This window comes from Ranitomeya imitator, chromosome 2 (assembly GCF_032444005.1).
Source record: "Ranitomeya imitator isolate aRanImi1 chromosome 2, aRanImi1.pri, whole genome shotgun sequence".
NCBI classification, from domain to species: domain Eukaryota; kingdom Metazoa; phylum Chordata; class Amphibia; order Anura; family Dendrobatidae; genus Ranitomeya; species Ranitomeya imitator.
Genome location: NC_091283.1, coordinates 278,724,521 through 278,796,607, shown reverse-complemented (window position 1 = coordinate 278,796,607; position 72,087 = coordinate 278,724,521). Strand labels below are relative to the sequence as shown.

Sequence of the window (72,087 nt, the reverse complement as noted above, 5' to 3'; positions counted from 1 at the left end):
TATAAGCCCCAAATCAGTAGTGGTCATATCGCTGACTCCAGCCATGTCATGTTTACTATCTATATGGAAAGGTAAAATCACGATAAAAAACATAGCGGCGATCTTGAACTTCTGCGGTCTCCAGGAGGGAAGATATTGTTAATGTTGGGAATTTTATAAAATCCTGAAGGGCTGAGAACATCCCACCACCCAGCCCAAGTGAGGTCATCAAGGAGGGGTGTCTGGGTGTCACTTAGAAAAATATTTAGAATTGAGAGTCCTCAGTGGTTGATACCTTTTTAGGCTGTGTGCACACGTAGCAGATTTTTCGCTTTTTTTTGCGGTTTTTCACTATAAAAATGCTATAAAACCACGAAAAAAACGCTCACATTTAGCATCCTATTTAATAGAATGCAATCCGCATTTTTTGTGCACATGCTGCATTTTTTTCCTGAGCGGAATCGCATTCCAGAAAAAAACGCAGCATGTTCATTAAATTTGCGGAACCGCGGGGATTCCGCACACCTAGGAATGCATTGATCTGCTTACTTCCCGCATTGGGGCTATGCCAACCAGGCGGGAAGTAAGCCGATCATGTTCGGTTGGTACCCAGGGTGGAGGAGTGGAGACTCTCCTCCACGGACTGGGCACCATATAATTGGTTAAAAAAAAAGAATTAAAATAAAAAATCGTGATATACTCACCCTCTGATGGCCCCGGAGTCTTCCCGCCTCTCAGCGCTGCACGTGGCCGCTTCCGTTCCTCTAGATGGTGTGTGTGAAGGACCTGCGATGACGTCACGGTCACATGACCGTGATGACGTCGCGGTCACTTGACCGCGATGTCATCGAAGGTCCTGCGCACACACCGTCTATAGGAACGTAAGCCGCTGAGGAGATCGGCTGTTTGCGGAAGGTGAGTATAACCATTTTTTTTTATTATTTTAACACATTTTTGACAAGTGTGACCAACCTGTCAATCAGTTTTCCACGCGATGCTACAGATCGCTTGGAAAACGCTAGCATTCTGCAAGATAATTATGCTTGCAAAACGCTAGTTTTCTGCGTGAATATGCATGCCAATTCCGCATGCGATATACCCGCGGCAGAAGTTGCAGAATTGCTGCGGAAATTTCCGCGGCAATTCTGCAACGTGTGCACTTAGCCTTAATGGCTAACTGAAAAGATGGCAACAAATTGCAAGCTTTTGAGACTACAAAGTCTCTTCATCAGGCACAGACTAAAAGAAATTCTGGAGAATCACATATTTATGCACAAAACATCACAGAAAAAAAAACAGAAAAAAACATGGATAAGACAGGTGACATGAAGCAGAATTACCATGAGTGACAGTTATGTCCATAAATATTGGAACAGTTCTTAGATAAGGAATGTTTTCTTGTTCTCTGATTGGGGTCTGGTTCTGTTGTGATGACCCCACATGGTCTGAGGGGCAAATTCCTTAGTTTCTTAGTTGATGTAAAAAGACATAAATCCATGCGACACATTCATTCCTGCACTAAGAGTGTCAAAGGTCATCATCAGTTTATATTCCCATATTCTTCTGTCTTTGAGATTTGAAACTACCTTTTAATACAAGTGTTAGGTGTCGAGTTCCCGCCTCTGCACAGGGGGAATCTCGAACCATCTCTGCTGCGGTCTCCCATTCTTCTCCAGCTGCAATGGAGTCTGCTCAGCGGAGACGTCGTTCCCAGCGTCTTGCTCAGTCTCACTCTGCACAGTATTACTGCTGCCTTGCCTGCTTCTGCCATTGAAGCCAGTGCTGGGCAGCGGCGAGCAGACGCTTTTGGGATCTAAGTCCTGCTTTTTCCCTTCTGAGCATGCCCAGGGTGAGATCTCCCATTGGAGATCGAGGGTCACGGCCATGCGCTAGTGTACATTTGGAAACGTGTGTGTGTTGTGAGTGAAAGTCGTTCATTAAAATCCCCTCCCTATTGTATGACTGTTCGCAGAAGGTGGGTGATTGCTATCTAGCGTCCGACTTAGCTACCAGCACGTTACTCCATACAGCGTCTAATTGCTGTGACCGCCAGTGCGGCGCCGTGCGCTTTCACAGCGCTTTCCTGACCCAAGCCTGGGTGGTTAGTGGCGTCCGCCAGTGCGGCACCGCATGCACTCTCGTGCATCTGTTATTATTTCTTTGGTTACGCTGACACCCCCTTAGCGGTGTCAAGCGCAAGTAGTCTAGTCGGATTCGGATCCCAAGTCTTGGGACTGAGCTTGGAGACGCCTTGCTTGCGCTCTTGTGTGCGGTACCGCGGCCCTGTGACTTAACAGGGTTCGCTTCCTTCACACAGGGTGAAGTTAACCCGTGTGTGTATTCTCATTGTACCGCCATATAGTCCGTCATTACTTGGCAGCAGGTTCCATCTCTGCACGGTGGACCCCGGGCTGCGAACGCACCTTAATCTATCTTATTATTTGGTGCGTTCCACTAGCCTTAACAACAAGTAATTTCATGTCATAATGTTATGATCCGGTAGACAGAAATGTTTTGCCACAGGTAGATCCATTCTTTTTTCTGTTATTGTATGGCGGTGAAAATTTTTCCTTGTTCTCAGTTTCTGCCCTGTATCTCCCACATACAGACCCACAGTTGGACATTTAGTACAAATGATTAGGTACACCACATTAGAAGTGACGCAGCTGAAAGTACCTGTTATCTTGTAGTCCTGATGTGAATTGGGGATCTTTATCTTGTCCGTGGTCATCATAAATGGACATGTTTTACATTTCTGATTACAAGGAAAGGTACCTGCAGCTGTTGGAGAGGACAGGGAGCTTTTGACAATGATGTTTCTTGGATTTGGGGGCTGCCTAAAACACAGTAGTGGGGGGTCTGGAAAAATGGATTGCAATCGGGCATCTTTTTGTAGTTTATTTATCGTGCAGCTCCCCTTAGCACCTCCAGATTTGGATTGTAGGTAACTACTGGAGGTACCCGGTTATTTTCTTCCTTAGCTTTGTACTGTAGCAGGTGATTCCTTGAAATTCTGGTGGCTCTTGTAATCTGGTTTTCAATTGTTCTTGGATGGTAGCCCTGATTCAAAAAGGCAACTAAGGTGTTCATCTCTATCCATTGGGTTGGAATATATACGATTGTATCTGATGGCTTGGTTGTAGACAGTAGAGATTTTTATGTGTTTTGGATGGAAACTGTCCCATTTAAGGTATGTTGGACGGTTGATTGGCTTCTGATACAGGGATGTTTCGATTTCATTGTTCTAAAGGCACAGATGATTGGCCTCGGGGAGACCAAAACATCCAACACCGCGGAGACACCATCACGTGTTTCTCAACGCAGTGATTCCAGAACACTGCCCCCATCCCTTATGGGAAATATGCAGATGCATGTAAAGAAGCTGCGGAGACACCATCACGTGTTTCTCGACGCAAGCAGTGAATAGCCAGGCCTTTCCCCGGGAAGGAACAACCACGGGAAGGGCAGCATCCTATGAAGGAAAGCCACCTATGCCAAGCATGGTATCCATCCACAGACAGCTGTTTCGGGGTTTTTGCCCCTCATCAGTGTGGAGTAGGAATCTGGCTATTAGGAGCAGTGCCTAGTGAAAAGGTTATAAAGGCACAGATGATTGGCCTCGGGGAGACCAAAACATCCAACACCGCGGAGACACCATCACGTGTTTCTCAACGCAGTGATTCCAGAACACTGCCCCCATCCCTTATGGGAAATATGCAGATGCATGTAAAGAAGCTGCGGAGACACCATCACGTGTTTCTCGATGCAAGCAGTGAATAGCCAGGCCTTTCCCCGGGAAGGAACAACCACGGGAAGGGCAGCATCCTATGAAGGAAAGCCACCTATGCCAAGCATGGTATCCATCCACAGACAGCTGTTTCGGGGTTTTTGCCCCTCATCAGTGTGGAGTAGGAATCTGGCTATTAGGAGCAGTGCCTAGTGAAAAGGTTATAAAGGCACAGATGATTGGCCTCGGGGAGACCAAAACATCCAACACTGCGGAGACACCATCACGTGTTTCTCAACGCAGTGATTCCAGAACACTGCCCCCATCCCTTATGGGAAATATGCAGATGCATGTAAAGAAGCTGCGGAGACACCATCACGTGTTTCTCGACGCAAGCAGTGAATAGCCAGGCCTTTCCCCGGGAAGGAACAACCACGGGAAGGGCAGCATCCTATGAAGGAAAGCCACCTATGCCAAGCATGGTATCCATCCACAGACAGCTGTTTCGGGGTTTTTGCCCCTCATCAGTGTGGAGTAGGAATCTGGCTATTAGGAGCAGTGCCTAGTGAAAAGGTTATAAAGGCACAGATGATTGGCCTCGGGGAGACCAAAACATCCAACACCGCGGAGACACCATCACGTGTTTCTCAACGCAGTGATTCCAGAACACTGCCCCCATCCCTTATGGGAAATATGCAGATGCATGTAAAGAAGCTGCGGAGACACCATCACGTGTTTCTCGACGCAAGCAGTGAATAGCCAGGCCTTTCCCCGGGAAGGAACAACCACGGGAAGGGCAGCATCCTATGAAGGAAAGCCACCTATGCCAAGCATGGTATCCATCCACAGACAGCGGTTTCTTTTTTTTTTTTTTTTTTTCTTCCCTCAGATGGGAAAATCCACGGTCCAGAAATCCAAGACCAAAGAAAAATCCCAAACAGCTGCGTCAAATCCAAAACACAAAAGCTGTTCCCATCATCATTGGAAAATTTCAGTTTACTACAACATCAGAAAAAACAAGTCAAGACATATTTACAAGGTATCTCCACTTCTTCACCTTCCAAATCCCTTCGGCATCCACCTCCCCCCTTCTTCTTTTATCCCATAGAAAACACACATACATCTTCCCCAAAATCACTTTTAGACTATTCTTTACTACAATTTCCTTTCTCTTAAAAACATACACATTCCTCACATCCCATAATACTTCCTTTATACATGCAACTATTAACCACAACACTCTCTCCTTCACTCTATCACCCATTCCCAAGCCAAACATGAACAACTCGAATGATAACAAGCTCACACCACACAATTCTTTACACAACGGTCCCATTCTTCCAATCACCTCCCTAGCATAATGACAATTCCAAAACACATGTATTACACTTTCCCTTCCACCACACCCACCTCTCGGACACATATCATTTCTCCCCAACCCACGATTCTTCTGAAATTCCCTAACTGGTAACACTCCATGCAAAGACTGCCACACAATCTCACTCTGCCTATTCGTCATACCGTCTAACCGCACTTTCTTCCATACTTTTTCTATATCATTCCCTCTTACCATGTTTATTCCACACTCTGTCTCTCTACATTCAATCATCCTATATACAGCCTTCTTATTACTCAACAACCTAACATCCACATCACATAACTCATACTTCACCAAAAATTTATAAACCCACACATACCATCTAGGCACGTCAAAAGCAACCGGATACCTCAGATCCCTCTCTCGCCACTTCAAACGAAATAAATACGCCCCAAACAAAAACCTACACAGACAATAAAACTTGCCATCCATCCTAATCACCCTCAACACAAAAACCACAATATTTACACCAAAAAACACCTCAAGGTTTGGAAAACCCAACCCACCTTTTTCTAAACGTTTCACCAAAACCTCCTTCCTGCCCTCTCCATTCTAGAATTCCACAAAAACACAAACAGAATCCTATTTAACCCCCTCATACACATATACCCCGGCGGAAAGACCACTGCAATATATAAGAAAATAGGCAAAATCACACTTTTAATAACTAAGATTTTTCCAAAAAACGAAAGACTTCTCATCTTCCAAAAACATAACTTCCGCTCAACCTTTCCTTTCGCATCATCCCAACTTTCTTTCCCATCCAAACTCTCTGAAAATTTCACCCCCAAAACCTTAATAGACCCAGTCACCTCATTCACTCCTACATCCTTACTTAAATCCCCTCCCCCAAAAACCTTACACTCACTCTTCTCCCAATTCACCTTAAATGCTGACGCACCACAAAAAATAGACGCTAATAACTTCACCCGCCTCACAGAATACTCTGAATCACACAACACACACACGTCATCCATATAAGCACTAACCTTCCATTCCCTCCCTCCACCTCCTGACACTTGTACTCCTCTAATCACTTTATCTTTCCTCAACATACAAAGCAACGGTTCAATCGCACAAATAAAAACCACAGGAGACAAAGGACAACCTTGTCGCACACCTGAAAAAAACATTCACAGAACCATTCATCAAAACACAACTATAAATGTCTTTATATAAGCTCCTCACCCTCCAAACAAAATCAGGCGGAGACCCCATTCTCAATAATACCCGGAACAAAAAACTATGTGATAACCGATCATACGCCTTTTCAAAGTCCAAACTCAAAACAAATACACTCTTCTTCCGACTCATACAGTCCCACAAACAATCTCTCAACATACACACACACTCATGTATACGTCTCCCAGGCACTGCACAACACTGTTCATCCCCAATCACACTCTCTATCACATCACGCATCCTATTCGCCATTACTTTCGCATAGATCTTATAATCGCAATTCAACAACGTTATCGGTCTCCAATTCTTTAAACTCTTCAAATCTCCTTTTTTAGGTATTAACACAACCATCCCTGCACGCATACTCTCAGCCACCTCCATACTAGACCACATATACTTACACATATCCACAAAATCCTTACCAATCACATGCCACATCACCCTATAAAACTCTATAGGAAGTCCATCCTCTCCTGGAGTCTTATTTAACGCCATGCTATTCATTACCTTCCATACCTCATCACCTGTCACCTCACCCATCACTCTCTCTCTCTCCATCTCACTCAATTTATTTTCTAATACACTTATGGGAAATATGCAGATGCATGTAAAGAAGCTGCGGAGACACCATCACGTGTTTCTCGACGCAAGCAGTGAATAGCCAGGCCGTGATGGTGTCTCCGCAGCTTCTTTACATGCATCTGCATATTTCCCATAAGGGATGGGGGCAGTGTTCTGGAATCACTGCGTTGAGAAACACGTGATGGTGTCTCCGCGGTGTTGGATGTTTTGGTCTCCCCGAGGCCAATCATCTGTGCCTTTATAACCTTTTCACTAGGCACTGCTCCTAATAGCCAGATTCCTACTCCACACTGATGAGGGGCAAAAACCCCGAAACAGCTGTCTGGATGAATACCATGCTTGGCATAGGTGGCTTTCCTTCATAGGATGCTGCCCTTCCCGTGGTTGTTCCTTCCCGGGGAAAGGCCTGGCTATTCACTGCTTGCGTCGAGAAACACGTGATGGTGTCTCCGCAGCTTCTTTACATGCATCTGCATATTTCCCATAAGGGATGGGGGCAGTGTTCTGGAATCACTGCGTTGAGAAACACGTGATGGTGTCTCCGCGGTGTTGGATGTTTTGGTCTCCCCGAGGCCAATCATCTGTGCCTTTATAACCTTTTCACTAGGCACTGCTCCTAATAGCCAGATTCCTACTCCACACTGATGAGGGGCAAAAACCCCGAAACAGCTGTCTGTGGATGGATACCATGCTTGGCATAGGTGGCTTTCCTTCATAGGATGCTGCCCTTCCCGTGGTTGTTCCTTCCCGGGGAAAGGCCTGGCTATTCACTGCTTGCGTCGAGAAACACGTGATGGTGTCTCCGCAGCTTCTTTACATGCATCTGCATATTTCCCATAAGGGATGGGGGCAGTGTTCTGGAATCACTGCGTTGAGAAACACGTGATGGTGTCTCCGCGGTGTTGGATGTTTTGGTCTCCCCGAGGCCAATCATCTGTGCCTTTATAACCTTTTCACTAGGCACTGCTCCTAATAGCCAGATTCCTACTCCACACTGATGAGGGGCAAAAACCCCAAAACAGCTGTCTGTGGATGGATACCATGCTTGGCATAGGTGGCTTTCCTTCATAGGATGCTGCCCTTCCCGTGGTTGTTCCTTCCCGGGGAAAGGCCTGGCTATTCACTGCTTGCGTCGAGAAACACGTGATGGTGTCTCCGCAGCTTCTTTACATGCATCTGCATATTTCCCATAAGGGATGGGGGCAGTGTTCTGGAATCACTGCGTTGAGAAACACGTGATGGTGTCTCCGCGGTGTTGGATGTTTTGGTCTCCCCGAGGCCAATCATCTGTGCCTTTATAACCTTTTCACTAGGCACTGCTCCTAATAGCCAGATTCCTACTCCACACTGATGAGGGGCAAAAACCCCGAAACAGCTGTCTGTGGATGGATACCATGCTTGGCATAGGTGGCTTTCCTTCATAGGATGCTGCCCTTCCCGTGGTTGTTCCTTCCCGGGGAAAGGCCTGGCTATTCACTGCTTGCGTCGAGAAACACGTGATGGTGTCTCCGCAGCTTCTTTACATGCATCGATTTCATTGTTCTGCAGCTTAATGATGGTGTCACACATGAAATAATTGGTCTTCCTGGATTTCCAGATTTGTGGATTTTGGGAAGCATGTAGAATGTCCTTGTTCTTGGACTTCCTGGTATCAGGTCATCGGCTCTTATGGATTTGTCGGGCAGACAAGATACTAACTTGTTTAGTTCCTTGTAATAGTCATATGTAGGATCCGCCTCCAATTTTTTTTGTAGTAGCGTGTGTCCATAAGTTGTCTATTTGCTTCCTTCATATAGTCTGATGTGTTCATCACGACTATTGCACCTTCCTTGTCAGCAGGTTTAATGATGATTTCTTTGTTGGTTTTCGGAGACGGTATGGCCTTTCTCTCCTGGGCACTGATGTTGGATGCTTGTCTCCTGTTAGTGTCTATGATGGTGGATTTTATAAAATGTCTGAAGGAGTCTATATATTTATCCAAAGGAGGGTTGCTTCCAGGTGCAGGTGTCCAGTCTGACCTCTTCTGAGTTGGTAGGATCCTTTTTCCTTCAGTCCGAGTGTTTTCTGAATCCTCCGTATCATTGAAATATTCCCTCAGGCGCAATATCCTGAAAAATGTTCCATCACTTTCATGTCTCCCCCATGCATACCATTGACATACCAAACAAAGCAAGATTTCCACGTAAATATAAAAATATTGTATCTTTATTCCATAATTTAAAATCGCAAATTATGGAATAAAGATACAATATTTTTATATTTACGTCCTGGAGCTGGAAATCTTGCTTTGTTTAGTGCTTCATCCACTTTACAGCGGAGACGTCTTTTCCCTGCTCGGATGCTATAACCACAGCTTTTGGACTTTCATGGGTAAGCTGAATACTCTTGTTTTTTTCATGCCATTGACATGCCTGGCAACAAAGGAGAGTCCCTTAGGCCTTAAGGCAACTTACAACTTACTACCATCGAGATGGCAGTTCTTTCTAAGGGACTGTCCTTTGTGCCTAGCACAGATTTCATTCTATTTGATATGATCAAAGATCTAAATTTGTCAGGAAACTCAGATGGCATAAGTTTTACAAACAACGGGACAAAAAGACATGTCAGGAATATAACATCTCTCCTGATGTGCTGCAAGATGTACAGTTACTGGCAGGTCTGGATAATATACCAGAGGCAAATAATGGGTGTGGTCCCTTTACTTCTCTAAAAAATCCGAGTAAAAAAATAGCACTGGCTCGAGGAGATCTATCAGCTATAGATGTGTTTATGAATTTGTGCACAAACGATATTAAGGAACAGGCCCAAAATCAATCGAGGGACAATTTAAGTAAGGACAGATGAATGCCCTTAGGACTTTAGAAACAGACAAAAATATTGTCCTGAAACCCTCGGATAAAGGGGGGAATATCGTGGTTATGGGAACAGAGAAGTATAAGGAAATGTGTTATGCACTCCTCATTGTGTCAGACCACATATGCTCGAATGACGTATAACCCAGCCAACAAATGTCTGAGTGACCTGGGTACTATAATGTTAAAGGCCAAGACGGACAAATAGATTAGTGATGAGTATTCATTTCTCCTTCCCCAGCATCCGGTGATGTCACCTTCTACGCCTTACCAAAGATTCATAAGGGATTGGACCCTCTGAGGGGGAGGCCCATCGTGTCTGGGATTGGGAATATCGGACAGAATATAGGCACGTATAGTGACACTGTCTTAAGACCGTTTGTCACCTCACTTCCATCCTATATAAGAGACACGATGGACCTCCTCCGGAGGCTTGAAGGGATTTCACTAGATTCAAACACCCTATTGGCAAGTACTGACGTTGAGGCCTTTTACTCCTCAATCCCACATGATTGGGGGATTCGAGGAGTTCAACACTTCCTTGGTACTAGGGGTCGCCAATATCTGGCCCATAACGAGTTGATTATAACCCTCCTTAATTTTGTACTCAGGAATAACTACTTCTGCTTTGATGGCAAGGTCCTCCACTAGCTAAGGGGCACTGCCAGGGGTAGCCCATGTGCGCCAACTTATGCCAACTTGTTCCTGGGCTGGTGGGAGGACAAGATTGCCTTCTCAGAAATCCATGAGGAATTTACAGCATCTGTTGACTTATGGGTCAGATATAATGATGGCATTTTGGTATTATGGAGAGGCACCAAGGAGACTTTTGGTAAATTTGTTACTTCCTTGAATTATAATGAGATTGGATTGAGATTCACCTTCGAGATACAGGAGGTTGAATTAAAGTACCGTCACACTAAGCGACGCTGCAGCGATACCAACAACGATGCCGATCGCCGCAGCGTTGCTGTGTGGTCGCTGGAGAGCTGTCACACAGACAGCTCTCCAGCGACCAACGATCCCAAGGTCCCCGGTAACCAGGGTAAACATCGGGTTACTAAGCGCAGGGCCGCGCTTAGTAACCCGATGTTTACCCTGGTTACCAGCGTAAACGTTTAAAAAAAAACACTACATACTTACCTTCAGCTGTCTGTCCTCCGGCGCTCTGCTTTCCTCTGCACTGTCAGCGCCGGTCAGCCGTAAAGCAGAGCGGTGACGTCACCGCTCTGCTTTTCGGCTGGCTGGCGCTGACACAGGATGCAGGAGGAGTGCAGAGAAGCACAGCGCCGGGGACAGACAGCTGAAGGTAAGTATGTAATGTTTTTTTTTTTTTACTTTTACGCTGGTAACCAGGGTAAACATCGGGTTACTAAGCACGGCCCTGCACTTAGTAACCCGATGTTTACCCTGGTTACCAGTGAAGACATCGCTGGATCGGTGTCACACACGCCGATCCAGCGATGTCAGCGGGAAGTCCAGCGACGAAATAAAGTTCTGGACTTTCCTCAGCGACCAACGATCTCCCAGCAGGGGCCTGATCGTTGGTCGCTGTCACACATAACGATTTCCTTAACGATATCGTTGCTATGTCACAAAAAGCAACGATATCGTTAACGATATCGTTATGTGTGACGGTACCTTTACCCTTCTTGGATATCATGATTAGGAAAATGGAGGGTGGTGGAAATTTACAAACTACCATCTATAAAAAAAAAACCACGGCAACCAACTCATTACTCAGATGGGACAGCCAGCATCCCTACCCCCTTAGGAGGGGTATTCCTAAGCTACAGTACCTTAGATTGAGAAGGAACTGTTCCAACCAGGGGGATTTCAAAAGAAAGGCTGATGACCTTAGACAGAGATTTTTATGTAAAGGTTATCCAGATTGGGTATTGAGGAGAGCTTATCAATTTGCCAACAGACAATGTAGGGGATCGCTTCTAACACCTTCTATAAGGGAAGGGGGGGACAGAAAAGAAAGTGAGATTTATCTGTGCTTTCAATAATGGGGCATCTTCAGTGAAACAAATTCTGAAACGTCATTGGGGGATTTTGAGGATGGATGAGGACCTCAGGGATGCTGTGGGGGAGGAGCCGCAGATTACCTACTGCAGATGTAAAACATTAGGTGATGGGCTCGTACACAGCCATTTCAGTACCCCTAGAAAGGAGACCTGGCTCCTCCAAAAAACAGCGGGATGCTTTAAATGTGGCACATGCACTGCTTGCGCTTCTATTCTAGGGGGAAGGAATTTTTCAATGAAAACACACAAGAAACGTTTACAATAAATGAGTTTATTAATTGTAAAACCACAGGTATCATTTACAAAGCCATTTGTGTATGTGGTATGACCTACCGTATATTGGAAAGACCATTAGGGAATTTAGGAGATGGGTAGGAGAACATTTGGGGGATATACGTAATCCCAGGGATACCCCCATTGCCAGGCATGTCAATGGTATGCATGGGGGAGACATGAAAGTGATGCAGTTTATGGGTATAGATAAAATCAATATACCCCCGAGGGGAGGAGATCTGGACATGTTACTCTTACAAAGAGAGGCAAAATGGATATTTACCCTGGACTCCTGTCACGCTCGGGGGTTGAATGATCAGCTCAATTTTGCCTGTTTCCTCTAACAATACTTCTCTGCCCCTCCACTTAAATCTATTGGGTACTATATCCCTTGTGTACCTATGGCCATTTAAGGACATACCTGTTGTGAATTCAGCTTTTGGGCTCCCTCCGGTGGTTGTAGAGGGTAATGCAGTTGTGCCTGGATTGCAGAAGTGGACATGTGTATCTACTAATTGCAGGACTGACTGGGGTATATAGCTTTGCAGGATCCTTTAGTCAGTGCCAGATGTCCATTGTTCTTGAAGGATTCACTTCCCTGCTGGTCTCTCCAGTTTGGTGGAAAGATTTTGAACCATTTTTTTTTCCTTAGCCTGTTTGGTCTGTTTCTCCCTCTTTACTTCTGGGTGGCTACGGAGTCTAGTATTAACATGAATGTTCAGGAGTTAGTTTCTCGGGTGGATCGGCTTGCTGCTAGGGTACAGGGTATTTCAGATTTCATTGTTCAAACTCCTGCCTTAGAACCTAAGATTCCTACTCCTGATTTATTCTATGGTGACAGATCCAAATTTTTGAGTTTCAAAAATAACTGTAAACTGTTTTTTGCATTAAGACCCCGGTCTTCTGGTGATCCTATTCAGCAGGTTAAAATCATCATATCTCTGCTGCGTGGTGATCCACAGGATTGGGCATTTTCCCTGGAATCTGGCAATCCTGCTTTGCTTAATGTTGATTCGTTCTTTCAGGCATTGGGGTTGTTGTATGATGAGCCTAATTCTGTGGATCAGGCTGAGAAAATCTTGTTAGCCCTGTGTCAAGGTCAAGAAGCGGCAGAATTGTATTGCCAAAAATTTAGAAAATGGTCTGTACTGACTAAATGGAGGGAGATGCCTTGGCGGCAATTTTCAGAAAGGGTCTTTCTGAATCCGTTAAAGATGTTATGGTGGGGTTCCCCAGGCCTGCTGGTCTGAGTGATTCTATGTCTCTGGCCATTCAGATTGATCGGCGCTAGCGCGAGCGCAGAATTGTGCACACTGTGGCGTTGTCCTCTGAGCGGAGCCCTGAGCCTATGCAGTGTGATAGGATTTTGTCTAGAGCTGAACGTCAAACATTCAGGCGTCAGAATAGGTTGTGTTTTTACTGCGGTAATTCTGCTCATGTTATTTCTGATTGCCCTAAGCGTACTAAGAGAATCGCTAGTTCTGTTGCCATCAGTACTATACAACCTAAATTTCTGTTATCTGTGACCTTGATCTGCTCATTATCATCATTTTCTCTCATGGCATTTGTGGATTCAGGCGCCGCTCTGAACTTAATGGACTTAGAATTTGCCAGACGTTGTGGTTTTCCCTTGCAGCCTTTGCAGAACCCTATTCCTTTGAGGCGCATTGATGCTACACCGTTGGCTAAAAATAAACCTCAGTTTTGGACACAGCTGACCATGCGCATGGCACCAGCCCATCAGGAAGATTGTCGTTTTCTGGTGTTGCATAATTTGCATGATGATATTGTGCTGGGTTTTCCATGGTTGCAGCTACATAATCCGGTGTTAGATTGGAAATCTATGTCTGTGACTAGTTGGGGTTGTCAGGGGGTTCATGATCAGGTTCCTTTGATGTCAATCTCCTCTTCCCCCTCTTCTGAAGTTCCTGAGTTTTTGTCTGACTTCCAGGATGTATTCGATGAGCCCAAATCCAGTTCCCTTCCACCACATAGGGACTGTGATTGTGCTATTGATTTGATTCCAGGTTGTAAGTTCCCTAAGGGCCGACTTTTCAACCGGTCTGTGCCTGAACTTACCGCCATGCGGAGCTATATTAAGGAGTCTTTGGAGAAAGGGCATATTCGGCCATCTTCTTCACCGTTGGGAGCGGGGTTCTTTTTGTTGCCAAGAAGGATGGCTCCTTGAGACCCTGTATTGATTATCGCCTCTTGAATAAGATCACGGTCAAATTTCAATACCCCTTGCCTTTGCTTACTGATTTGTTTGCTAGGATTCAGGGGGCTAGCTGGTTTACTAAGATTGACCTTCGAGGGGCATATAATCTTATTCGTATCAAGCAGGGTGACGAATGGAAAACTGCATTTAATACGCCTGAAGGCCATTTTGAATACCTTGTGATGCCATTCGGACTCTCTAATGCCCCATCTGTGTTCCAATCCTTCATGCATGATATCTTTCGGAGTTACCTTGATAAATTCATGGTTGTATATTTGGATGATATTTTGATTTTTTCCAATGATTGGGAGTCTCATGTGAAACAGGTCAGGATGGTATTTCAGATCCTCCGTAATAATGCTTTATTTGTGAAGGGGTCAAAGTGCCTCTTTGGAGTGCAGAAAGTTTCTTTTTTGGGTTTCATTTTTTCTCCTTCATCTATAGAAATGGATTCGGTTAAGATTCAGGCCATTCATGATTGGATTCAGCCCACATCTGTGAAGAGCCTCAAGAAATTCTTGGGCTTTGCTAATTTTTATCGTCGTTTCATTGCCAACTTCTCCAGTGTGGTTAAACCTCTGACCGATTTGACCAAGAAAGGCGCTGATGTGACGAATTGGTCCTCCGTGGCTGTTTCTGCCTTTCAGGAGCTTAAACGCCGATTTACTTCTGCCCCTGTGTTGCGTCAGCCAGATGTTTCTCTTCCATTTCAGGTTGAGGTTGACGCGTCTGAGATTGGGGCAGGGGCCGTTTTGTCTCAGAGGAATTCTGATGGTTCCTTGATGAAACCGTGTGCCTTCTTTTCTCGGAAGTTTTCGCCTGCGGAACGCAATTATGATGTCGGCAATCGGGAGTTGTTGGCTATGAAGTGGGCATTTGAGGAGTGGCGACATTGGCTTGAGGGGGCCAAGCACCGTATTGTGGTCCTGACCGATCATAAGAATCTGATTTACCTCGAGTATGCCAAACGGCTGAATCCTAGACAGGCTCGATGGTCCCTGTTTTTCTCCCGTTTTGATCTTGTGGTCTCGTACATTCCTGGTACTAAGAATGTTAAGGCGGATGCCCTCTCTAGGAGTTTTTTTCCTGATTCCCCTGGGGTTCTTGAGCCGGTCGGCATTTTGAAGGAAGGGGTGATTCTTTCTGCCATCTCCCCTGATTTGCGACGGGTTCTTCAGGAATTTCAGGCTGATAAGCCTGACTGCTGTCCTGTGGGGAAACTGTTTGTTCCTGATAGATGGACTAGTAAAGTGATTTCTGAGGTTCATTGTTCTGTGTTGGATGGTCATCCTGGGATTTTTGGTACCAGAGATTTGGTTGGTAGGTCCTTTTGGTGGCCTTCTTTGTCACGGGATGTGCGTTCTTTTGTGCAGTCCTGTGGGATTTGTGCGCGGGCTAAGCCTTGCTGTTCCCGCGCTAGTGGGTTGCTTTTGCCATTGCCGGTCCCTGAGAGACCTTGGACGCATATTTCTATGGATTTTTTTCCGATCTTCCTGTTTCCCAAAGAATGTCGGTTATCTGGGTTGTCTGTGACCGATTTTCTAAGATGGTTCATTTGGTGCCTTTGCCTTCTTCTTCTGATTTGGTTCCGTTGTTTTTTCAGCATGTGGTACGTTTGCATGGTATTCCGGAGAATATTGTGTCCGATAGAGGTTCCCAGATTTTTCTAGGTTTTGGCGGGCCTTTTGTGCCAAGCTGGGCATTGATTTGTTTTTTTCCTCTGCATTTCATCCTCAGACAAATGGCCAGACTGAGCGAACTAATCAGACCTTGGATGCTTTGTGTCTGCTGATCAGGATGATTGGGTGGCTTTTTTGCCATTGGCCAAGTTTGCCCTTAATAATCGGGCTAGTTCGGCTACTTTGGTTTCACCTTTTTTTTGTAATTTTGGTTTTCATCCTCGTTTTTCTTCTGGGCAGGTTGAGCCTTCTGACCTTCCTCGTGTGGATTCTGTGGTCGACAGGTTGCAGCAGATTTGGGCTTATGTGGTGGACAATTTGGTGCTGTCTCAGGAGGAGGCTCAGCGTTTTGCTAACCGTCGTCGGTGTGTTGGTTCCCGGCTTCGGGTTGGTGATCTGGTTTGGTTATCTTCCCGTCATGTTCCTATGAAGGTTTCTTCCCCTAAGTTTAAGCCTCGATTTATTGGTCCTTATAGGTTTTCTGAGATTATTAATCCGGTGTCCTTTCGCCTGGTGCTTCCGGCCTCGTTTGCTATTCATAATGTCTTCCATAAATCTTTGTTGCGGAAATATGTGGAGCCCGTTTTTCCCTCTGTTGATCCTCCGGCCCCTGTGTTGGTCGATGGGGAGTTGGAATATGTTGTTGAGAAGATTTTGGATTCTCGTTTTTCGAGGCGGAAGCTTCAGTACCTTGTCAAGTGGAAGGGTTATGGCCAGGAGGATAATTCTTGGGTTTCTGCCTCTGATGTCCATGCCGTTGATTTGGTTCTTGCCTTTCATCGGTCTCATCCTGATCGGCCTGGGGGCTCTGGTGAGGGTTCGGTGACCCCTCCTCAAGGGGGGGGTACTGTTGTGAATTCAGCTTTTGGGCTCCCTCCGGTGGTTGTAGAGGGTAATGCAGTTGTGCCTGGATTGCAGGAGTGGACATGTATATCCACTAATTGCAGGACTGACTGGGGTATATAGCTTTGCAGGATCCTTTAGTCAGTGCCAGTTGTCCATTGTTCTTGAAGGATTCACTTCCCTGCTGGTCTCTCCAGTTTGCTGTGTTTTTCTACAAAGATAAGTCCTGGCTTTGTTTTTGCTGTCCACCTGCAGTGGACCTTATAGTTCTGTGCATTTTCATGTTTTTGTCTTGTCCAGCTTGGTCTGTGAAGGTTTTTTTTTGCAGCCTAGCTATTTCTCTGGAGATGCAGATATACCCCCTATGTCTTTAGTCAGATGTGGTGATCCGTATTTTCTGCGGTGGATATTTTCTAGTGTTTTTATACTGACCGCATAGTACTCTGTTCTATTCTTTCTTTTTAGCTAGTATGGCCTCCTATGCTAAAATCTGATTTCATATTTGCGTATGTTTTTTCCCTCTCCTCTCACAGTCAATAATTGTGGGGGGCTATCTATCCTTTGGGGATTTTCTCTGAGGCAAGATAGGTTTCCTATTTCTGTCTTTAGGGGTAGTTAGATCTTAGGCTGTGTCGAGGGGTCTAGGGAGTGTTAGGTACCCCCCACGGCTACTTTTAGTTGCGGTGCTAGGTTCAGGGTTTGCGGTCAGTACAGGGACCACCTTCTCCAGAGTACGTCTCATGCTGCTCCAAGGCCACCAGATCATAACAAATACCCACCCTGGCTTTCTCCTCCCATAATCTTTATTCCTCTGTTCTCACACCTCCTCTCCCCCCCTATACTTCCTCACCCCCTTCCCTCACATTGGGCAAGATGCCCTATCTATAGATATCTTACCACTGTAGATATCTGAGCTTACACACCTCTTTGGTAAGGTATGGACCTGTGAACGGGGGACCGCTAAGGAAAATAAGACATGTGCCAATTTTGGCATTGAGAAGGGGGTCACCTTCCCCCCTTTCTTACATAGCAATCCTGATATTATGATTTATCCCGGTACCCCTCGTGGGTGAAAATAATGGGAATTCCGTGAAGGCTATCCTTTATGGACTCAACTTTTGTAATGTCTCTCATAAAATTAATTCTCTTTTTTTGTTAAAGGTCTCTTTTATCCTACCCCCTTTTCTATATGTGTGGTTATACATACACATATCCCTAGCCCCGCCCCTTTGTAAGCTTAGGACTTTTGAATATTATCTTGTGGTACACGGTTTATATACATGTGTAATAATGTGGATATTTATCCCCAACTTGGAGGTATATTTTTCCAATATCTCGGGAGCAACAGGGTACTTTCTGGATATAATAGTACCACGTTGTCTCATATATGCGTCCATCCTTTAGCGGCGACGGGTACAGCACTGCGCAGCCGTTCTTGGCAAAGCTGCGCTCCAGGGTTGGAACGCATAGAAGATGCGATAGATGGTTAAACATGACCGGAAGTGACACATACAAGATGGCGATGACACTTCCGGTTGGTAAGCGTTCCATAGATAATAATAATAATAATCTTTATTTTTATATAGCGCTAACATATTCCGTAGCGCTTTACAGTTTGCACACATTATCATCACTGTCCCCGACGGGGCTCACAATCTAGAATCCCTATCAGTATGTCTTTGGAATGTGGGAGGAAACCGGAGTGCCCGGAGGAAACCCACGCAAACACGGAGAGAACATACAAACTCTTTGCAGATGTTGTCCTGGGTGGGATTAGAACCCACGACCCCAGCGCTGCAAGGCTGCAGTGCTATCCACTGCGCCACCGTGCTGCCCATGCAAGCCGCGCACACGTGGGTTGGGCGACGAAGCATGGCACCGACGTGGTGTGTGAGTACTCTCGGTGGTAATCCCCTCCCATGTTGAGACCAATGCTGGGTACACATGTACAGTGCCGGCAAAAAAAATCTTTACATTTGCGCAGCAAAAAAAAAACTTTACATGTAAAATCCACATCATAATTTCACTTTTTAAAAGTGTACACAATGGGGGAGATAATAAAAAACTGTCTAATATTAAAGAAGTTGTCTACTACTATAGTTTTTTTTTTTTTCATAAATCTTGCTATTATGTGCCACTGAAAACATCTACTGTGTTTATTTCAGCAATATTAGCTGTTATCATGCTGTAGCAGCACATCTTTAGTGCTGGATTCAGCTCTCATGGTGTTAATCGACAACTTCCTTTCTCCTGACTTATTGTGCTCTAATACTACAAGTTCCATGATGCCTTGCACTCGCCTGTAACTCTGCACCTGGCACACCTACTCCAAAACACACCCAAACCCCTCCCTCCTCTCTGTTCAGGCTGATGAGGAGAGGTCACATCTTGGTCACAAGCTGTAAAGCAGCACCAAGAACTGCACAACCATGTGATCAAGCTTTGAGCTTTTTTTCTTTCTCATCTATTTCATAGTATAGTTTAGTAATATACTATGCGTACATGTCTTAGATATGTAAATTACACAGTACATATGTGGGTATATATGTCCATCTACATACACTTGTGTGCATGTATATATTACTAGATGGTGGCCCGATTCTAACGCATCGGGTATTCTAGAATATGCATGGCCATGTAGTATATTGCTCAGCCCACATAGTATATTGGCCAGCCACGTAGTATATTGCTCAGCCACGTAGTATATTGCTCAGCCACGTAGTATATTGCCCAGCCACGTAGTATATTGCCCAGCCACATAGTATACAGCACAGAGCCACGTAGTATATTGCACAGCGATGTAGTATATTGCCCAGCCACGTAGTATATTGCCCAGTGAGGTAGTATACAGCACAGAGCCACGTAGTATATTGCCCAGTGACTTAGTATATTGCCCAGCCACATATGTCAGAGGTTAAAAAATAAACATATACTCACCTAATGATCCGAGGGCCCCTTGTAGTTCTAACATACTCACCACTCTGGTCGCTGCTCCTCAGTGTCCTGTCTCTCCGCCTCCTGGGATCCAACGGCGCTGTGTCGATGGGCGCGCGGCTGCCGCCATCTTCCGTTCCCAGGATGCTTTGCGAAATTACCCAGATGACTTTGCCGTCTCGCTAGACCGCTAGGTCTTCTGGGTAATTTCGCAAAGCATCACTGGGAAAGGAAGATGGCGGCAGGCGCGAGCGCCTCAGCGGACAACGGAGGGTAAGTATGCAGGTTTTTTGTTTTTTTTTTAACATTACTTTTTTTTACTATTGATGCCGCATAGGCAGCATCAATAGTAAAAGGTTGGGGACACACACAGGGTTAATAGCGGCGGTAACGGAGTGCGTTACCCGCGGCATAACGCGGTCCGTTACCGCCGACATCAACCCTGTGTTAGCGGTGACCGGAGGAGAGTATGGAGCGGGCGGCATGGAGCGGGCGCCGGGGACACTGCGGGGAGAGGGGAGTATGGAGCGGGCGCCGGGGACACTGCAGGGAGCATGGAGCGGGCGCCGGGGACACTGCGGGGAGTATGGAGCGGGCGCCGGCCACTGACTGCGGGGAGTAAGGAGCGGCCATTTTCTTCTGGACTGTGCCCGTCGCTGATTGGTCGTGGCTGTTTTGCGGCGACCAATCAGCGACTTGGATTTCCATGATAGACAGAGGCCACGACCAATGAATATCCGTGACAGACAGACAGAAGGACAGACGGACGGACCCCTTAGACAATTATATAGTAGATGTGTGTTCTTATTTTACACTATTTGTGCTCATTCCGCAAATTGGCCCCCCACTACTTTCCTTCCAGTCAGTGCCCCCTCCATACTCCCCTCCAGTCAGCGCCCACATAGCGTTTTAGGACTGTGTTTCTCCGCGGCTTAACGCGGTGTAACACAGTCCTTTAACGCTGTCATTAATCGTCTAAGTGTGCCCAATTTTTTACTATTGATGCTGCCTATGCAGCATCAATAATAAAAACATGTGATGTTAAAAGAAATTTTAAAAAAAATGTACATTATATTCTCACCTTCCGCCCCAGCCTTTCACACTACTCGCGACAATCCGGTCCAAATAATGCATTGCAGCAATGCCCGAACATGACGTAGCGTTCTCGCGAGACCGCTACATCATCACGTGTTATGGCCGCAAGGCATTACGGAACGTCACAACATGGCCTGTATGCGGGGGACTCCGGAAGGTGAGTATATAACTATTTTTTATTTTATTTCTTTTTTTTTTAACAGGAATATGGTGCCCACATTGCAATATACTACATGGGCTTTGTTATATACTACGTGGGCTGTATTATATACTAAATACATATTCTAGAGTACTCGATGCGTTACAATCTGGCCAACATCTCATTCACGCAGCATTTCACAGTTGAAAATAAAATGGCAAATTACTAGGCAGAAACATGTATTAACGCTGTGATAAAGTGCATAGTGCTGATAAGGCGATACATACAGTATAGTGCTTACTCATGTGGGTATGGTGCCCGCTGAGTACGTAGCTCCAACGAACGTTTCACAATATTTGCTTTTCCGGGAGGCTTGTGTACTGCTGCTTCAGATTGTTGTGTCATCACTAGTGTTGAGCATTCCGATACTGCAAATATCGGGTATCGGACGATATTCGCTGTATCGGAATTACGATGCCGAGTTCCGATATCGCAAAAATATCGGAAATCGGAATCAGAAGTTCCTATAGTGCAATTATGCAGTATAATGAAATGTGGGCGGTGCGTGGGCGGAGACTGGGTGTGTGCGGGCGGTGTCTGTGCGTGACCGTGGGGCTCTCTGCGTGTGTGCCGGGCGGGCTTTCTGTGCGGCTTGTGGTGTGTCTGCGGCGGGCAGGGTGTCTCTGCGGTGGGTGTGGTCTTTGTGCGGCGGGCGTGGTCTCTGTGCGGCGTGCGGGGTCTCTGCGGGGCGTGCGGGGTGTCTCTGCGGGGCGTGCGGCGTGTCTCTGTGCGGGGTGTCTCAGTGCGGGCATCGTCTACAACTCCCATCGAACGATGCCTACTACACTGACAGTGATTGACACATTAGCCAATGATGGGACAGTAGTAGTCTCATCATCCGGCTAATGTGTTGAATGAAAAAAAAAAAAAATACTCCATACATACTCCATACAGTACATACATGACATACAGTACATTAAACATAGAGTTCATACTCACCATTCATCATTTTGATCCCCGAAGCCAGTGTCATCTGTTAAAAAGGTGAAAAAAAAAAACAACCAATATACTCCCTGTCCGCAGAAATCGACGAGTGTCCCACGACGATCTCCCGTAGAGAACAGCAGCAACAGCTGTTGCAATCGCTCTCCAGGGGCCCCAGAAACACAATGACGGGAGGAAGGGATTCCTCCTCCACTGTTATAAAATAATCCCTAGCCTCACTTATGGCATTGCTGCATGAGAAATTTTCCCACGCAGCAATTGCCATAAAGTAAGACTTTGAACTTTAGTAACCTCAGTGATGCACTGCAGGAGCCATTGTCACCCGATGTCTCTGTTCTATAGGGGAGATCGTCGTGGGACACTCTTTATTAATTGGACTACGGCGAACAGGTAGTATACGGTTTATTATTTTACGTTTTTTTGCAGGCGCTGAAGTATGGTAAGTTTGGTTAAATGAGGAATATTAAAATACTTTTTTCCTAATGTGTGCGTGTTTTATTAACCCGTTCTTACTATTGGATTAATAATGGATAGGCGTCTTATCGACTGCTCTCCGTTATTAACCCGGCTTAATGTCACCTTACAATAGCAAGGTGACATTAACCCCTTATTACCCCATATCCCACCGCTACACGAGAGTGGGAAGAGAGGGGCTAAGTGCTGGAATTGGCGCATCTTACAGACTGGTATTTGTAGCCGGGGGGGGGGGGGGCAATATCCATGGCCCCTCCCTAGGCTATGAATATCAGCCCACTTTCTGGCTATAAAATATAGGGGGACCCCACATCATTTGTTGCAGGGGGTCCCCCTATTTTAAAAGCCAGTAAAGGCTACGCAGACAGCTGCAGGCTGATATTCATAGCAAGCTACAAATATTGGCCCCCGGCCTTCCCCTCTGGCGCAGGAAATTGCGCGGGAGCCCACGCCGTTTTTTTCTGCTTTCTTTTTTTTTTTTTAAATTCAACGCTCATTATGGCCTCTTTCACTCTTGCGTCGGTACGGGTCCGTCGCTATGCGTTGGGCCGACGTACCGACGCACGTTGTGAAATTTGTGCACGACGTGGGCAGCGGATGCAGTTTTTCAACGCATCCGCTGCCCCTTCTAAAGTGCGGGGAGGGGGCGGAGTTTCTGCCGCGCATGCGCGGTAGAAAATGGTGGGCGCGACGGCCAAAAAAACCTTCACTTGAACGTTTTATCGTGCCAACGGTCCGCCAAAACACAACAGATCCGTTGTACGACGGACACGACGTGTGGCCATCCGTCGCGATCCATCGCTAATACAAGTCTATGGGTACAAAACGCATCCTGTGAGCACATTTGCAGGATCCGTTTTTTTTCCACCATATCCGTTTTTCTCATAGAGTTGTATTAGCGCCTGATTGCGTCTGATGGCCACACGTTTCATCCGTTTTTTTGCTAGATCCGTCGCTGTGCGTTTTTTCGATGGACAGAAAAACTGTTCCTCTGTAGGTGTTTTCCGTCCAGCGGAAACAGCTTTTTGACAGATCCTGCAAAAAATGGATGAAACGTGTGGCCATCAGGCGCAATCCGGCGCTAATACAACTCTATGAGAAAAAATGGATCTGGCGAAAAAAAAACGATCCGGTGGAAAAAAAACGGATCCGGCGGAAAAAAACCGATCTGGTGGGAAAAAAACGATCCGGTGGAAAAAACGGATCCGGCGGGAAAAAAAGGAATCGGCGAAAAAAGGATCCTGCGGATAAAAACGGATCTGGTGGAAAAAAAACGGATCTGGCGGAAAAAAAAGGAACCGGTGAAAAAAACTGATCAGGCGGGAAAAAAAGGAATCGGCGGAAAAAAAAGATCCGGCGGATAAAAACGGATCTGGTGGGAAAAAACGATCCGGTGCAAAAAAACTATCCGGTGGAAAAAAGGAACCGGCAGAAAAAAAGGATCCGGCGGAAAAAAACGGATCTGGTGGGGAAAAAAAAGGAACTGGTGGAAAAAAAGGATCCGGTGGATAAAAACGAATCTGGTGGAAAAAAACAGATCTGGCGGAAAAGCGGATCTGGTGGAAAAAAACGGATCTGGCGGAAAAAAAAACAAACCGGTGGAAAAAAAACGGATCCGGCGGAAAATAAACTATCTGGTGGAAAAAAAAGGATCCGGCGGATAAAAACAGATCTGGTGGAAAAAACGGATCTTGTGGAAAAAACAAACCGGTGGAAAAAACGGATCTGGCGGAATAAAACGAACCTGTGGAAAAAAACGGATCCGGTGTAGAAAAACGATCCGGTGGAAAAAAAACGATCCGGTGGAAAAAACGGATCCGGCGGAAAATAAACGATCCGGTGGAAAAAAACGGATCCTGCAAATGTGCTCGCAGGATGCGTTTTACCCATAGACTTGTATTAGCGATGGATCGCGACGGATGGCCACACGTCGTGTCCGTCATGCAACGGATCCGTCGTGTTTTGGCGGACCGTCGGCACGAAAAACGTTCAAGTGAACGTTTTTTGGGCCGTCGCGCCCACCATTTTCTACCGCGCATGGGCGGCAGAATCTCCGCCCCTTCCTCCCTGCGCTTCAGAATGGGCAGCGAATACGTTGAAAAACTGCATCCGCTGCCCACGTCGTGCACAAATTTCACAACGTGCGTCGGTACGTCGGCCCGACGCATAGCGACGGACCCGTACCGAAGCAAGAGTGAAAGAGGCTTTAATGAGCGTTGAATTATAAAAAAAAAAAAAAGCGGAAAATAACGGCGTGGGCTCCCGCGCAGTTTTCTGAGCCAGAGGGGGAAAGCCGACGGCCGGGGGCCAATATTTGTAGCCTGCTATGAATACCAGCCTGCAGCTGTCTGCGTAGCCTTTACAGGCTATTAAAATAGGGGGACCCCCCAAAAAAATGACGTGGGGTCCCCCTATATTTTATACCCAGAGGGGCCATGGATTTTGGCCCGTCCCCCCCCCCACGGCTACAAATACCAGTCCGCAGCTGCCCCAGAAATGGCGCATCTGTAAGATGCGCCAATTCCGGCACTTAGCCCCTCTCTTCCCACTCCCCTGTAGCTGTGGGATATGGGGTAATAAGGGGTTAATGTCACCTTGCTATTGTAAGGTGACATTAAGCCGGGTTAATAACGGAGAGGCATCAATAGAAAGGGTTAATAAAACACGCACACATTCGGGAAAAAGTATTTTAATATTCTTCATTTAACCATACTTACCATACTTCAGCGCCTGCAAAAAAAGTAAAATAAACCGTATACTACCTGTCCGCCGTAGTCCAATTAATAACGAGTGTCCCACGACGATCTCCCCTATAGAACAGTGACATAGGGTGATGTCACTGCTTTATAGGACCCTCAGTGACACACTGACAGGAGACAATGGCTCCTGCAGTGCATCACTGAGGTTACTCTAGTTCACTGGTCTCACTTTATGGCAATTGCTGCGTGGGAAAATTTCTCACACAACAATGGCATAAAGTGAGACTAGGGACTATTTTCTCACAGGGGCGTAGGAATACAGTGTGAGGAATACATTGTGGAAGGATACCTACCATCATTGTATTCCTGGAGCCCCTGGAGAGCAGTCACATCTGCAGATGCTCCTGCTCTCCACGGGAGATCGTCGTGGAACACTCGTTTTAATTGGATATCTGCGGATCAGGAAGTAGTGTTTGTTTATTATTTTAATAATTTTTACAGGTGACAGTGGCTTCGGGGAACAAAGTGACAAGTGATGGTGAGTATGTACTCTGTTATATGTACTGTATGTCTGTTGTATGTATGTATGTACTGTATGTCGCATGTCCCATGTTGTCGCATGTCCCATGATGCATGTCACATGTCGTCGCATGGTGCATGTCACATGTCGTCGCATGGTGCATGTCGCATGTTGTCGCATGGTGAATGTCGCATGTCGTCGAATGGTGCATGTCGTCGCATGGTGCATGTCGCCGCATTGTGCATGTCGTCGCATGGTGCATGTCACATGTCGTCGCATGGTGCATGTCGTCGCATGGTGCATGTCGGTGCATGCCATCGCATGGTGCCGCATGTCACATGCCGTCGCATGGTGCATGTCGTCGCATGGTGCATTTCGGTGCATGTCGTTGCATGGTGCATGTCATATGTTACATGTCACATGGTGTGTGTTGTTTGCATGTATGTACTGTTTATGTGTTGTTGTTTTTCCACATTCAACACATTAGCCGGATGATGGGACTACTACTGTCTCATCATTGGCTAATGTGTCACTCACTGTCACTGTAGCAGGCATAGCCCGATGGGACTTGTAGTCCCATCGGACGATGCCTGCACACACACACACGACCACCCCCCGCAGCAGACCCCAGCGCCGGCCTGCACATACTGGCGCTGGCACGCAGATCCCCGGCGCCGGCTCGCACATACCAGCGCCGGCACGCAGATCCCCGGCGTCCGCACAATCATCCCTGTTCCCTGCCTAGCCCCGCCTGCCCCCAGCACAGCCCCGCCCGCCCCCAGCACAGCCCCGCACATCCCTGCCTAGCCCCACCCGCCCCCAGCACAGCCCTGCAGACAGCCCCGCCCACATGCCAGTCACTCTTGATGAGTGACCGCTGTCTCTGAGGCTGGGTCACGCCTGCTCCTAACGTGACGTCAATTTCCAGAGTCTGGAAATTGACGTGACGTCGGCGGAAATAAGCGGCGGCTGCAGCCTGGGGGTTACGTGACCCGGACTCAACTGCCGGAATAGCGCCGCTCACAGGCGAAAACGGCAACGGAAGGTATTTGCACAATTCATTAGGGGCCCCAGGGGGATACATTGGGGGGGGGTTAATTGAAAGTAGTGGACAACCCCTTTAAAGCTGGCTTTGTTGCAAATATCAACCAATCAACGCTCAGTTTTCACTTCTCTGGTAAAGCGAAAGCTGCCCTCTGATTGGTTGCTATGTGCAGCTCAGCTGGTTTTGCTATTTGGCAGTCTTGTAAAGATTTTTTTTGCCGGCACTGTAGGTGTGTCGCAATTATGAGCCCCCAGGTGTAGGGGCAGAGCATAATCGGGGATGTATTATTATATAAGGACACACCGGCTGAGTGGGGCTAAGGATTTGTACCGTCAACACGGGCGGCTGATTGTGGCCTATGGGCACCTAGCCACTGCAGGGCTCTGCCTATTAACGGACTTTGTATTAGACTGTTATCAATGCCTTGATGGCAATTGCGCTCCCCTGATGAGTCTCCGCTACTGGATATGAAACGAGTTGGGAGAAATCTCAAGTCTGTCCATTTGTTGGTGGGGTCCGTAGTTAGGGACCACTTGGGGCCTGTCCTTGTGAGGACAGGAGTTTGAATGGGTTTAAAAGGGAAGGAGAGAAGTATCCCTACCCCCAGTCCCTACCCCTATGTTTGAAATGCGTACCCCTAATTGAGAATACAGAGAGGTGTACCACTGTGACTACACGTCCGCTATTATTGGAGAGGCATACTACTCTGCTACTGAGATCCAACCAATTTTTATTTTTTGAGCACTGGTTCACATGAGCACTTTTTTGGTTATTTATAAGTTGTTTGTCTAGTTTTAAACTAATTATTAAAAGTTAAGTTTTATTATTGGGACATCCTCTAAGCTATTTTCCAACACCCTCAGTGAGCCTCGGGAATGTGAGTCCTGACACCGCTGGAACGGCACCGGCACGGAAGAGATGAGTGTTTTTATTTTAACGAGGCCAAGCAGGAGGAATAACAGGGAGTTGTTGTTGGTTAACCCCTTCATGACCTCGGGATTCTCCGTGTTCGTTTTCCGCTCCCCTCATTCTGAGTCATAACTTTTTTTTATTTTTCCATCAAAATGGCAATGTGTTATTTTTTTGCAGGACGAATTGTACTTTTGAACAACCTCATTGGTTTTACCATGTCGTCTACTAGAAAACGGGAAAAAAATTCCAAGTGCGGTGAAATTGCAAAAAAAGTGCAATGCCACACTTGTTTTTTGTTTGGCTTTTTTACTAGGTTCACTAAATGCAAAAACTGACCTGCTATTATGATTCTCCAGATCATTATGAGTTCATAGACACCTAACATGTCTAACATGTTTTCCAATACCCGTAGCGTCTCCATTTTTCGTGATCTGGGGTCGGTTGAGCGCTTATTTTTTTGCGTGCCGAGCTGACATTTTTAATGATGCTATTTTGGTGCAGATACGTTCTTTTGATCACCCGTTATTGCATTTTAATGAAATGTCGCGGCAACAAAAAGAGTAATTCTGGTGTTTCTAATATTTTTCTCGCTACGCCGTTTAGCGATCAGGTTAATTCTTTTTTTTATTAATAGATCGGGCGATTCTGAACTCGGCGATACCAAATACGTGTAAGGGGGCCGATTTAAACTTTTAGATTTTTTTTTTTTTTTTTTCACTATTTTTTTTACTTTTGCCATGCTTCAATAGCCTGCATGGGAGGCTAGAAGCTGGCACAACTTGATCGGCTCAGCTACATGGGAACGATCATCAGATCGGTCCTATGTAGCTGAATTACAGGCTTGCTATGAGCGCCGTCCACAGTGTGGCGCTCACAGCAAGCTGGCATCAGCAACCATAGAGGTCTCAAGGAGACGTCTGGTTACTATGCCGACACATCGCTGACCCCAGATCATGTGACAGGGTCGGCGATGCATTCATTTCTGGCCCGATGGCCGGAAGCTCCTGTTAAATGCCGCTGTCAGCGTTTGACAGCGGCATAAAACTAATTAATAGCGGCGGGTGGATCGCTATTCCACCCGTCACTATTGCGGGCACATGTCAGCTGTTCAAAACAGCTGACATGTCCCGGCTTTGAAGCGGGCTCACCGCCAGAGCCCACATCAAAGCAGGGGATCTGACCTTGGACGTACTATTCCGTACTATTCCGTCCAAGGAAAGAAAGAGGTTAAACCATTTCCAACATTCAGAACATAAAAAAGCTTCTCCCCTGTGTGACTGCTCTGAAGTTTATTAAGAGTGATTTTCAAGCAAAATATGTACAACATTGAGGGTATGTTTCCACGGTCAGTAAACGCTGCGGGTTTGACGCTGCGTTCATCCTCAGCGTCCAGATGTTACAGCATAGTGCATGAGATTTCAAGAAATCCCATCTCCACTATGCGTTCAGAGACGCCTGCAGCAGCCCTGTGTAAGCGAACATGCAGAGGGTCTTTCCAGACCGCAGCATGTCCATTTATGTAGCGGAGATGCTCAGTCTCCGCAGTATAAATTTCCCATAGACTATCATTACATGCGGTAATACTGCATTATCTTTATAGTCACATGTGTAGTAAGTATGGAAACGCAGCTTACTACGCATGTGTACCAATATAAATAATGTCTTACCTTGCTTCAGACGGAAGTTCGCATCCACTGCAGTTCTCGCAATGAGCTCAGCTGACCGCGATAAATGCCTTGCAGGTTACCGACGTAGACCGAGTTAGCTCCGGTGGTCATCTACAAGCTCCGCTGTGTCTGGATGTCAGGCTGCATGGTGGCATAATGTCACCATTCAGCCAAAGGCATCCAGATGTAGCAGAGCTCGACTCATCGTGAGACACTCTGTAATGGACTACGGCGGACAGGAAGTACTTATGTTGGTTTATTATTATTTTATTTTTGTTGCAGGAGATTGAGGGATTCGGGGATTAGGTGATGCAGTAAGTATGGTTAATTAAGATTAATAAAGGATTTTATTCTGACTGTGTCTTTATTTTCCATGTAACTATAGGATTAGTAATGGATAGGTGTCTTATAGATGCTTCTCCATTACTAATCCATAGGCTTGATGTCACCTGACAATACAAAGGTAACATAAACCCCACAAATATTACCCCACTTGCCACCACTACAGGGCAAGTGGGAAGAGCAGGGTAAAGTGTCACAATTAGCGCATCTTTGGATGTGCCAGTTGTGGGGCGGCTGCGGGCTGCTATTTTTAGGCTGGTGAGGGCCAAAATCCATGGGCCTCACAAGCCTGAGAATACCAGGCCGCAGCTGTCTGCTTTTTCCTTGCCTGGTTAAAAAAAATAGGGGGACCCCACGCTGTTTTTTATTTTTGGAGGGGATCCCACTATTTCTGCTAACCATCCAAGGTAAGCAGACTGCTACGGCCAGATAATATCAAGCTCGTAATGTTCATGGATATTGGATCCTTACCAGTCTGAAATATCAGTCCCAGTAGTCTGGCTTTACTCTGGCTGGATAACAAATATGGGGGACCCGAGGCCATTTTTTTAAATTATTTATTAAAAAGGAAAGGACCTCTGTGTACTTTGCTTCACTTCCTGTGTCATGTACTTCTGGCTGTGTCATAAGATTCACCATTATGTAAATTAGTACACATGTGTAGTAAGGCTTCTTTCACATTTCCGTCGTTACGGGGCAGTCATGAAGCGTCAGCGCGACGTACCGACGGAAGTGTTTGCTTTCACATTTCCATCTGCGTTGCCGGGCAGGAAAGAGTCAGAGAGAGACATTTCCTGCCGGGCATGCGGAGACGGGAAAACTGGATGCGACGTACAGAAAAACGTTCCCTTAAACGTTTTTCCGAGATGCCGGGCTGCCAAAACCCGACGCATCCAGTGCACGACGGACGCAACATGCGGCCATGCGTCGCGATCCGTCGGCAATAAAAGTCTACGGGGAAAAAACGCATCCTGCGGGCAAATTTGCAGGATGCGTTATTTTCCCAAAACGACGCATTGTGACTAGGGTTGAGCGACCTTGACCTTTTTAGAGTCGAGTCGGGTTTCGCGAAACCCGACTATCTCAAAAGTCGAGTCGAGTGGAATCGGCCGATTATCGTGAAAAGTCGGGTATCGACCGAAACACGAAACCCAATGCAAGTCAATGGGGGAGCATAGTCGGCAGTGAGTGGAGGCCACTGTAGGCACTTTATAATTGGTTCCAGGGGTACACGGGCAGCAGTGGTCTGGTCAGTGGAGGCCTAGTGGAAGGAGTGACCGCAGACAGGCATCAAAGGCCTAACATAATAAAATTGGGCTGGCTGTAGGCACTTAATAATTGGTTCCAGGGGTACACGGGCAGCAGTGGTCTGGTCAGTGTAGTAGTAGTAGAAAGAACGGGCCGCAGACAGGCTTCGAAGGCCTAACATAAAAAAATTGGGCTTGCTGTAGGCAATTTTAAATTGGTTCCAGGGGTACATGGGCAGCAGTGGTCTGGTCAGTGGAGGCCTAGTGTAAGGAGTGACCGCAGACAGGCATCAAAGGCCTAATATAATAAATTTGGGCTGGCTGTAGGCACTTTATAATTGGTTCCAGGGGTACACGGGCAGCAGTGGTCTGGTCAGTGTAGTAGTAGTAGAAAGAACGGGCCGCAGACAGGCTTCGAAGGCCTAACATAAAAAAATTGGGCTTGCTGTAGGCAATTTTAAATTGGTTCCAGGGGTACACGGGCAGCAGTGGTCTGATCAGTGGAGGCCTAGTGTAAGGAGTGACCGCAGACAGGCATCAAAGGCCTAACATAATAAATTTGGGCTGGCTGTAGGCACTTTATAATTGGTTCCAGGGGTACACGGGCAGCAGTGGTCTGGTCAGTGTAGTAGTAGTGGAAAGAACGGGCCGCAGACAGGCTTCGAAGGCCTAACATAACAAAAATTGGGCTTGCTGTAGGCACTTTATAATTGGTTCCAGGGGTACAAGGGCAGCAGTGGTCTGGTCAGTTTAGTAGTAGTAGAAAGAACGGGCCGCAGACAGGCTTCGAAGGCCTAACATAAAAAAATTGGGCTTGCTGTAGGCAATTTTAAATTGGTTCCAGGGGTACACGGGCAGCAGTGGTCTGGTCAGTGGAGGCCTAGTGTAAGGAGTGACCGCAGACAGGCATCAAAGGCCTAACATAATAAATTTGGGCTTGCTGTAGGCACTTTATAATTGGTTCCAGGGGTACACGGGCAGCAGTGGTCTGGTCAGTGTAGTAGTAGTAGAAAGAACGGGCCGCAGACAGGCTTCGAAGGCCTAACATAACAAAAATTGGGCTTGCTGTAGGCACTTTATAATTGGTTCCAGGGGTACACGGGCAGCAGTGGTCTGGTCAGTGTAGTAGTAGTAGAAAGAACGGGCCGCAGACAGGCTTCGAAGGCCTAACATAAAAAAATTGGGCTTGCTGTAGGCAATTTTAAATTGGTTCCAGGGGTACACAGGCAGCAGTGGTCTGGTCAGTGGAGGCCTAGTGTAAGGAGTGACCGCAGACAGGCATCAAAGGCCTAACATAATAAATTTGGGCTGGCTGTAGGCACTTTATAATTGGTTCCAGGGGTACACGGGCAGCAGTGGTCTGGTCAGTGTAGTAGTAGTGGAAAGAACGGGCCGCAGACAGGCTTCGAAGGCCTAACATAACAAAAATTGGGCTTGCTGTAGGCACTTTATAATTGGTTCCAGGGGTACACGGGCAGCAGTGGTCTGGTCAGTTTAGTAGTAGTAGAAAGAACGGGCCGCAGACAGGCTTCGAAGGCCTAACATAAAAAAATTGGGCTTGCTGTAGGCAATTTTAAATTGGTTCCAGGGGTACACGGGCAGCAGTGGTCTGGTCAGTGGAGGCCTAGTGTAAGGAGTGACCGCAGACAGGCATCAAAGGCCTAACATAATAAATTTGGGCTGGCTGTAGGCACTTTATAATTGGTTCCAGGGGTACACGGGCAGCAGTGGTCTGGTCAGTGTAGTAGTAGTGGAAAGAACGGGCCGCAGACAGGCTTCGAAGGCCTAACATAACAAAAATTGGGCTTGCTGTAGGCACTTTATAATTGGTTCCAGGGGTACACGGGCAGCAGTGGTCTGGTCAGTGTAGTAGTAAGAACGGGCCGCAGACAGGCTTCGAAGGCCTAACATAAAAAAATTGGGCTTGCTGTAGGCAATTTTAAATTGGTTCCAGGGGTACACGGGCAGCAGTGGTCTGGTCAGTGGAGGCCTAGTGTAAGGAGTGACCGCAGACAGGCATCAAAGGCCTAACATAATAAATTTGGGCTGGCTGTAGGCACTTTATAATTGGTTCCAGGGGTACACGGGCAGCAGTGGTCTGGTCAGTGTAGTAGTAGTGGAAAGAACGGGCCGCAAACAGGCTTCGAAGGCCTAACATAACAAAAATTGGGCTTGCTGTAGGCACTTTATAATTGGTTCCAGGGGTACACGGGCAGCAGTGGTCTGGTCAGTGCAGTAGTAGTAGAAAGAAAGGGCCGCAGACAGGCTTCGAAGGCCTAACATAAAAAAATTGGGCTTGCTGTAGGCAATTTTAAATTGGTTCCAGGGGTACACGGGCAGCAGTGGTCTGGTCAGTGGAGGCCTAGTGTAAGGAGTGACCGCAGACAGGCATCAAAGGCCTAACATAATAAATTTGGGCTGGCTGTAGGCACTTTATAATTGGTTCCAGGGGTACACGGGCAGCAGTGGTCTGGTCAGTGTAGTAGTAGTGGAAAGAACGGGCCGCAGACAGGCTTCGAAGGCCTAACATAACAAAAATTGGGCTTGCTGTAGGCACTTTATAATTGGTTCCAGGGGTACACGGGCAGCAGTGGTCTGGTCAGTGTAGTAGTAGAAAAAACGGGTCGCAGACAGGCTTCGAAGGCCTAACAAAAAAATTGGGCTTGCTGTAGGCAATTTTAAATTGGTTCCAGGGGTACACGGGCAGCAGTGGTCTGGTCAGTGGAGGCCTAGTGGAAGGAGTGACCGCAGACAGGCATCAAAGGCCTAAAATAATAAAATTGGGCTGGCTGTAGGCACTTCATAATTGGTTTCAGGGGTACACGGGCAGCAGTGGTCTGGTCAGCGGAGGCAGATTGTAGTCAAAAACAATACATAAATGTGAATGTCTCGCATTACAACACAACGGAAACACTAAAGGGTGCAATCATTAGGTACAGGGGTGGGAGGGGTGGGATCCTCTGCGTAGTTTCTGACCTACTAATTTGGCGCAAAGTATTTACTTGGGTAAATAGAGGACACTGCCCCTGACTATGTTAAGTACCATCATACATGTCAACACAATGGTATTGTCAGTGTCAGGAATGGAAGGATGTCAGCGCATGGTCTAAACATTGGTGGAAGTGTGAGAGATAATTGTGGAAGTGGTAGAGCAATGTTGGACCTTGGTGTGGGTGAACTCTCTTGTGGCCGGCGGTACAGGCCCAGGGCCCCTCATGTTACAACAGTGTGTCTGACGTTGGGTGCGCACCACCACCGCCAGAGACACTTTATTGTACTATGAGGGACCCAGTGGCAGTGCTGTCGACCAAAAGCGGGCACACCCACCTCTTCAGACAAACAGCACTCTCACGGGTGCTTGCGCCAAGTCGCGATACCACGGCCCCGTGTGGGGAGTTTGGCCATTTAGGGAGGTGTAAACATGTCGTATGCTGGACAATCAGCTGCTTCAAATTAACACATTAGAAAAGTCATTCACAGTAGTCCACAGGCAAGAGCTTTTCATAGGAAAGCTAGGTGTCGGCCGGGCAAGGTGGGGCAAAAGAATTCGAAATCCAGTTGTGGTTCATTTTAATGAAGGTTAGATCATCAACATTTTGGGTAGCCAGACGAGTCCTTTTTTCGGTTAATATTGAACCTGCAGCACTGAATACTCTTTCTGATAGGACACTAGCGGCAAGCTCCTGCAATGCATATTCTGCCAATTCTGGCCAAGTGTCTAATTTGGATGCCCAGTAATCAAATGGGAATGACGGTTGAGGGAGAACATCGATAAGGGATTAAAAATAGTTTGCAACCATACTGGACAAATGTTGTCTCCTGTCACTTTGAATTGATGCAGCAGTACCTGTCCTGTCTGCGGTCATAGCAAAATCACTCCACAACCTGGTCAGAAAACCCCTCTGGCCAACGCCACTTCTGATGTGTGCACCCCTAACACTCCTGGTCTGCTGCCCCCTGGAGCTCGTGTGAGAACGATCACGGGCGCTGTGTGCTGGGAATGCCTGAAGCAAACGGTCAACAAGAGTTGATTGTTTTGTTGCTAATATTAGTTCCAAGTTCTCATGTGGCATAATATTTTGCAATTTGCCTTTATAGCGAGGATCAAGGAGGCAGGCCAACCAGTAATCGTCATCGTTCATCATTTTAGTAATGCGTGTGTCCCTTTTGAGGATACGCAAGGCATAATCCGCCATGTGGGCCAAAGTTCCAGTTGTCAAATCTGCGGTTGTGCTTGGTTGAGGGGCAGTTTCAGGCAAATCTACGTCACTTGTGTCCCTCAAAAAACCAGAACCCGGCCTTGCCACGCCACCAATTTCCAGTGCCCCCGGGAAAGCTTCCTCATTAAAAATATACTCATCCCCATCATCCTCCTCGTCCTCCACCTCCTCTTCGCCCGCTACCTCGTCCTGTACACTGCCCTGACCAGACAATGGCTGACTGTCATCAAGGCTTTCCTCTTCCTCTGGTGCAGACGCCTGATCCTTTATGTGCGTCAAACTTTGCATCAGCAGACGCATTAGGGGGATGCTCATGCTTATTATGGCGTTGTCTGCACTAACCAGCCATGTGCATTCCTCAAAACACTGAAGGACTTGACACATGTCTTGTATCTTCGACCACTGCACACCTGACAACTCCATGTCTGCCATCCTACTGCCTGCCCGTGTATGTGTATCCTCCCACAAAAACATAACAGCCTGCCTCTGTTCGCACAGTCTCTAAAGCATGTGCAGTGTTGAGTTCCACCTTGTTGCAACGTCTATGATTAGGCGATGCTGCGGAAGGTTCAAAGACCGCTGATAGGTCTGCATACGGCTGGAGTGTACAGGCGAACGGCGGATATGTGAGCAAAGTCCACGCACTTTGAGGAGCAGGTCGGAGAAACCAGGATAAGTTTTCAATAAGCACTGCACCACCAGGTTTAAGGTGTGAGCCAGGCAAGGAATGTGTTTCAGTTGGGAAAGGGAGATGGCAGCCATGAAATTCCTTCCATTATCACTCACTACCTTGCCTGCCTCAAGATATACTGTGCCCAGCCACGACTGCGTTTCTTGCTGCAAGAACTCGGACAGAACTTCCGCGGTGTGTCTGTTGTCGCCCAAACACTTCATAGCCAATACAGCCTGCTGATGCTTGCCAGTAGCTGCCCCATAATGGGACAACTGGTGTGCAACAGTGTCAGCTGCCGATGGAGTGGTTGGGCGACTGCGGTCTGTGGAAGAGCTCTCGCTTCTGCAGGAGGACGAGGAGGAGGAGGAGGGGGTGCGAACGCCTACAGCCAACTGTTTCCTAGACCGTGGGCTAGGCACAACTGTCCCGAAATTGATGTCCCCTGTGGACCCTGCATCCACCACATTCACCCAGTGTGCCGTGATGGACACGTAACGTCCCTGGCCATGCCTACTGGTCCATGCATCTGTAGTCAGGTGCACCTTTGTACTCACAGATTGCCTGAGTGCATGGACGATGTGCTGTTTAACATGCTGGTGCAGGGCTGGGATGGCTTTTCTGGAAAAAAAGTGTCGACTGGGTAGCTCGTAGCGTGGTTCAGCGTACTCCATCAGGGCTTTGAAAGCTTCGCTTTCAACTAACCGGTAGGGCATCATCTCTAACGAGATTAGTCTAGCTATGTGGGCGTTCAAACCCTGTGTACGCGGATGCGAGGATAAGTACTTCCTTTTTCTAACCAGAGTCTCATGTAGGGTGAGCTGGACTGGAGGGCTGGAGATAGTGGAACTAGCGGGTGTGCCGGTGGACATGGCAGACTGAGACGGTTGGAGACGGTATTGTTTCCGCCGGTGCCCTAGATGCAGTATTTCCTCCTACGAAACTGGTGATTCCCTGACCCTGACTGCTTTGGGCTGGCAAAGAAACCTGCACAGATACTGCCGGTGGTGCAGAAAATGGTGGCCTTACAGTGACGGAAGGGATGTTGCGTTGCTGAGTAGCTTCATTGGCCGAGTGTGCTACAACCTTAAGGGACGTTTGGTAGTTAGTCCAGGCTTGCAAATGCATGGTGGTTAAATGTCTATGCATGCAACTTGTATTGAGACTTTTCAGATTCTGACCTCTGCTTAAGCTAGTTGAACATTTTTGACAGATGACTTTGCGCTGATCAATTGGATGTTGTTTAAAAAAATGCCAGACTGCACTCTTCCTAGCATCGGATCCCTTTTCAGGAATTGCAGACTGAGCTTTAACCGGATGGACACGCTGTCCTCCAACAGTTTTTGGCTTTGCCACGCGTTTTGTGCCAGATACGGGCCCGGCAGATGGAACCTGTTGCGATGTTGATGCCTGCTGCGGCCCCTCCTCCTCCGCTTCAGAACTACTGCTGCCTGCACCCTGTTCCCCCGATGGCTGCCAATCGGGGTCAACAACTGGGTCATCTATAACCTCCTCTTCTAGCTCGTGTGCAACTTCGTCTGTGTCACCGTGTAGGTCGGTGGTATAGCGTTCGTGACGGGGCAACATAGTCTCATCAGGGTCTGATTCTGGATCAGTACCCTGAGAGGGCAATGTTGTGGTCTGAGTCAGAGGACCAGCATAGTAGTCTGGCTGTGGCTGTGCATCAGTGCACTCCATGTCAGAATCTACTTGTAATGGGCATGGCCTGTTAACTGTTTCACTTTCTAAGCCAGGGACGGTATGTGTAAAGAGCTCCATGGAGTAACCCGTTGTGTCGCCTGCTGCATCCTTCTCTCTTGTTGTTGTTTTTGCTGAAGAGGACAAGGAAGCGACTTATCCCTGACCATGAACATCCACAAACGACGCGCTGCTTTGACATTTACCAGTTTCACGAGAGGAGGCAAAAGAGCTAGAGGCTGAGTCAGCAAGGTAAGCCAAAACTTGCTGTTGCTGCTCCGGCTTTAAAAGCGGTTTTCCTACTCCCAGAAAAGGGAGCGTTCAAGGCCTTGTGTAGCCAGACGACGAACCTGGCTCCACAGCTCCAGACTTAGGTGGAATAATTTTTTTCCCACGACCACCTGATGCTCCACTACCATCATTACCAGCTGACAATGAACGCCCACGGCCACGACCTCTTCCACCAGACTTCCTCATTGTTTTAAAAACTTAACCAAAGTAACTTTATTTGTTGCTGTCAAACAACTTACACGGTGAGCTATAACTTCAGTATGATTTAGATATCCCTTTACAGGTGGGTGAGACCGCAAGGAAAATCAGGCACAATGTTACACACTCTGTTTTCTGTGGCACCAAATCAGAGAGATGCCACACATGCAGGACTGTCACTCAAGCACAAATGTCAATATTAATCTCCCACTGTATTTTTTTTTTTTTTTCAGGGAGAATTTAGAAAGCAAATTAAAAAAAATATTACCTTTCTATGGCCCAGTGCCCACTTTTTGAGAGAGAGAGATGGCACACCCAGGAGTCAAGACTGGCACACAAGCAGAAAGGGCAATATTACTCTCCCACTGATTTTTTTTTTTTTTCAGGGAGACTTTAGAAACAAAATAAAATAAAATGATTTTTTCAGGGAGAATTTAGAAACCAAATTAAAAAAAATTGCCTTTCTATGGCCCAGTGCCCACTATTTGAGAGAGAGAGATGGCACACCCAGGAGTCAGGAGTGGCACACAAGCAGAAAGGGCAATATTAATCTCCCACTGATTTCTTTTTGATTTTTTCAGGGAGAATTTAGAAACACAATAAAAAAAAATAGGCTTTCTATGGCCCAGTGCCCACTATTTGAAAGAGAGAGATGGCACACCCAGGAGTCAGGAGTGGCACACAAGCAGAAAGGGCAATATTAATCTCCCACTGATTTCTTTTTGATTTTTTCAGGGAGAATTTAGAAACACAATAAAAAAAAAAATAGTCTTTCTATGGCCCACTAGTTGAGAAAGAGAGATGGCACACCCAGGAGTCAGGAGTGGCACACAAGCAGAAAGGGCAATATTAATCTCCCACTGATTTTTTTTTTTTTTTTTTCTGGGAGTATTTAGAAACCCAATAAAAAAGAAAAATTAATAGGCTTTCTATGGCCCACTATTTGAGAGAGAGATGGCACACTCAGGACTGGCACAGAAGCCCAAAGGCCAATATTAATCTCCCACTGTATTTTTTTTTTATCAGGGAGAATTTATAAACCCCACAAAAAAGAAAAATGAAAAGGCTTTCTATGGCCCACTATGTGAGAGAGATGGCACAAACAGGGATGGCACTCTAGCAGAAATGCCAAATTGCCAATCTTAATCTCACACAAAAAAAAAAAAAAAACGGACTGTCCTACAATTACTATCTCCCTGCAGTAGTCTCAGCCAGGTATGCCAGGCAGCAATAAGGAGTGGACTGATGCACAAATGAAATAAAAAGTGTGGACAAACAAAAAAGATAGCTGTGCAGAAAGGAAGGAACAAGAGGATTTGTGCTTTGAAAAAAGCAGTTGGTTTGCACAGCGGCGTACACACAGCAATGCAGCTATCAGGGAGCCTTCTAGGGCAGCCCAATGAGCTACAGCGCTGAGAAAAAAAAAATTGTAGCCTCCACTGTCCCTGCAAACCGAAGGTGGTGTTGGACAGTGGAAATCGCTACAGCACAAGCGGTTTGGTGGTTAATGGACCTTGCCTAACGCTATCCCTGCTTCTGACGAAGCGGCAGCAACCTCTCCCTAAGCTCAGATCAGCAGCAGTAAGATGGCGGTCGGCGGGAACGCCTCTTTATAGCCCCTGTGACGCCGCAGACAGCAAGCCAATCACTGCCATGCCCTTCTCTAAGATGGTGGGGACCAGGACCTATGTCATCACGCTGCCCACACTCTGCGTTCACCTTCATTGGCTGAGAAATGGCGCTTTTCGCGTCATTGAAACGCGACTTTGGCGCGAAAGTCGCGTACCGCATGGCCGACCCCACACAGGGGTCGGGTCGGGTTTCATGAAACCCGACTTTGCCAAAAGTCGGCGACTTTTGAAAATGAACGACCCGTTTCGCTCAACCCTAATTGTGACGGTCCGACGGATATAAATAAAAGGAAGTCTGAAAGAAGCCGAAGCTGTGTTCCCGCACTTAATACTATACATATGTGACTAGGAAGATGTTGTGGTTTTACCGTATCTGATGACAGTGAATGGGTAGTTTACCCAGCGGAGAAGGAGCGTCTCCACTACATAAATTGACATGCTGCGGTCTGGAAAGACGTGCTGCATGTCAGTCTTTGCGGGTGAGCTGTGGGCGTCGGTGCACGCATAGTAGTGGATGGGATTTCAAGAAATCCCATGTCTATGGTGTAACATGAAATGACCAACAAAGGTAAGTTTATACTACCTAAACCTAAAAAGTTCCCCCCCATGAATCTGTACCCAAACATAGACCTATTTGTCAAATTAGTGTCTAAAGAATTTGGAGAAATCCCTACTGGGATAATGAAGGATAACCTATCTGGTGATCAAAGAATCGCACTTAAAGAACTGAAAGGTATGAGGGACATAATAATCAAGCCGGCAGATAAAGGAGGAACATCATCATTCAATCCACCAGAATGTATGAAAGAGAGGCGTTTAGACAGCTGAGGGACACCAGCTGCTATCGAAGACTTACGTATAACCCGACTCTTACCTTCCAGGGTGAACTGCAAGAAATCCTGGAGAGAGCTTTTCAGGAAGGAGTAATTACCAAAGAGCTCAGAACCCATCTAATTCCTGCTTACCCGAAAACGGCATGCATCTATTTCACGCCAAAAATCCATAAAAGCATGATTGCACCCCCAGGACGCCCGATCGTTTCGGGAAATGGAAGCCTCTGTGAGGTAATTGGGAAATATTTGGATTTTTATTTAAAACCACTTGTATGTAATCTACCCTCATATATCAGAGATACTGGAGATGTTCTCAATAAAATTGAGGGGATACCCATGGAGGAATATATGTGGCTGGTATCTTTTGATGTTGAGTCCTTATATACTGCAATACAACATCAACATGGTATCACTGCCGTCGAATCATTCTTGCTTGCTTCAGATATTGACAAAAGATTGACAGAATTGCTTAAGTTTGTCTTGGAGCATAATTATTTTATGTTCAAAGAAACAATATATGTACAGCAAAGAGGGACAGCTATGGGGGCGGCATTCGCCCCCTCATATGCTAACTTATTTATGGGCAATTGGGAGAGGCAGATATTCTTTGTCAACCCCATTGCTTACATTGAGAAGGTACTGTTCTGGGTTCGCTTTATTGATGACATTCTTATGATTTGGCAGGGTTCAGAACAGGACCTTCTGGCTTTCCGGGACATCCTAAATGACAACATTGTCAATATCAAATTGACCTGTAAATACAGTCAAGTTTCATTAGATTTCATTGACATCCAGATCATCAAAGAGACTAATGGTTTCCTGGAGACAAATGTATTTAGGAAGGAGACGGCAGTAAACTCTTTGTTACATGCCTCCTCATCTCACCCCAAAGCCTTGATCAATGGTACACCAACTGGGCAATTTATAGGGATCAATTCTTCTCGAACAGGCGGAGAGCCTTTCATCGAGATTTGAGAATAGAGGCTATTCGAAGCGAAGCATCAAGAGAGGACTTCACAAAGCAGCCAGAATGAAACGTTCAACTTTAATAAAACCTAAGATCAAATCAGCAACGGAGCAAAAGGTGAGATTCATATCCACCTACACTGAACAGTGGAACCAGATGAGAGATGTTTTAAATAAATTTTGGCCACTCTTACAGACTGATAAAGACTTGATGAAATGCCTACCAAAATATCCATCCATTACTTACCGGAGATCAAGCAATTTAAAGGACCAGCTGGTACACAGTTACTATGCTGGCCCTAAGATAGAGAAGTCATTTGGATCTAGAGGACAGAAATGGGGTTGTTTTCCCTCTAATAACTGTATTGCATGTCCTAATGTTGTCCCAGCTTCAACTTTCAACTCTAGTGATGGTAAAAAACCTTCACTATAACCCAGCACATTACCTGTAACACAACAGGAGTAATATACTACGCACAGTGCCCGTGCCCTAAAGTGTATGTGGGACTTACATCCAGAGCATTGAAAATAAGGGTAAGAGAGCACTATAGGGACATTAATAATGCAATGGAAGCGGATGAAGTGACAACACTAAAACCACTGCAAGACATTTCAAGTCTCATCATAATTGCAATGCCAAGCTCCTAAAAGTCATAGGAATAGACAAAGTGTATGTGGACCAAAGAGGAGGTAATTGGAGGAAGAACCTTGCACAATTGGAAGCTTGCTGGATCTTTAGAGTGAACTCAGTTCAGCCGCTGGGTCTTAATGAGGTGCTTAGCTATGCCCCCTTTCTTTAAGTATTGTTTATTTTGTGGTTTTTATTGTATATATGCATGATTTTAATCTTCTTTTCTTTAGTTTTTTAGCTCCTGATTAGTCCTCTACATCGGATGTTATCGTCTGCAGTGTATGGCCTACCTTTATGAGTCCTTCTTTATTCTGAAGCTGGGATGACACTTCTATCAATAATACTATTCTTTGAATATCTCTTTATATGGAATTACATTATGCACCATTGAATGTTGTGAGTGGTGTATGATGCTATTCTTGTTACACTCTCTATGAGAATATTTTTACATACAGTGGTGTTCAAAAGTCCTGCATAGGATAAATTGATTTTTCAAGTTTTAAACGTTTTCTGTCGAATATTTTCGATGCTAATATGACATATTATATATCATTTTGTTCAGAATACAATTTTGCATTCTTTCCCTGTAATATTTTTAGCTTTTGAAGCAGTTTTGCCTGAAATTATTGCAACAATATGGGAATTGAAAGCAGAACTAAACATTGTACAGCTTCAGATCCAAAATTAGCCAATCACAGATGAGGTTCTTGTGACCAATCATAACCTGGATATGGCAGCCAATCACATTGCATTACATTGTTTTATCTGTTGGTCTATCTAGTGAATCATACTGTAGAGTTTTATGATGGGAGCCTTCAGATTTTTGTCAGCGGAGGATCGTGTGCGAGTTGTGGTGCTACATGAAGAGGGTTATACTGGCCCCCAGATCGCAAGGAAGGTCGGCTGTAATCAGAGTACAGTCGTAAGAATTTTGCAGAAACATAAGCAGCTTGGAATCACACAGGACAGGCCCAGATCTGGTCGGCCCAGAAAGTCAACTAAAAGGGAGGATAGAGTACTGATAAGAACATCCCTTGCCAATCGAAAGCTCAACTCTCCACAGCTTCTGCGAGAATGGCAAGAAAAGCGCAATATCGAGGTAGCAACATCAACTGTTAGGAAGAGATGTTTGGAGGCAGGACTGAGACGGTGCAAGGCCGGAAAGAAGCCATTTATGACAGCCATACAAAGACAAAGGTGGAAACGGTGGGCATTGAAATAGTTAAAATGGAGGAAGGAGGAGTGGGAAAAAGTGCTATTTAGTGATGAAAGCACTTTTTGCATTTTAGGAAATGATGACAAGTCTTATGTGAGATGGTTCCCACATGAAGAGTACAAGCCCGAGTGTTTGAGCTCCTCTGTGAAACATCTGATGAAAGTAATGGTCTGGGGCTGTATGACAGCCAACGGTGTTGGAAGGCTTCATATTGTGGAGGGTATGGTTAATGCAAAAAAATACATAGACATCCTTAATAAGAAAATGCTGCCTTCTGCTCAACACTCCGAATTAAATAAAAAATAATAAATCTTAAAAAGTAAAATTTAAGTCTGTGTGAACTTGCATTGGAAGTTAGTGAACTTAGAAACCTGTTCACCATTCTACACACTGTACTAGTGTAGGTGTGGTTATGCTGTAAAAAAAATTATCAAAAATGCACATACCATAACAATTTATACACTTAGAACATTAAAAAATGGGTATGGCATACAATGAGGGATTACAAAAACATATATGTTCCACCAGTTTCACTGTAGAGATGCAGAAGTATGAAACAGTTTTCTTCACACCTATGCAGGACTTTTGAACACCACTGTATGTATAATGGATGCACTATCTTGTTGAATTTATGCACCACTCAATAGCTGTTGTCATTCTCTTTTGAGAGAATTACTTTTTTTCCTATTTTATAAATATTTCTAAGCATGCTTTTTTTGGACAATATGCTAGTTTGTATATATTTATATATGTATAGTATCTCTTTAAAATATAACTTTATGATACACAAATACGGAGCCATTCATGAGATGGACATATAAAAAAGGATTCTTCCCTATGAGACTTTTATTGTGACTAAGAAGAGATATTTTCTTCACAAAACATTAACCACATTCTGAACATGAAAAAGACTTCTTCCCTGTGTGAGATTTATAATGTTTGAGAAGACGCGATTTATCTGGAAAACATTTCCCACATTCTGAACATGAAAAAGGCTTCTCCCCTGTGTGAGTTCTTTGGTGTCCATCAAGATGCGATTTACGATTAAAACATTTCCCACATTCTGAACATGAAAAAGGCTTCTCCCCTGTGTGAGTTCTTTGGTGTCCATCAAGAATCGATTTACGGTTAAAACATTTCCCACATTCTGAACATGAAAAAGGCTTTTCCCCTGTGTGAGTTAGCTGATGAGTGATAAGATGTGTTGTAGTTTTAAAACAATTCCCACATTCTGAACATGAAAAAGGCTTCTCCCCTGTGTGAATTCTTTGGTGTCTATCAAGAATCGATTTAGAGTTAAAACATTTCCCACATTCTGAACATGAAAAAGGCTTCTCCCCTGTGTGAGATCGCTGATGTTTGAGAAGACTTGATTTCTCTGTAAAACTTTTCCCACATTCTGAACATGAAAATGGCTTCTCCCCTGTGTGAGTTCTTTGGTGTCCATCAAGAATCGTCTTAAGGTTAAAACATTTCCCACATTCTGAACATAAAAAAGGCTTCTCCCCTGTGTGAATTCTTTGGTGTCTATCAAGATGCGATTTACGGTTAAAACATTTCCCACATTCTGAACATGAAAAAGGCTTCTCCCCTGTGTGAGTTAGCTGATGTGTGATAAGATGTGTTGTAGTTTTAAAACAATTCCCACATTCTGAACATGAAAAAGGCTTCTCCCCTGTGTGAATTCTTTTGTGTCTATCAAGAATCGATTTACGGTTAAAACATTTCCCACATTCTGAACATGAAAAAGGCTTCTCACCTGTGTGAGTTAGCTGATGTGTGATAAGATGTGTTTTAGTTTTAAAACAATTCCCACATTCTGAACACGAAAAAGGCTTCTCCTCTGTGTGAATTCTCTGATGTTGGAGAAGACTTGATTTCTCTGTAAAATATTTCCCACATTCTGAACATGAAAATGGCTTCTCCTCTAAGTGAGTTCTCTGGTGACAAACCAGATGTGATTTCTTATTAAAACATTTCCCACACTTGGAACAAGAAGAGTTATTCTCTACTGCGTGAATTTTTTGTTGTTTAACAAAAGATTTTTTGAAAGAAAAACTCTCTCCATATTCTAAACTTGAAAATGATTTTTTTGCTTTATGATCAGTTGGTTTTTGAATGCTTATTTTGTGACTTTGATTTTCCGTAGTAGTCTGTAATGAATCGGAAGACAGGACCTGTTTGAAAGGATCAGATGAGAGATCATCGCTGTGAAGGGATGTTGCTGTATCTGGAGTAATGGCATTTACTATAATTGTATCCTGTGGAGTCTCTAGATCATCTGATTTAAAAATTGAAGATGTCAGCTGTCCCTCTGGTCTCTTGGTACAGTCATCTGCCAAGAATACAATCAAACAAATTTTGAATAAAATATCCTTGACTTATATTTTTGAACATTTCTACTTAAACTGTCTGTAAAATAGCAAGTTATGTAAAATATTGATTTACCAAGATAATGACAGCTCACAGGCCAATAGAAAACCTCTTAAGATGCACGAGTAGATCGTGGTGCTCCACTGTTTGTTCACTCTGCTTCCCAAATATCGAATAAAAAGCCACCAAACTGTATTGCAGGCAAAAATAATACCAATAAAAACTCTAGTCATCTGAAATAAAGTCCTCACTCGGGTCCATCATCGGTCAGTGGAAAAACAGGTTTCCACATTATTAATGGATCAAAGTCTTTTGAAAAGCAACATGGCTTCAATAAACCAATCCAGCAATATCAGCTCTGCTGGACGGTGCCAGATACAAGCTTGTTCTCCTCTGGTTCAGTCCTCTGTGCTCAGCTCCTGGCTTCTGTATTAATTACCTGTTGCGACCCTGACCCCTTTACTGACTACTCTTGCATCTTCTGATTAGGTATTTTCTCTGCCTTCCTGGTTCTGACCCGGCAACCTGAAGATTCTTCTTCCCATCTCATGCAACAGGACAGCAGGTAACAACGTGGTACAAGCCTAAGGGTACCGTCACACTATAACATTTCGATCGCTACGACGGTACGATTCGTGACGTTCCAGCGATATCGTTACGATATCGCTGTGTCTGACACGCAGCAGCGATCAGGGATCCTGCTGAGAATCGTACGTCGTAGCAGATCGTTTAGAACTTTCTTTCATCGCTGGATCTCCCGCTGTCATCGCTAGATCGGTGTGTGTGACACCGATCTAGCGATGCGATCTAGCGATGCGTTCGCTTGTAACCAGGGTAAACATCGGGTAACTAAGCGCAGGACCGCGCTTAGTTACCCGATGTTTACCCTGGTTACAAGCGTTAAACTAAAAAAAAACAAACAGCACATACTTACATTCTGGTGTCCGTCAGGTCCCTTGCAGTCTGCTTCCAGCACTGTGACTGCCGGCCGTAAAGTGAAAGCAGAGCACAGCGGCTGTGCTTTCACTTTCACTTTACGGCCGGCAGTCAGTGAGTACGGGAAGCAGAGACTGCAAGGGACCTGACGGACACCAGAATGTAAGTATGTGCTGTTTGTTTTTTTTTAGTTTAACGCTTGTAACCAGGGTAAACATCGGGTAACTAAGCGTGGTCCTGCGCTTAGTTACCCGATGTTTACCCTGGTTACCCAGGGACCTCGGCATCTTGGTCGCTGGAGAGCGGTTTGTGTGACAGCTCCCACACTACGATTTACCTACGATCACGGCCAGGTCATATCGCTGGTCGTGATCGTAGGTAAATCGTATAGTGTGACGGTACCCTAAGGGTCTCTGTGTAAATTCAAATCCATGTATATCCTTTAAAGGATGATGAGCAAGGGAATCCCTGGGATATGGAAAACGGAGTAGATAGCGCCAATCCTGTTTGTAGTAGCCATCTTTAGAGCTCCTAGGTGACCATGAACAGCGCCCCCAATATATTTTTCTCCAAATTATTCCAGCAAGATTTAGATTCATATAGCTAAATGGCGCTCCTTCTCTTTTTAACCCCGCCATGTGCCCAGACAGTGGAATACAAACATATATAGGTATTGTTGGATTCAAGAGAAGTGGGAAAATAATTTGCAAGATCTAATTGTTTCTTATTACACTTTTTGATGAATTCCAATGTTATCACCGCATAAAATGACACGTCAAATTTGAAATATGGGACCGGATGAGGAAAATAAAACTTGCTGCTGAAAGTGGTTAAATTTAGAGTATTTGGGGAAATAACTGCTGTAGTCAAAAACTGAGTATAGACAATTACATCTACTGAAATTATCAAACTTATATGTCTTCATCAGTAAAACATGAGTAACTAATGGTGAAACCTCTCTGGAGTAATTACAGTATGTGACTTGGTAATTCCCGCCTGTTTTGTGGCTGTCTAACAGTCGCGAAACATGCGGCCGCAGGGACCCAAACAGGTCATTCAAGAATAGAGAAATTATAGTTGACAAGGAAAAAAATGTAAAGAAACAATTTACTGTATAATAACTTGTATATAAGGCAAAAAGTAAAAAGTATTTATTAAAAAATTAGAATTTAAAGTAAACCGAAATTGATTATTTTATTTAAAAAACTGGACATCAGAGGGTCACAGAGGAATTATCGAGTATGCTGGTTTTGTCAGCCAAGTATTGCTTGTTCATATTTAAAAACTTTTCCATTCTTGTCAAAAATACCCTATCAGGGCCTGGATGCTGGGAGGGTGTCATGAAATTAGGCCAGGCCTTTGACAGTGTACCCCTGCATCTGCTGTACCTGGTGTGTGTCTCCCTAGCCTTTCCTCCTTGGTTGGGCAAGCTGCCCCCTGCTGCTAACGTTGTCTGATGGGAATTTTGTCATCATTTCCTTCTGAACTTCTGGTAAAGCACCATTTTAGTATACCTATCCACCTCAGAAGGGAGAGATGGAAAGTTCTCCTTGTAGCATGAGTCTAGCAGGGTGTATAACCAGTACTCTTTCTTGGCCAAAATGAATATAACATGAGGGTCACTGGAAAAGCAGCGGTACATAAAGTCTGCCATATGTGCCAAGTTCCCTACAGCCAACACTTCCCTGTCTCCACCATGATGACTGTAAGGGATCTCACAGGGGAAGTGGACGTCGACTCCACTCACCTCGAAGGAGGGGAGAGAAGGGCCCAGCAGGGGTCGGCTCTCTGGCGCCACCACTTGCCTCAGGTCAGGCAGGGAACTGCACCGAGGGCAAATAGTCGCCAGAAAGGCTACCCTTGTAGGTACAAGTTAGTGAGGCGCTCCCAATGAGGGGGAATATATCACCAGTTCAGGCTGGGGATATATATATATATATATATATATATATATATATATATCTCTAAACCTCCCGGCCATCACAGCCAGAGTTCCTCACTAAAACAATACGGTATTCTGCCACCAGTTCCTCATTTAAAATAAGCCCGTCCGACAGCAGGCTTTGATCGGGTCAGGAACCAACCCTGGGGTAGCGTATAATATAACCAATGGAGCGTGCGGATTCGTGGATCGAGATAAAAGAGCAGCCCAAGATTAATTTTATATTTAATCGCCGAAGAGGCGCACTAGAAAATACAGCTATACATACAAGAGCAAATATTTACAGTCAGGAGTGTAGTACAAGGATAGGGTATAGATAGGTTGCAATTACCGTGTTATGTAGCATGTGACTACAGGGAGGCGCTGATGGATCACAGATCCAAATCTTAGTTACAGGCTTTCCGGGCTGTGTCAGCAAACGTAACCTCCGGCCATCAGGAAACCCTGTCCAAAATGAGGGGCTGCCTAATAGCTCCTAGGCTGCTACCTCACACATCTGCTCCCACCCCTGGGTGGTGCAGCCTCTCTCCTCCCATGTCTGAGAATATTATTTTCTGCCCAGGGTCAGCCAAGGGTCAGAGTAGAAACACAAAGATTGGCCTCATAGTGAGGCTATAAAAAGCCTACCAGACCCAGAAAGATGCCATCCGAGTTAACCCTGCAACTACCTGACCCGAGAACCCAGTAAACCATGACAACCATAACCCGCTGGGCCCTATCCTATTTGCCTGATTGTAATGACAAAAAACTGTCATCAAGTAAAAGTCTGACTGATTTAACAAATTCAGTGTCCCCTGGGTTGTTTGCTGCGGAAGTTCTGGAAGATGGGAACATATAGCCAGTGGAGGCCTATGGGCCACAAGTAAGTGTGATGCACCCCACACACAGCAGCACTCCGGTACTGGGAGGTGCCAGAGTGTGCTGCATAGACAGCAACTTGCCCACAACTACCTCACTCAGTCACCTTACACAAGCATGGTACATGTGTGAGCTTCAGAATCAGAATCTCCACCAGGTTACACCTATTATCACACACCACCATAGCAGGTTGTAGAGTTTGCGGATAGAGCCACAGATCTGTCTGGTCTGTTTTTCTTTTCAATAACTCTGCAGCGGTGTGCGGTTTGTCTCCTAGACAAATTAGCTTCAGTGGAGTCTGTTTCCGCTTTGCTAAGGCAGTGCTGCAGAGCTTCCAGCTTCTGGCTGATGTGGAGAACGTACTCTGAGATAGCAAATCAAAGATGATAGATGAGCAGTAGGGGCTGCAGGAACTGAAGTAGGAGGTGGACAAAACCCTGATAGAAGTAGGGCCAGCAATCCTCCGTATCAGTAGCACATGTACCATGCCAGGGTGGGACTCGGGCTCAGCCTCCAAATTATTCACTCATTATTTGCCGTCAAATAATGAGCACAGTAACTATGTTAATAAGGTCAAGGTGAGAACAGTGGACATGTGCTGGTATAACACGGGGACTCCAAATAGGGGTACAAATAGTGGCGGCTGGGGACTGAGCAGCGAAGGACCAAATGTGTACACCTATAGCAGGCAATAATTTAAAAAATGTATTTCTAACTAAGGAAATGTCACACAAACCTAGTTCTATAGTATATATGACAATAGTCAGTTTTGGAACAACGAAATTTGTAAAGCTGTTTTGGAGCAAACATATTTGGCTAACTGTACCAGTCCAAGTATTTATTTTAATTTTAAAACACCGTAATATTACAAAAAGCACGTTAAACTGTATAGATGACTAATTGAATCCTCAAATTTCTTTTTTAGAGCGTTACATACCAACATAATGTTACAAGAACCTCGTTTTACAGGTTATGAATGAATCTTTGAATCTATAGAAAGTTTTGGAACTTTCTTAGCAGTTTTATATACCATAAAAATGTAACAGAAAACACCTACCGTATATACTCGAGTATAAGCCGACCCGAGTATAAGCCGACCCCCTAATTTTGCCACAAAAAACTGGGAAAACCTATTGACTCGAGTATAAGCCTAGGGTGGAAATGCAGCATTTACCGGTGAATTTCAAAAACAAAAATAGATCATTATTTCCCCATAGCTGTGCCATATAGTGCTCTGCACTGTTCATATTGCCCCATAGCTGTGCTCCATACAGTGCTCTGCACTGTTCATATTGCCCCATAGCTGTGCTCCATACAGTGCTCTGCACCGTTCATATTCCCCCTTGGCTGTGCCCCATACAGTGCTCTGCACTGTTCATATTCCCCCTTGGCTGTGCCATATAGTGCTCTGCAGCGTTCATATCTCCCCATAGCTGTGGCCCATATAGTGCTCTGCAGCGTTCATAGTTCCCCATAGCTGTGCCATATAGTGCTCTGCACTGTTCATATTCCCCCTTGGCTGTGCCATATAGTGCTCTGCAGCGTTCATATCTCCCCATAGCTGTGCCCCATATAGTGCTCTGCAGCGTTCATATCTCCCCATAGTTGTGCCCCATATAGTGCTCTGCAGCGTTCATATATCCCCATAGATGCTCTGTATAAATCTGTGCCATGGCCGCTGCTGCTGCAATAAAAAAAAAAAAAAGCCATACTCACCTCGCTGATTGCAGCTCCCCAGCGTCCGGTCCCGGCTTCTCTCCGCACTGACTGATCAGGCAGAGGGCGCCGCGCACACTATATGCGTCATCGCGCCCTCTGACCTGCACAGTCAGAGAGCAGAGACGCCGGGAAGATGGAGCGGCGCCCGGCGGCTGGAACGCGGACAGGTGAATATTACATACTTACCTAGTCCCAGCGATCCTGGCGCTCCCCGCCTTCCTCCCCGTCTTCGGTGCCGCAGCTTCTTCCTCTATTAGTGGTCACCGTTACCGCTGATTAGAGAAATGAATAGGCGGCTCCACCCCTATGGGAGGTGGAGCCGCCTATTCATTTCTCTAATGAGCGGTCCCACGTGACCGCTGAAGAGGGGAAGAGCTGCAGCACAGAAGACCGTGGGACGGCAGAGGGAGCGTCAGGATCGCTGGGACTAGGTAAGTATGCCTCAGCGCCCTCACCCCCTCACCCGCCGACCCCACCGCTACCGTGACTCGAGTATAAGCCGAGAGGGGCACTTTCAGCCCAAAAATTTGGGCTGAAAATCTCGGCTTATACTCGAGTATATACGGTAATTCTTTATGGATGACTAATTAAATCCGGACAAAATTTACAAAGAGCATTTTTAGAGTTGTACATATCACTAAAATATCACAAAATGCACCAAATACTATATGGACAACTAATTAAATCCAGAAATATTTTTCAACGCTTTTTGTAGTTATATACCACTGTAATGTAACAAAAGACGCGTTCCACTGTATTTGAATAATTGAATCCAGAATTTATTTATTTTTTTTTAGTAAATATTTTGTAGTAGTAGTTTATGTACTTCTACAGTCATAAAGGCTATACTACCCCCTTGAGAAAGCGAGGCAAAACGCGCGTCGGGGCGTGTACAGTGGCCTACCCGCAGTGAGGTGAGATAATTGTCCCCCTTTATCCCTCTCCCCCCCTTACTTCTATAGTGGCTCATGTTAGGCACTTAGTGTGGGTGAGAGTCTCCGGCTACCTACACATTATACTCAGAGTTTACTTCACACGAGACTTGGACTGCTGGGAGACTTCAGTGGGAATTTTTTTCTTGCCTGCACCTTACTATACCTTATTGTGTGGTGTTATGTTTACTATTTATATGCGGTAGACCCAATCTTTTCTGGCGTCTTTTACTTGTTGTGTCTGTGTCTGCACTGTCAATATGTGACAGTTGCATGTATTTATGTGTGGTAATTATTTTAATAAAGTTATGTTTATATCTGTTTTAACGAACTTCCATGCGTCCTCCTGATTTATATATGTTGGTTATATGGAAGTATCTATGATGGCTGTGGCTGATGTCGGTCACTAAAATGAAGCTGGAAATTTTGAGAGTCATAAAGGCTTTGCAGAAAGTGCAAAGCAAGGAAAACATAAGGAAGGTAATCCATAAACCACTGAGAGACAACAAGTGGCGAGCCTCATTCAAAGATTTTTAAAATGTATTGCTGTACTCCTACACTCAATAAAAGGCTTGGCAAAATGTGCAAAGCCAGGAAAAAATTGTAAGTAGGGTAATGCAGTAATCCTCTTCAGATGTGAGCTTATTCTCCTTCCTCAGGAAGCGTGAGGAACTGCCTCCACCCATTTCCTGGAGCCCTATTCCCAGGTGCCTTAGCTGTAAGTGACCTGGTTATGGGCAGTGGCGGAGCCCCTGACATTTAGAAAAGGGCGACAGAACTCTGTGTCACCTGCACCAGCTCCCGTATAAGAGGTGCAGAACCCCAAGGACAGTACTATCTCTTGGGAGTGATCTCAAGCGGCATCAAGGAGCTTGTCCCAGGCCCGATCATTCCTCAAGAAGGGTTCCTCATGCTCCCTTCCTTCTGGGATCACACCGACCGTGTTACGGCTACGACTGCAGATGCGGCCGAGCCGACGCCTCCACGTCGCCAGAAATAGCGACGTGGGGCGAGCGTCCCTAGTGGGAACAGAATGTGGACCCACAGAGTTACCTGGACCTACCCAGACTAGGGAAGGGCAGTGAGCAGGGTCTGTGGCAGCTGAGCATGTGGACAAGATGGCGATATGCAGAACTAGATTACACCGCACAACTTCAGGCATGAAGAAACAGTTTACTCAAATGAAAAACACTACATAACAAAACAATGTCAGGATCCCGATTCCACACATCAGAGTAGGGTACACGTCTCAGGATAACAGACGAAAGCAGGAGGACATCATGGGTTGATGCAGTCCAGGGTCATCTGGCACAGGCTTACTAGAACGGCCTCTCTCAGACCTCAGGCATAGCACTGGTTCAGCAGGAGAACATCAGACACAGGCCCAGGACAGACGTCATCACAGGGTGGACCCCAGGGAACCAGTGGAACATCGGGTCACAGGCACGACATCTGGGACACTGGAGTGGCAGCCCAGGGAATCAGGACATTGGACACCGGAAGGACATCAGGAATACCGGATAGACATCTGGGACACTGGCATGGCAGCCCAGGTCATAGGTTGGGACACTGAGAAAATAAACTTAGGCACTCAACTTTGTGGAATTTTATGATTTAATGTAGTCATCAAATTAAACGTTTCGGACACAATAGATGGCCTTCTTCTGTAACAATGTGCAGGATTAGAGATATGCGTGAATGACCGCATGTAAAAGTGTCCCACATCAGCACTGTAGCAGAGTGAATCTGCAGAGAAGCGAAATGTCCAAAGACCGGGTAACCGGTAATGCATGGAAGGCCAGGTGGGCGGCGTGCCAGTCAGAGACGCAGTATCCACTGCTAGTCACTACATTAAATCATAAAATTCCGCAAAGTTGAGTGCCTAAGTTTATTTTCTCTTGATATATGGTGTTAGACCCTACTTGGGCACCTCTTCGGGTAGTGCATACGGTGTTGTTCCTATAGGTTGGGACACTGGCGTGGCAGCCCAGGGCATCAGGTCATCGGACACAGGAAGGACATCAGGAATACCGGATAGACATCTGGGACACTGGCGTGGCAGCCCAGGTCATAGGTTGGGACACTGGCGTAGCAGCCCAGGGCATCAGGTCATCGGACACAGGCTGGACATCAGGAATACCGGAAAGACATCTGGGACACTGGCATGGCAGCCCAGGTCATTGGCTGGGACACGGATGGCACAGGACCAGGTAGCGGAGGTCATCAGGTTCCTAGCTATGGCCGTCAGGCTCCGGGCATCGGTCCTAGGAAGGAACTCAAGCGTGATGGTGCAAGCACCGCCGGACTGGAACTGGGCCAGACGCGGTTAGCACCGCATGGAAGGCTGAGCACAGCATAGTAAGAGCTCAGCAAGAACACCGAACTCCATCTTTAAAAGATGAGCCCAGAAAGATCAGTCACTGGGTGCGGGGTGTCAAGACACAAAAGGACTTCAGAAACATAACACAAAATACACAGTTCAGACAGGATCAGGTACTGGATATGCAGCCTCCAGGATAGGCGGGTCTGGGTACTCTGCCCCCCAGAACAGGGACCACAAAGCGAGTGGCCATGCAGCAGAGCAAAAACATCACAGCACATGTACAGCTACGCAGCGGTGGCAGGGAACTGAGCAGCTTCCATACAGGTAACGGACTACAGTATCCCTGCAAGTTAGGGGGAGAGGAGCAAGGGTTACAGCAGAGACATGCAAAAGTAACGCCGAAGAAAAAAGGTATAAACCCAGCGGCATTACACACCGCATACCAGTGATGTTGACTTTCTAGGCTCGTTCATTCTTTAAGAAGGGTTGATCCTGCTCCCTTCCTTCTCAGATCGTACCCACTGCATACCAGCGATGATACCTTTCCATTTTGATAAACAAGACAACTGGTTGCAGCCTTCAAGGCAAGTGTTCCTCCTCTACTGCCCACTGGTTGAATTAGATGTGATGATGGTTCCTAAACTCTTCTATGGACTCCCATCTCCGCTGCCAGTTGTACGCAGCGACCTCACCCGAGATGCCAACTATCGGTACCTTGTGGCTAATGGGCCAGATAGCATTTCTCCAGCCCTGGTCCTGGCTTGCCTCCTTGTCTCTTCTGACCACCCTAGGTCCCGCAGTCTGCTCACCACTTCCTTGATCCTGACTCTCCCAACCGCAGTCCACAAGAACCTCACCAGTAAAGAGTGCAGCCTGGGTTAGTCCTTGGTGATTTCAGGAAAGAATTCGGCTCCTGCCACTACTACTGTTGTACAAGCTTTCTCTGGCTCCAACATTCCTCTGGTCACTCCCTCATGACTAATTGAATCTGGAAAATTTTTTGAACGCTTTTTTGGAGTGTTTTGGAGCAAAGTGCCCAAGAGCACGGAATTCTCCATGAATAAAAAAAAAAAATTTCAACACTTTTTTGGAATCTTATATAACAACAAAATGTACCACAAAACACGTAATACACTATGGATCACAATATATAAAAAAATTTTATAACAAAAAAATAAAAATAATCAACTATCACAGCTATATATTGAGCAACTGACTGCAAAGCCCTAAACACTGCCTACAGACTGCATTCATCGACTCTCCCTGCTCCTGCAACTCTCTCTTCAGTCCTAGCCTAAATGCAATTTGTACAGCTCTGCTAAAATTAAGAGACCACTGCACAGTTTTCTAAAAATTACCATCTCTACATGTCTGACAGCCATTCCATTCCAGTGTCAGTTGAATTCCAACCAAAGTACACCTCATTCTACTTAATGTGCTTCTGATTAGGTGATCACCTGAACCAAATCTTATTTAATGAGGCAAAGTATAAAAAACCCTGCTGTGGTCTTCACAATCCTCTTGCAATAGGACAAGTTGAACTGCAAAACAAGTGCTAGGAATAGCCCTAAAGTAATTTTGTAACAGGCTCCTAAAGGCAGGCCTCAAGTCATGTAAATCTAGAAAAAAGCCTTTCATCAATGAGCAGCAAAGGAGAGCCAGGCTGAAGTTTGCCAAAGACCATAAGTATTGGACCATAGAGGACTGGAGTAAGGTAATCTTCTCTGATGAGTCTAATTTTCAGCTTTGCCCAACACCTGGTTGTCTAATGGTTAGACGGAGAGCTGGAGAGGCGTACAAGCCACAGAGTCTTGCACCCACTGTGAAATTTGGTGGAGGATCGGTGATGATCTGGGGATGCTTCTGCAAGGCTGGAATTGGGCAGGTTAATCTTTGCGAAGGACGTATGAGTCAAGCCGCATACAAGGTTATCCTTGAAAAAAACACTTGCTTCCTTCAGCTCAGGCAATGTTTCCCAACTCTGAGGACTGTTTTTTGCAGCAAAACAATGCCCCTTGTCACACAGCAAGGTCAATTAATGAGTGGATGAAGGAGCACCACATCAAGACCCTGTCATGGCCAGCCCAAACTCCAGACCTGAACCCCATTGAAAATCTCTGGAATGTAATCAAGAGGAAGATGGATAGCTACAAGCCATCAACTACTTAAATTTTTGTGCCAGGAGTGGAATAAGGTCATCCATCCAAAAGCAGTGTGAAAGACTGGTGGTAAGCATGCCATGACGCATGAAAGCAGTGATAAAAAATCATGGTTATTCCACCAAATATTGATTTCTGAACTCTTCCCTATCTGATACAAAGTTCAAAGCACAAGATTAGAAGGGCTGTTAGTATGATGGTTCAGCTTCAGCACCAGTATTTACACTACACGACTGAGACATTGTACTGTACACACACGCCTGGACAAGCACACTCTCCCTCCAATAACAACTGTCACAGAGATGTGCAATGGCATCAGTGTGCCAAAACTGAGGCCACCTACCATTTTAACAACCCCCTGATGATGTCACAAAGCCAGGAATGAGAGTAATGCCACTACTAAGATGGCTACAGCATTACAGTGACCCGCAGGCAATCCCCGCATGCTTTTTGGCTGTGTAACAGTCACCACACACGCGGGGTGGGAAATAGAGTTTGAAATCGAGCACCGGCTAATGTTTGCCGAGTAACGAGCACATCCGAGCACCCAGATAATCAAGTGATATCCGAGTATCACTGAGCACATTCGCTCATACCTAATCGGGATTCTAGGAAACCAACAGCATCATTACCCTCCGCTTTCTCTTAGAGGACCATCATAAAATTATTCTTCAAGTGATTTTCTAACTTGTCAGAACGTTCTATGTACACTGCTATTTGGCTTTGAAGTTTACAGATCTGGGCAGGTAACGGTCAACGTCTCCTAATCCCAGGAAGTAGGTGGATCCTCCAGGTTGTAAGTTCTATAGGAAAGGGCTTTCACAAAATCATTTCAACATTTTCGGACGGAGGAGAAGGTTCTATTCTAGAGGTAAAATGCTGATCACATGATCGTGATACGACCGAAATGCACGGCTAATTTTTGAAAATTTAAATAGGCCGCAATCCACAAGTCATGGGAGAGTCCAAATAGTTTGGGAAAAGTTGCAGGACTGCTGGACGGGGTTAAAGAAACTATTCTGGATAAAGTGCGCTCTCATCCGTGTTAGGAGGGAATGGAAGGATGGGATGGGGATTTGTTGGGGGTGTTTTTCTGTTGTTTGGGGGGAGGGGTGTGGGGTTGGGGGGGAAATTTTTGAATAATGTACATCACCATGGTTACTGTGGTTGTGACTTCAGCTGCAACTGGATGAAAGAATGCGGCATAAAATGTTCTGTGGAGGGAAAATGTCTGGAAGAATGAGAGTTGTGATTTGGAACGTTAGGGGTTTGGCGTCTGGAGTGAAGCGGCAAGATGTGTTTAAATTTCTGAATGACGTCAGTGATCTGTCTGTAGGAGACTCATAAGGTGAAGGAGAGAACGCATTTTCTGACTAAAAGATGGGTACAGGTGGGATATCATGCCACATATTCTGCATACTCTATGGGGGTCAGCATCCTCATCTGTGTTGGGGTTCCTTTTGGGTATCACAAAATGGTTATAGGTCAGTCGGGTAGATTCATATGTTTACTTTGTAAATTGTACGGATGTCTGATGTGTTCCACCACCATATTCTGGGAAGGTGATCGAAAGTTCTGGAGATAATGGAGGAGACACAGGGGATACCATTTTTGATAATAGGGGACTTTAACAATATTCCAGACACACATTGGGGTAGGGGGAGACAAGAGCCGTTGAAATCGGGTGGTAACTGTACACCATTTGGTGCGGTCTTGAGGGAGACCGCTCTGCATGATTTATGGAGGATTTCTCATCCTGGGGTGTACAAATATTCCTGTTTTTCGTCCTCCTTCGCTTCTTTGTCAAGAATAGGTCTGGCCTTGGGCAATACACCGATGTTGGGCCTTGTTGGGGAGGTAACATATATGGCTACTCTAGAACAATATCCGATCATTCCCCCATGAGTGTGATACTTGAGGGAGTGGGATCTGTACCTGCTAGGGGGTGCATGTGAAGGCTGAATCCGTTATGGCTACATCTTATTGACTTGGATGGACATACAGTTAGGTCCATATATATTTGGACAGAGACAACATTTTTCTAATTTTGGTTATAGACATTACCACAATGAATTTTAAACAAAACAATTCAGATGCAGTTGACGTTCGGACTTTCAACTTTCATTTGAGGGTATCCACATTAAAATTGGATGAAGGGTTTAGGAGTTTCAGCTCCTTAACATGTGCCACCCTGTTTTTAAAGGGACCAAAAGTAATTGGACAGATTCAATAATTTTAAATAAAATGTTAATTTCTATAACTTGGTTGAAAACCCTTTGTTGGCAATGACTGCCTGAAGTCTTGAACTCATGGACATCACCAGACACTGTTTTTCCTCCTTTTTGATGCTCTGCCAGGCCTTCACTGCGGTGGTTTTCAGTTGCTGTTTGTTTGTGGGCCTTTCTGTCTGAAGTTTAGTCTTTAGCAAGTGAAATGCATGCTCAATTGGGTTGAGATCAGGTGACTGACTTGGCCATTCAAGAATATTCCACTTCTTTGCTTTCATAAACTCCTGGGTTGCTTTGGCTTTATGTTTTGTGTCATTGTCCATCTGTAGTATGAAACGACGACCAATCAATTTTGCTGCATTTGGCTGGATCTGAGCCCACAGTATGTCTCTGAATACCTCAGAATTCATTCGGCTGCTTCTGTCCTGTGTCACATCATCAATACACACTAGTGACCCAGTGCCACTGGCAGCCATGCATGCCCAAGCCATCACACTGCCTCCGCCGTGTTTTACAGATGATGTGGTATGCTTTGGATCATGAGCTGTATCACGCCTTCGCCATACTTTTCTCTTTCCATCATTCTGGTAGAGGTTCATGTTGGTTTCATCTGTCCAAAGAATGCTCTTCCAGAACTGTGCTGGCTTTTTTAGATTTTTTTTAGCAAAGTCCAGTCTAGCCTTTTTCTTCTTGATGCTTATGAGTGGCTTGCACCGTGCAGTGAACCTTCTCTATTTACTTTCATGCAGTCTTCTCTTTATGGTAGATTTGGATATTGATACGCCGGACCTCCTGGAGAGTGTTGGTCACTTGGTTGGCTGTTGTGAAGGGGTTTCTCTTCACCATGGAGATTATTCTGCGATCATCCACCACTGTTGTCTTCCATGGGCGCCCAGGTCTTTTTGCATTGATGAGTTCACCAGTGCTTTCTTTCTTTCTCAGGATGTACCAAACTGTAGATTTTGCCACTCCTAATATTGTGGCAATATCTCAAATGGGTTTTTTCTGTTTTCGCAGCTTAAGGATGGCTTGTTTCACCTGCATAAAGAGCTCCTTTGACCGCATGTTCACTTCACAGCAAAACCTTCCAAATGCAAGCACCAATCCTCAAATCAACTCCAGGCCTCTTATCTGCTTAATTGAGAATGACATAATGAAGGGATTGCCCACACCTGTCCATGAAATAGCCTTGGAGTCAATTGTCCAATTACTTTTGGTCCCTTTAAAAACAGGGTGGCACATGTTAAGGATATGAAACTCCTAAACCCTTCATCCAATTTTAATGTGGATACCCTCAAATGAAAGCTAAAAGTCTGAACTTCAACTGCATCTGAATTGTTTTGTTTAAAATTCATTGTAGTAATGTCTATAACCAAAATTAGAAAAATGTTGTCTCTGTCCAAATATATATGGACCTAACTGTATAGGGGGGACATTAAGGAATATTTTAATTGACGTTATGGGAGGCTATGAAGGCTAATTTCAGAGAGCTCTGCATTAAAGAGATATCCCAAGTCAAGGTAGAAACGGGCAGGAAGGATCAGATGTTGATAGAGAGTTGAAGGAGGCGGAGGAGACATTAATCAACGATCAGTCCCCAGAAGCACAGGGAAGGTTGAAGGTAGCGCAGAATAGAGTATGTCAGATGGCAATGAAAAAGGCGGAACGTAGGAGAATATTTCAAACTGCTAAATATTTTGAGGAGGGGGACAGGGCGGGTCATCTCCTTTCTAGAATAGTGGCGGCTCAGAGAGACTCCACACCACATATTTCTTAATATACAGGTAAAGTCAGACAATATGGGTCGGAGGGTGGTGAAGTCTTTAGACGCCGCTAAGGCTTTTGATAGTGTGGAGTGGCGGTATTTGTGGGCGGTCATGAAGGCTATGGGTTTTGGCGACAGATTTATAAGATGGGTGCAATTGTTATATGCGTCTCCAAGAGCCAGGATACGGATAAATGGGCTCTTGTCAGGGGATTTACATTTATATAGGGGAACCCGGCAGGGGTGCCCTTTGTCTCCTCTGCTGTTTGCAATTGCTGTTGAGCCCTTGGTGGCTGTGATATGGAGGGATAGGGACATAAAGGGATTTCCATACAGAAACTATGAAGAAAAGATTGCCCTGTATGTGGACGACGTGTTAAGGTACCTTCACACATAACGATATTGTTAACGATATCGTTGCTATTTGTGACGTAGCAACGATATCGTTAATGAGATCGTTATGTGTGACAGCGACCAACGATCAGGCCCCTGCTGGGAGATCGTTGGTCGCTGAATAAAGTCCAGAACTTTATTTCGTCGCTGGACTCCCTGCTGACATCGCTGGATCGGCGTGTGTGACACCGATCCAGCGATGTCTTCACTGGTAACCAGGGTAAACATCGGGTAACTAAGCGCAGGGCCGCGCTTAGTAACCCGATGTTTACCCTGGTTACCATGCTAAAAGTAAAAAAAAACAAACACTAGATACTTACCTACCGCCGTCTGTCCTCCAGCGCTGTGCTCTGCACTCCTCCTGTACTGGCTGTGAGCCGGAAAGCAGAGCGGTGACGTCACCGCTCTGCTTTCCGGCTCACAGCCAGTACAGGAGGAGAGCAGAGAAGCAGAGCGCAGCGCTGGAGGACAGACGGCGGTAGGTAAGTATCTAGTGTTTGTTTTTTTTTACTTTTAGCATGGTAACCAGGGTAAACATCGGGTTACTAAGCGCGGCCCTGCGCTTAGTTACCCGATGTTTACCCTGGTTACCGGCATCGTTGGTCGCTGGAGAGTGGTCTGTGTGACAGCTCTCCAGCGACCAAACAGCGACGCTGCAGCGATCCGGATCGTTGTCGGTATCGCTACAGCGTCGCTTAATGTGAAGGGGCCTTTACTGTTCTTGGAAGATGAGCAGGAGTCTCTGGGGGCCGTTATGAACAGTATTACTAAATTTGGGGCTCTTTCCGGTCTATCTATTAACTGGGATAAGTCTGTGTTGTTGCCCATGGACGCTGCAGCTCCTCTGACACTAGACCCTGGGGTTCCCTTGAGGGTGGTACATGAGTTTAAATACCAGGGCATCGTGGTTTAGGACAAAATAGAGGACTATGTGCGGCTCAACCTGACTCCTTTGCTTGGGAAGTTTCAGCAGAAGATTGGGGCCTGGAAGAAGCCATTTCTGTCGGTTGAAGGAATAGTAAATCTGATCAAAATGATACTTATGCCTCAGCTCCTCTATTTGCCTTCTGGGCTCTATGGATGACGTTGCTACGGATGAATGTGGAAGGTTGATTATTGCAAGATTGTTGTTTGCTGCGAGGAAGCTTATTTGGTTGGATGAAAAACCACCAGGTAAAAAGGAATTTATTAGCAAAATACATTTTATTGCCCTTATGGAAAGGAATATCTACATCAAGAGAGGTCAGAATACAAAATGTGAAAATGTGTGGGGCGGATGGATGGATTACCCAGGCGTGTTGTGTGCTGAGTTATTGCAGAGTAGAAGGGGGGTCATTTAGTTGCTTCTGGAGGGACTTCTACATGTATAGGTGGGCTTTTGTAAAGCTTAGGGTACCGTCACACTAAGCGACGCTGCAGCGATACCGACAACGATGTCGATCGCTGCAGCGTCGCTGTTTGGTCGCTGGAGAGCTGTCACACAGACAGCTCTCCAGCGACCAACGATCCCGAAGTCCCCTGGTAACCAGGGTAAACATCGGGTTACTAAGTGCAGGGCCGCGCTTAGTAACCCGATGTTTACCCTGGTTACCAGCGTAAACGTAAAAAAGAAAAAAACACTACATACTTACATTCGGTGTCTGTCCTCCGGCGCTCTGCTTTCCTCTGCACTGTCAGCGCCGGTCAGCCGGAAAGCAGAGCGGTGACGTCACCGCTGTGCTTTCCGGCTGGCCGGCGCTCACAGCCAGTGCAGAGAAGCACAGCGCCGGGGGACAGACACGGAATGTAAGTATGTAGTGTTTGGTTTTTTTTACGTTTACGCTGGTAACCAGGGTAAACATTGGGTTACTAAGCGTGGCCCTGCTCTTAGTAACCCGATATTTACCCTGGTTACCAGTGAAGACATCGCTGGATCGGCGTCACACACGCCGATCCAGCGATGTCAGCGGGAGATCCAACGACGAAATAAAGTTCTGGACTTTCCTCAGCGACCAACGATCTCCCAGCAGGGGCCTGATCGTTGGTCGCTGTCACACATAACGATTTCCTTAACGATATCGTTGCTACGTCACAAAAAGCAACGATATCGTTATGTGTGACGGTACCTTTAGTCTCACTTTTCATGAGGTGATGTTGTCAGATGGTTTTATTGGATAACAGGTAGGGTTTGGGGGAGGGAGGGGGGCTGGCTATGGGGTAAGGGTCCCGTTTTCATAAAATGAAAATGTATTAATTAGTTTTGTATTCATTGTACCTGTCTGGAAATTGTGTCAGACTGTTACTGGCGTGTCATATGCTTTAATAAAAACTATGTGATTTAAAAGAACTACACGACTGATAAAGCAGCCACAGCCGGTGACAGAGGAATCTGTGACTTCACTGCATTTAGTGGTCACTACTCACCTGGGTAGTCATATGTAGGAATCTCCTCTTTACACCGCTCATCACCCCTCACATATGTCTCTGTAGTATTAATATGGGTCAGATCTTCACCCTGAAACAAATATTGTAAAAGTCATAGACAGACAGAGAAGTCACATCTATGATCAGCTCTAATCCTGCCATCTTCACCGTTCTCATTACACAAGTATAAAACATATAATACTGGTGGATAAAACAAGACTGAGCACAAGACCTTCACAGACGTCTACACATCATAGGGGAGATCTCATGACTCCTTCTCTCCATCTACCTGATGATCCTGAGGAACATTGGGATCTTCTTGTTTACAGTCCTGTGGAAGAAGAGGATGAGGACATCTCTCTGGTGTTGTCCCCTTACTGGATAGATCTGGAGGAAACACATACAGGGACTGAATTCATTCTTTACATACAGATAATTATAGACCGTATGTGTTTAGTCCTGTCTATCACCTGGTGATGTGAGGGGCTGGGGAACCTCCATCATGACGTCCTTGTACAGGTCTCTGTGTCCTTCTAAATACTCCCACTCCTCCATGGAGAAATAGACGGAGACATCCTGACACCTTATAGGAACCTGAAACATACAATGATACCGTCAACCCCCCCCATCCCTTCATAGTGTTACTGTATAATGTCCCAGCATTCCCAGCAGTGTCACCTCTCCAGTCAGCAGCTCAATCATCTTGTAAGTGAGTTCTAGGATCTTCTGGTCATTGATGTCCTCATGTATCAGGTGAGGTGGAGGCCCTGTGATTGGGCTCAGGGGTCTTCCCCATCCCTCAGACACAGGGTCCTGACAGCTCTCACTAGAGGTCTTCTTCACTACTGTGTAATCCTGGTTATGGAGAGACACATGAATAAATCTCACTACAGACATTTCCAGAGTCCTCACCTCTCCAGTCCTGTCCATCTGTTATTCCCATAGATAAGAATGATGTAATGTGACGTCATCAGAATCTCTCACCTCTCCAGTAAGACGGAAGAGGATCTCTAGGGTGAGGTGTAATATTCTCTCCGCCATCTGGTCCCTGTCCATATCCATCCTTGATGATTATTTCAGAAAAATTGTCTCAGTATACAAGATGTCCACTGAGAGATCTGATATTGCAGGGAAATGAATAAGAAGAAAGTGAGCCAATGTAACATCATAAAGGATGACAACAATGTGAAACATATCAGGAGATAGAACGTGTACATATTGTATTTTCTAGTCTTATACGGGCTGGAACACAAGTTAAATTACTGATTAAGACATCTCCTCCATGCTCCCAATCACTGGCTAAGTTGGTCATTGCATCAGCAACTTATTGGCTGTAGGAATCACAAGTTTGTTGGGACTGACCAGGATGTGCTGCAAAAGAGCGGAGAAGATGGAGGTCTGCTGAGACCAGCTATGACTGTGAAAAGTCATCATGTCATCTAGACAAGATGGAGATCGAAAGAAAGACGACCTCCAGAGATGTAATCCATAAGATACCTGGATGCAAATGATCATTGTATGGTCTGCAGTATGATGATGGCTGCTAATAACAACTCCATGTACTCCCGCCTCGATTACTGCACACCCTCCTCTGTGGCCTCCCCACTAACTCCCTTGCACCACTCCAGTCAGTCCTCAACTCTGCTGCTCGGCTAATCCACCTCTCTCCTCGCTACTCCCCTCTGCTAATCCCTCCACTGGCTCCCAATTCCCCAACGAATCCAGTTCAAACTATTAACACTGATCTACAAAGCCATCCACAACCTGTCCCCTCACTATATCTCTGAACTAAACTCCCACTATCTTCCCTTACATAATTAATCCAAATGAATCCCCTATGAAACGGAGGCAAATAGAAGCAGTGCCAGAACCTATGCCTGCCTCCGTTTCATTTGGATTAATTCCTCAGTATACCGTATTTTCCGCTTTGTAAGACGCACTTTATTTCCCCCAAATTTGGGGGGGAAATGTGGGTGCGTCTAACAAAGCGGATATACCGCTTACCATTACAGGCTGGGAGGAGGGGGTGTCCGCCGCCGCTACCGCCTGCCGCCGCTGTCGTCCGCCGCCACTGCCGGGGTTGTCCGCTGCTGCCCCGGGTGATGCTGAAGGCTCCGGTGCTGCGGGGGGCTCTGGCGACATTTTGTGAAAGACCAGAGCCCCCCGGCAGTTCTTCCATGCGTTCCAGTATGACTAATTCCGGGAAAATGGCCGCCGGAATCTCGGGAGATGAGATTTCAGCGCTGAGATCTCATCTCTCGAGATTCCGGCGGCCATTTTCCCGGAGTTAGTTCCAGTATGACTGACTCCGGGAAAATGGCCGCCGGAATCTCGGGAGATGAGATTTCAGCGCCGAGATCTCATCTCTCGAGATTCCGGCGGCCATTTTCCCGGAATTAGTCATACTGGAATGCATGGAAGAACTGCCGGGGGGCTCTGGTCTTTCACAAAATGTCGCCAGAGCCCCCCGCAGCACCGGAGACAGCCCTACAGCACAGGAGCCCCCTGCAGACCCCTCATCCCAGCCTGCAGCAAAGGAGCCCCCTGCAGACCCCTCATCCCAGGCTGCAGCACAGGAGCCCCCCTGCAGCACAGGAGCCCCCTGCAGACCCCCTCATCCCAGCCTGCAGCAATGCTCCACTCCTGCCTCCGGCAACGAGCCTGGGACCCTGATCCACTACAACCACAACCCCTGGTAAGTAATAAGACGCATGGATTATAAGACGCCCCACCAATTTATTAAAAAATAGTTTTTTCCTATTTTTCTCCTCAAAATTTGGGGTGCGTCTTATAATCCGGAGCGTCTTACAAAGCGAAAAATACCTTATTACCACCTTATATCTTATTACCACCTTGCTGTCTGCTATATTACTGAGCTTGGAGTCTCTCTTTTTTCTTCCCCCTGGCATAGCTACTTATATATTTTCTAACACGGTTTATATATTCTGATTAGTAACTATCCTGTGTTTGGTACCTTTAGCTATAGTTATCTTGCCTGGGAGTTGATTTACTTATGTGTATGTACGGTTTGCTTACTCAGTATTTTTTGGCTTGCTCCATAGCTATTTACTGTATCCGTGCGTGGTACTAGGATTTCCCTTCTCTTTTCCATTGCATCTTTTTTTTTGTACTAGTGTTTTTATATTTTTGTGTAATATTTTAGATACTTGTTTCTTAATAAAATTGTTACTTTTATAGCTCTGGTGTCCATTTTCTTTTTGGGTATCATTATAGTTTAGATGGCGGAGCATATACATTGTTTGCTCTTTGTATAGGTTTACTCTCCTGTAAGATGGAAGATACTGGTTAGGGAAACCTTTCTTCCGCTCTCCCGCTTTATTTAAGAGTTCATCTAGTGTTTTCCCGAACAGGAACTCACCCTGGCAGGGGATCGCACAAAGTTTTGCTTTGGCCTGTGCGTCCCCTTTCCAGTTCTTTAACCAGAGTGCTCGCCGGGCTGTGTTTACTAGGCCGGCTGACCTGGCTGCTAGGCGTAGCGAATCCACCGGAGGCATCAGCTAAGAATGCTACTGCCTCTTTCATTAGAGGGATTTTCGATAAGATTGTACTTCTTGAAGATCCACCTCTAATCTGCTCCTCCAGCTGCTCCGTCCATACTAGCAGTGATCTTGCAGTGCAGGTACCAGAAATAGCTGGCCTGAACGCCCCCGTGTTAGTCTCCCACAATCTCTTAAGTAAGGCTTCTGCTTTACGATCTAATGGGTCAGTTAGAGACCCCGAGTCTTCCACAGGCAAGACCGATTGCTTGGAAGTTGAGGCTACTGCGGCGTCAACTTTTGGTAGTTTTGACCAGGAATTTAGCTCTTCATCGCTAAAGGGATAGCGTCTCTTAGTCGATGATGGCAAGAAACCCCTTGTATGTTGTTTTTCCCACTCTTTTTTAACTAGTTCTTTAATTGTGGGTATGACGGGGAAGGATCTACGCTTTTTTTGTCCTAACCCCGCAAACATAATGTCTTGAGCTGACTTTTTTCCGTTCTCGTCTGGGCACCCCATCGTATTTCTAACAGCTTTTACTAAGTTGTCCACACTGCTATTGGGTAGACACAGTCCCCCTTCATTGTCGGATGAACTCGGCTGAGTTCCATCTTCCTCTGAGGATCTATGTATCCCTTCTGACTCCGAGCTTGCTGGAGATTGGGACCTGCTTGGCTGTCGGGTACTGGTGCTACCTGCATGTGCCAAACCCTGCATCTCTTCGTGGATAATGGCTCTAACGTCAGACGGAGTCATTACATTCTCTTGTCGTAAGGTCAGTATAATGCATTCTGAGCATAACCTCCTTGTATATGAGTCCGGGAGGGGTTGCAAATAGGGTTGAGCGAAACGGGTCGAAAATATTCAAAAGTCGCCGACTTTTGGCAAGGTCGGGTTTCATGAAACCCGACCCGACCCCTATGTGGGGTCGGCCATGAAGTCGGCGATCTTTTGAATCTAGAATCGGAATTCCGATACCGATTCCCGATATGTTTAAGATATCGGGAATTGGTATTGGAATTCAGATTTAAGTGTAAAATAAAGAATTAAAATAAAAAATATCACAATACTTACCCTCTGACGCGCCCTGGTACTAACCGGGAACCTTCCTTCCTTAGAATCAGCCTTCCAGGACCTTGCGGTGACGTCGCGGCTTGTGATTGGCCGCGCGGCCGCCCATGTGACCGCTCGCGCGACCAATCACAAGCCGCGACGTCACCGAAGGTCCTGGAAGGGCTGATTCTTAGGAAGGAAGGCTGCCGGAAAGAAGCAGGGCGCGTCCGAGGGTGAGTATATACCTAATAGGAATATACTCACCCTCGGACGCGCCCTGCTTCTTTCCGGCAGCCTTCCTTCCTAAGAATCAGCCCTTCCAGGACCTTCGGTGACGTCGCGGTGACGTCGCGGCTTGTGATTGGTCGCGCGAGCGGTCACATGGGCGGCCGCGCGGCCAATCACAAGCTGCAACGTCACCGCAAGGTCCTGGAAGGCTGATTCTAAGGAAGGAAGGTTCCCGGTTAGTACCAGGGCGCGTCAGAGGGTAAGTATTGCGATATTTTTTATTTTAATTCTTTATTTTACACTAAAATATGGATCGCAGGGCCTGAAGGAGAGTTTCCGCTCCTTCAGACCCTGGGAACCATGGAAACCCAATGCACTGCATTGGGTTTCGAGTTTCGGCCGACCCCGACTTTTTTATAGGATCGGCCGATTTCACTCGACCCGACTTTTGAAAAAGTCGGGTTTCGTGAAACCCGACCCGATCCTATAAAAGTAAAGGTCGCTCAACCCTAGTTGAAAACATAAAGCACATTCTCTGTGTTTGGATTTATGGGTCCTTTTCTTAATCTAGAGAGGATATAGGAGGAGCATATATTAGCATATGGGAAGAGACTTTTTTTAAAACCACTCACCCAGTGAAGCTGTCAGGTACCGGTTCTGGAGGCGGATTCTTTAATGAAAGATCCTTCTGTTTGGTGGCAGATCTTTTCTCCTGAGATCGCTTCTCCTGAGGTCGATCCCCACTTTTAGTGCTGCTCCTGGCGCTTTTCTCCTTACTAGGAGAGCGCTCTGTCACAGCAAGGTGTGCTTCGTCGGCCGGTGAAGCCATACTCACATACACACCGGCCGACGCTAGCGCTGCACTTTTGAATGTGGCGCCGAATCTCCTGCCTCCCCGGACCCAACCCGGAAGTACTCCGGCGACTTCCGGGTTAGACGCGCCGCTCCTCCTCACCATGCGGCGGCTGCTGATAAAAAGCCGGCCGCTGAGCGCGCGCGTCCTCATGGAGCCGGGCGGACCAGCGGCACCGAACCCGGACCATGGCCATCGATCAGACGAGGGGGGAGGCTGCAAACAGTGGCTCCCCCGCCGCTGCATCTGGAACCGCAGCCCCTGCCGTTCCTCCAGAGACTGACGCAGGCGGGTGCATGGCCCAGGGATCCTCTTCTGTAGGCGAGTCCTGGGATTCCCATAGGAACAGGAAACCTAAACTGAGGAGGAGAGGGGACCGCCTCCTTTTATTCTGTAGGTTTCCTGTTCCTATGGGCGGATCCCTCTCTCATGTGGGGTGCTGTCGTGGCGAAGGGTAAAATTACAATTATTTGTTGTACTAAGCTTGGTTCTTGTATTCAAGTACTCTTCGTTCTGGTCATGTATTCATATACTTGTGGTGGTTCTGGTGACGTAGTCAAGTACTGATTGAGGTTATGGTGATGTATCAATTTAATGATGATGGTTCTGGTGCTATAGCCAAGTACTGATGGTGGGTCCTTTCATGTATTCATGTACTGATGGTGGTTCAGATAATTACCTTGATATTTAGCTAGCTCCCTGCCCCAGACTAATGCAAATTGTAGCTTCTTGCTCACTGGTGTACAGGTCCTTCTCAAAAAATTAGCATATAGTGTTAAATTTCATTATTTACCATAATGTAATGATTACAATTAAACTTTCATATATTATAGATTCATTATCCACCAACTGAAATTTGTCAGGTCTTTTATTGTTTTAATACTGATGATTTTGGCATACAACTCCTGATAACCCAAAAAACCTGTCTCAATAAATTAGCATATCAAGAAAAGGTTCTCTAAACGACCTATTACCCTAATCTTCTGAATCAACTAATTAACTCTAAACACATGCAAAAGATACCTGAGGCTTTTATAAACTCCCTGCCTGGTTCATTACTCAAAACCCCCATCATGGGTAAGACTAGCGACCTGACAGATGTCAAGAAGGCCATCATTGACACCCTCAAGCAAGAGGGTAAGACCCAGAAAGAAATTTCTCAACAAATAGGCTGTTCCCAGAGTGCTGTATCAAGGCACCTCAATGGTAAGTCTGTTGGAAGGAAACAATGTGGCAGAAAACGCTGTACAACGAGAAGAGGAGACCGGACCCTGAGGAAGATTGTGGAGAAGGACCGATTCCAGACCTTGGGGAACCTGAGGAAGCAGTGGACTGAGTCTGGTGTGGAAACATCCAGAGCCACCGTGCACAGGCGTGTGCAGGAAATGGGCTACAGGTGCCGCATTCCCCAGGTAAAGCCACTTTTGAACCATAAACAGCGGCAGAGGCGCCTGACCTGGGCTACAGAGAAGCAGCACTGGACTGTTGCTAAGTGGTCCCAAGTACTTTTTTCTGATGAAAGCAAATTTTGCATGTCATTCGGAAATCAAGGTGCCAGAGTCTGGAGGAAGACGGGGGAGAAGGAAATGCCAAAATGCCTGAAGTCCAGTGTCAAGTACCCACAGTCAGTGATGGTGTGGGGTGCCATGTCAGCTGCTGGTGTTGGTCCACTGTGTTTCATCAAGGGCAGGGTCAATGCAGCTAGCTATCAGGAGATTTTGGAGCACTTCATGCTTCCATCGGCTGAAATGCTTTATGGAGATGAAGATTTCATTTTTCAGCACGACCTGGCACCTGCTCACAGTGCCAAAACCACTGGTAAATGGTTTACTGACCATGGTATTACTGTGCTCAATTGGCCTGCCAACTCTCCTGACCTGAACCCCATAGAGAATCTGTGGGATATTGTGAAGAGAAAGTTGAGAGACGCAAGACCCAACACTCTGGATGAGCTTAAGGCCGCTATTGAAGCATCCTGGGCCTCCATAACATCTCAGCAGTGTCACAGGCTGATTGCCTCCATGCCACGCCGCATTGAAGCAGTCATTTCTGCCAAAGGATTCCCGACCAAGTATTGAGTGTTGTGAATTCTGTGGCTGAATTCACTCCTGTGGTCACAAGTGGTACTGCAGCTTCTGAGCTTCCTCCCTCAGGTGTTCTGGTGAGCTCGTTAACTGCTTCATTACTTAACTCCGCCTGATGCTGCTATCCTTGCTCCTTGTCAATGTTTCAGTGTTGGATCTGAGCTTCTCCTGATTGTTCCTGTGACCTGCTGCTCTGTATAGCTAAGTGCTTTTTTCTTTTTTGTTGCTTTTTTTCTGTCCAGCTTGTCTTTTGTTTTGCTGGAAGCTCTGAGACGCAAAGGGTGTACCGCCGTGCCGTTAGTTCGGCACGGTGGGTTTTTTTTTGCCCCCTTTGCGTGGTTTTGCTTTAGGGTTTTTTGTAGACTGCAAAGTTCGCTTTACTGTCCTCGCTCTGTCCTAGAATATCGGGCCCCACTTTGCTGAATCTATTTCATCCCTACGTTTTGTCTTTTCATCTTACTCACAGTCATTATATGTGGGGGGCTGCCTTTTCCTTTGGGGAATTTCTCGGGGGCAAGTCAGGCCTATTTTTCTATCTTCAGGCTAGCTAGTTTCTTAGGCTGTGCCGAGTTGCCTAGGTAGTTGTTAGGCGCAATCCACAGCCGCTTTTAGTTGTGTTTAGGATAGGATCAGGTGTGCAGTCTACAGAGTTTCCACGTCTCAGAGCTCGTTCTTGTATTTTTGGGTATTTGTCAGATCACTGTGTGCGCTCTGATCGCTAAGCACACTGTGTTTCTGGATTGCCTTCATAACACCTGTCATTAGCAAACATAACAGTACAAGGAGCCAACTAATGATTCTCAATAGAGGGAAAGAAAAAGTTCTGACATCATTTTTTTTTTTTTTTTCTCTCAGCTCTGTGTTCATTTTTTTTTTTTCCCCTAGACATTTGGGTGATTCTGGACACAGGTGTGGACATGGATATTCAGGGTCTGTGCTCTTCAATGGATAATCTCGTTATAAATGTACAAAAAATTCAAGATACTATTGATCAGAAATCTATGTTAGAACCAAGAATTCCTATTCCTGATTTGTTTTTTGGAGATAGAACTAAGTTTCTAAGTTTCAAAAATAATTGTAAGCTATTTCTGGCCTTGAAACCTCATTCTTCTGGTAATCCTATTCAACAGGTTTTGATTATTATTTCTTTTTTGCGCGGCGACC

The 72,087-nt window shown here is 46.0% G+C and overlaps 1 protein-coding gene across 1 annotated transcript; it reads right to left on the bottom strand.

Moving 5' to 3' along the window:
* Positions 1 to 43,809: 43,809 nt before the first annotated feature.
* LOC138666927 (oocyte zinc finger protein XlCOF6-like) lies at positions 43,810 to 65,098 on the bottom strand. The gene is made up of 6 exons (XM_069755118.1): positions 64,192 to 65,098; positions 63,886 to 64,062; positions 63,678 to 63,801; positions 63,497 to 63,594; positions 63,208 to 63,298; positions 43,810 to 45,511 (listed from the first exon to the last, which is right to left on the bottom strand). The coding sequence occupies exons 1-6, from the start codon at positions 64,267 to 64,269 to the stop codon at positions 44,061 to 44,063; spliced, it is 2,019 nt and encodes a 672-aa protein (XP_069611219.1). The 5' UTR covers positions 64,270 to 65,098; the 3' UTR covers positions 43,810 to 44,060.
* Between the last annotated feature and the right edge of the window lie 6,989 nt (positions 65,099 to 72,087).

Excerpts from the sequence above, each read along its gene's own strand:
- LOC138666927 (XM_069755118.1), bottom strand. The coding sequence starts at position 64,269 with ATGGATATGGACAGGGACCAGATGGCGGAGAGAATATTACACCTCACC. Across the intron at positions 63,595-63,677 it reads CCAGCCCCTCACATCACCAG|ATCTATCCAGTAAGGGGACA; the intron begins GTGATAGACAGG and ends TGTTTCCTCCAG. Across the intron at positions 45,512-63,207 it reads TCCTACATATGACTACCCAG|ATGACTGTACCAAGAGACCA; the intron begins GTGAGTAGTGAC and ends TATTCTTGGCAG.